The sequence below is a fragment of the Cornus florida genome, unplaced genomic scaffold (genome assembly GCF_030987335.1).
Source record: "Cornus florida cultivar Cherokee Brave unplaced genomic scaffold, ASM3098733v1 CherokeeBrave_3.0.0_Hap2_Chr03, whole genome shotgun sequence".
Taxonomy (NCBI): domain Eukaryota; kingdom Viridiplantae; phylum Streptophyta; class Magnoliopsida; order Cornales; family Cornaceae; genus Cornus; species Cornus florida.
In genome coordinates, this window is record NW_026775573.1 from 51,065,861 (window position 1) to 51,137,949 (window position 72,089).

A 72,089-nucleotide genomic window follows, 5' to 3' on the forward strand; every position below is an offset into this window, starting at 1 on the left:
AAATTCAATATTGAAATTCAACTTTTTATTGATAATACCACTTCAGAGAAGTAGCATTCCAAGGCTTGTTAACCAGCCTTCCAGCCATGGTCTCTAAGGCGTATGCCCCCTTTCCTATGGCTTCTGTAATTCTGTATGGACCTTCCCATGGTGGCATCATCTTTTTGACTATCCCCACCTTCTTTTTCAGAACCAGATCACCTGGTGTAAAGTCTCTGTGCTTTACTTTTTTGTTATGGCTATTCGCAAGCGTCTGCTGGTAGGATGCGAGCCTTACTGCCGCTGCATCTCTTTTTTCCTCCAACAAATCGAGGTTAAACCTCAGCATACTGTCATTATGCTCTCGGTTCCATGCCAAGCTTCGAACAGTCAGAACCAAGTACTCGACCTGTATAACTGCCTCGGTACCATACGCCATAGTGAATGGGCTTTCTCCGGTCGGTCGCCTTAGGGTCGTTCTGTAAGTCCATAGGATGTTCGGCAGTTCATCTAACCATTTTTCCTTTCTTTTCTTCAAGCTTCTTCTTAATACAAGCAAAGATTGTTCTATTTGTGATTTTTGCTTGTCCATTGGCCTGGGGGTGACTTACTGCCGCCAGCTTTTGATTAATTCCATATTCCTCCAACAACCCTCTTACTTGCTTGCTGTCAAGGTTGGTCCCATTATCCATGACGATTGACCAAACACCAAACCGGCAAATAATATTACTCCAAATGAACCGTCTCACATGAGTTTAAATAACGCTCGGGTACGGCTCTGCTTCCACCCACTTAGTAAAGTAATCTGTAGCCAGCAGCATATACTTGTTCTGAGCTCTTGCAGTTGGTAGAGGACCAACCACATCCATCCCCCACTGTGCGAAAGGCCATGGTGTGGCCATTACGTGCAAGTCCTCAAGTGGTTGGTGAATCAGTAGTCCGAACCTTTGGCACTTATCGCACCTTCTGGACAATTCTTCCGCATCTCGCGACATGTTCGGCCAAAAGTACCCTTACATCATTGCTTTGTGCACTAAAGACCTCCCCCCTGAGTGGTTTCCACATACACTTCATGAATAACTCGTAGTATCTGCCGAGCCTCTGTGGGGGTGACGCACTTTAAGTACGGTCCAGAAAAAGATCTTCTGTACAACTGGTTATGCACTATGGCGTACTTTGCAGCATTCAATTTGATTTTCCTAGCCTCATCTCTTTACTCAGGCAGAGTACCATCCCGGATGTAAGTTATGATCGGATCGATCCAGCTTGGCTCATATGGAATAACATTCACCTGCCACGGATCTGAGCCCGAAGGTTCTTCGAAAATGGATGGCTGGTTTAATATTCCTACTGGAATCAACCTTACCAATGTTTTTCCAGAACCCGAGGCACTACATGCTAGCCAATCGGCATCCTCGTTATGCTCCCTCGGAATTTGAATGAATTCAATTTTTTCAAAGTTTTTGGCCTCCCACATAACAGCAGAATGATATGCTTCCATCGTTTCATCCTTGGTTTCATACTCGCCATTCACCTACCGAACAATTAACTGCGAGTCACTAAAAACAGTCAAATTCCTGACCTTCAACTCCTTGGCAAGCTTAATTCCTGCCAGCAGTGCTTCATACTCCGCCTCATTGTTCGTGGCTCCGAATTCAAGCCTAAGCGCTTGACTTAAGGATGTAATTTCCGGCGTCTGCAGTTTGATCCCAATGCCTGCACCCATCTGATTTAAGGATCCATCAACGAAGAGTTTCCATAAGCAACCACAAAGGTCTTCCTCCATGTCCTCTGAATCACATTCTAGTAAAAAATCTGCCACCGCTTGCCCTTTGACTGTTGTTCTGGGTTCGTATGTGATATCAAATGAGCTTAACTCTATGGCCCACTTCGTCATTTTTCCTGAGCGATCTGGTTTGTGCAGGATTATTCTGATAGGGAAAGTGGTTAGAACGATGATAGGATGGGATTCAAAATAATGCCTGAGCTTTCTTTTCACATGCACTAGCAAGAGTATCACCCGCTCTGCCTTTGAATAACGCCTTTCGGCCTTAGTCATTGTCTTGCTAACGTAGAACACTGGATATTGCTTCCCTTCTGCATAGCGGATTAAAACACCACTTGTCGCGATGCTGGATATTCCGAGATATAAAAATAGCTTTTCGCCCGGTTCTGGAGCTGACAGGACCAGAAGGTTTTGTATATACTTTTTCAGAGCAGTTAACGCTAGGCACTGTTCATCCCCCTAAACTTGCTTGCCATGGCTTCGTATTGTGTCAAAAAATGGTTTGCAGCGATCTGACAATTTGGAAATGAACCGGCTCAGTGCAGCGATCCATCCCGTAAGTGTTTGCACTTCTTTGACTGTCGTCGGCTCGGCATTCTTAGTCAGAGCTTCTGCTTGGGTAAGGCTTGCCTTGATGCCTCTAAGATTAACCACGTGCCCCAGGAATTGGCCAGAACTTACACCGAATGAGCACTTGGTTGGATTGAGCTTCATTCCATATTGCCTCAACACATCAAATACGTCTCGTAGATGTTTCAAATAGTCAACTTTCTTCTTACTTTTTACCACCATGTCATCAATGTAAGCTTCCACGGTCTTCCCTATTTGTCCCTTAAAAATTTTGCTAATAAGTCTTTGGTAAGTTGCTCCGGCGTTCTTCAGTCCGAATGGCAAGACTTTGTAGCAATACGTCCCGCGTTCGGTAACGAAAGAAGTTTTTTCTTCATCAGCAGGGTCCATGGGGATCTGATTATAGCCTAAATAAGCATCTAAAAAGGTCAAACGTTCATATCCAGTAGTTGCATCCACCATTTGATCAATCTTTGGCAGCAGGAAGCTATCCTTCAGACAAGCTTTGTTTAAAGTGGTGAAATCAATGCACACTCGCCATTTCCCATTCTTCTTCTGCACAACGACAACATTTGATAACCAGTCAGGGTAGTACACTTCTCTTACAAACCCCGCATCAAGCAGCCTGTCAACCTCCTTGGCAATGATCCGGTTGCACTCAAGAGCAAACCGTCGCTGCTTCTGCTTTACAGGTTTTGCATTGGGATTAACGTTCAAGGAGTGACAAGAAACAGAAAGATCGATCCCTGGCATATCTAGGTGACTCCATGCAAATACATCTGCGTTTTGAGACAAGAAATTAACTAACTCCTGCTTTCCCTCCTCAGCGAGTCGTTCCCCCACTCTGGTTGTTCGTTCCGGTTGAAACTGATCGATCTGCACATCAACCAGGGGTTCTTCAGTCAAGTCCACTGGCTCCTCCTCCCCATTCTGCTTGGAGGGAGGTTCCTATAATTGCTATCTCGGACTTGCTGAACGAATGGGAGCTTTCCCTTTTTCCGGCATGCTTCAGCGTTACTGAATAACATTCTTTAGCTGCAACCTGGTCCCCATGAATGTCAATCACTTTGGTCCCATCTGGCCCCAGGCATCTCATTACCTGATGCAGAGTGGAAGGAACACCTTGAACTCTGTGGATCCACCCTCTGCCCATCAGAAGATTGTAAGAGGGATGAATTTCAACAACCACAAAGGTTTCCATCAGAACCCTCTCGGCAGCATGTACCGCTACCTCCACCGTACCGACGGGCTCCACTCGTTTTCCATCAAACCCAAGTAGAGGATTCCCGGTGGATTTTAGCCGATTCTACTTGATCTCGAGCCGATCAAATGTATCCCTTAGCATGATGTTCGCACTACTCCCAGGATCAATCAGAACTCTGCGCACCAAGCATTTGGCCACTGTCAAACTTACGACCAACGGGTCCTCATGAGGGATCTGAACATGCAATAGATCTGTTCCGTCAAACTTTATCTGCGTTGATGCGCTCTGTTGGTGTAGAGTGTTTACACTGCCTATCCTTCTCTTCATTTGTGCCTGGCGAAGGCGTGTTCGAAGCAGTTCATCTGACTCTTCAGTAGGCTCAGGCCGACCATGAATTGCATTGATTATTCGGACTAGTTGCGTGTTGTGAGAATTCGACTTCTGATTCCTCTTCACGTGCTCCATTGGTCGGTTCTGTTCCACTGCTGGGCCTTGAATATAACTTGCGAACTCCCCTCTGGCTATCAGCATCTCTACCTATCTCCTTAAGTTCCTGCATTCGTTAGTCTGATGGCCAAAGTCAGAATGAAATGCACAGTGCTTAGACTGATCCCTCTGTCCGAGGGGTTGTCTGATTGGTAAAGGAGGTCGGAACTTATCTTTATTTTCTTGGTACAGTCTTGCTAAGGTAACTTTCAATGGAGTAACCAGCTCTTCCTCTCTGGGCCGCTTCTCAGATTTCCACGAGGAGCGCTGCGGCTGAACCTGCTTTTGTCTGATCTTTGCTTTGGTCTTTTCCTCCGTGGCTATGATGGATGTTTTCCGAGCGTTTGCTGCCTCTTCTTCTTCCAAGCGCACAAATCCATCGGCTCTTTCATTAAGTTCATCCATAGTTTTCGGCGTGTTCACCACCAAGCTTGTGTGGAATGGGGTGCCACGAGTCATGGCCAGTATAAATGCTTAAACTGCCATTGAAGGGTGACATTCAATCACCATGCTCTTGTTAAAGTTAAACCTGGTTAGGAAAGCTTGGAGACGCTCACCATCATGCTGCTTCATTGTGAATAGGCTCGAAATGTCCTTTGTTGGATGCTTATTTCCATAATATTGGCTTATGAACCGATCACACAAGCTTCGGAAACTATCCACTGAGCCCCTCGGTAGGTTCTTGAACCAATTCAGAGCTGGTCCAGCTAGACTCGTAGGAAAGCACTTGCATATCAAAGAGTCATTCTCAGTGTTCAGAGCCATTTTCAACTGGATGTGATACACATGATTGATCGATCGGTCGTTCCGTCGAACAGAATGAAAACGGGCATGGAAAATTTCCTCGGACTCAGAGCATTCAGGATCTCATCGGTGAACGATGAATCAACCATTCGAGCTGCTGAAAGGAGTGCTTCATTTTCCCTCTGGAACACCGCAGTTGCTCTCTGGTCTACAGATCTCCTCTTTGAGCCGTGACAATCGAACGTCATCATAGAAGGCCGATAAGTCGGATCGAATGATCTGTCCTCAATAAAATCTCTGCGCCATGGAGGCATAGCGTTGTGACGATCCAACTCTATTGCTTCACCTTGGCTGAGCGTTACTTGATGTGGATCAAAAGTCATTGCTTCGTTTCGTCTGATCTGCTCACGTCGTGGATCCACGTGAGTCGATCTTTCACGATCATCAATATGACGAAGATTTGGCGGCAAACTGTTTGGCCGGATTTCCTCGCGGTGAGGATCTATCAGATTGTTTCTGACCTCCTCTCCATGATGTGCCACATCGGTACGTGCACCTTCTTCTCCTACCGGGAGCGGTCACGGAATTACTGGAGCTTTCTGACGCTGCATTTCAGTCATTAGATCCGCATTTTCTCTCCGGAGAGCTTCGATCATGCTCATCAACTCATCAAGTTTCACTTGCTGGACGTTCTCTACTGTATTGGAGTTCTCACCCCTTATCATGATTCTGGATTGAAGCAAAGGCATGAATTACAAACTCCGAAACAGATCTAAGCGTCACCGATGCAAATTCCGTTAGATCTGGGCTCAACTTAACCAAATCGTGGTCACCGTTTGCTAGATCTGAGCTTTTCTAGCTTTGATCTCACCGGATCTGACTGCAATTGAACAAATCACAGTTGTGTCATTCTGAAGCAAATGCCTCAGAATCGACAATAAGCAAGAATTCTCTCTAAATAAACTACAATCTCACTGATCTGGATTCAACTTCCAGAAATCAAACTGTGTGCTCACAAACTTGATTGAACTGACATGATATTGATCAGGCTCGAATCGATCTTCTTCGTTGTTCCCACAAACGTCGCCAATTGAAGATACAAGAAATTCATTCTACTTTCTCTCTCTAGAATTCTTACACTTCAATAGAAAATTCCCCTTCTTATCCACCCGTAATGGTCTTTTTATAGACCATTACAAATATTCTCACTAACTGATTACATAGGGCTCCTATTCAAGGGTTTTCTTCCGTTTGGGCCTGACTTTCCAATGGGCTTGATCTTCTTCAGTGGATCCTCCAAGCTCGGCCCATTCCGTGGTGCTTTTGCATGGGCTATACTTCAATTGTTTGACCTGATCCCATGCCAGTGAGCTATAACCGACCCATACCACTTATTGCATCCTCATTGATAAATTATGTGTCCCAATTAGTATTTATAAATAATATAATTAATTTTAAAAGAAATTAAAAACCCACATTAGTTCAGAGAAAAATTTAGTTTTCTCATTCTAAAACGAAGGGAAAAAACTTAAATAAATCAACCTAAACCTTGATGGTAATGTAAACTAAATTGGGAAAGTCATATTTTGAACAACTACTATAAATTTTTGAAGATACTAACCCACTGGGTTATCAAGTAATTTGCAAGGCCTACACCTAATGGCATGTATTTATTTGAACATTTCTCGTAAGCTATGATTAAATACTTCAACGGAAAGAGACCGTAAAATGCTTTTAATCTTCAGTGGCCAGATTTGTACAATCCCACCTCTGTTATGGTCTTTCACTCGATCTCTCCACTTTTGCTCACCTCTATTATGGTCAACCACTCTGTCCACCACTTGTTTGGTTTGATATGGCATTGTGAATTAGCTCACACTTCTTGGCCTTGTGTTGATGTTGAACTTTCAGCTCATACCGTAACAATATTATCAGCACAATGAATACATCATAATCACCATATCTAATGTAGAGTATGATATGTATAACTGATGCAAAAACAAAGTAACACAAGATATATGGTGTAGATTATGTATCAAGTGTGGTGCCCTCAACTCGCATAAGAAATATCTCTCATATAGACTCTCTTATGGATACACACAAGTAGAACTCTCACACACAACACTCGTGGATAAATAAATGAATGAATGAATGCTTTTGGTGATAATAAGCACTCTAGGGTTGTATAACACATGAGGTATAATGCAAAGTACTGTCTGGCATACGGTTTGTCTTTTCAAACCTTATATATGTAGAAAGAACAATACTTATTCCCCACCCAAGTGTCTTTCTCTCCAAGTAGACTTGTTTTCCAAGCTGTATGCTAGATACCAATTGAAAAATATTATATATTAAAATATTAAGTTTCATACTTATAATGTTTTCGTCGATCTACCTATTTGAGTCTTTGATCGATTGAGGTATGCATTAGTTCGATCGATGTCATTAACTTAGTCTGCTAATCGAAATTGTGAAGGTGTCGATCCATTGAAAAGTGATAGATTCGATCGAGACAGCTACAACTTACTCTTTTCGACTTCTTTGCATAGTAATTATTGCAAAAAAATTTCTAAAAATATTTTTTCGTGATGCATACTCATATATAATGTCTAAGATAACTTAAAACTTAACAAAATAGTGTATATGCAATCTTTCAGAAAATATTTCCTTGATGTTCAAAAATATACTAAAATATCAATATATAAAATATTAGCATTCTTAGCAAAACTAATCTTAAGCAATATTTACCTTCTATATAGTTTAGAAAAATATATATGTAAATATATATCACATATATATTTAGTAAAAAGCTCTAGAAACTTAATCTAAATATAAAATATATATTTTTATCATGAAAATCATTTTCTAAAATATATATATAAATATAAATAAATAGTAACATAGGATTTACTATGCACCTAATAGTATATGATTATGAACAATATGAATGCATGAACCTAAATGGTGATAAAAGAAATTCAAATGTGATTCATAACTTTAAAACTCATACTTGGAAAATTACATCATTACCCTTTGAAATTGATATTCGGACTATTATGCCCCTTGTAGTAGAACTTTTGACTATTTTTCCCTTTTAGTGGTTTTTGGACTATTTTGCCTTTTAAAGTAGAATTGTGACTATTCTGCCCTTGTAATAATTATGAGTTTATGCAGTAGAAGATTTAGAAAGTTTTGTATTTTTAGAAATAGATTTGTGTCTTTCTAATCTTTACTTATTTTAGCAATTAAATAATTAATCACATGCAAGATAAAATAAAGCAAAGTAAGAGTTAGAAATGACACCAGGATTTTTAGCGAAGAAACCTCAGTTGGTAAAATAGGCCAACTGTTTGAGTGGGAAAACCCTTGTCAACTGTGCAGTCCAAAGTAAACTGGTCCACTATGTATGAAACAAAGTACACTGAACTTTGACTCTGGCTCACACCCCATCTTCTACCAAATACCAATAGCTGACAATCATCTTACTTTACGACGTCCTGTCCAATAGCACGTGACCTCAGACTTATTCTTAATCTCTGTAGAAGGGTAGTAGGTAGATCAAAAACACTCCACGAATGCTTTGACCCTTTCAAAGTGTGATCGTTTTTACTTCTGTTCTTCAATATCTGAATTCGATGTAGAAGTAGATCTGTTTTTCTCTGATCGTTATAGATGCAAGACTTTAATCATGATCGGGATTTGAATAACACTCTAAACTCACTCTTATGTTTATGTGTATGTTCTAGAAAGACTGATAAAGAAATTAACTTCGATTTCTGCAAAAATAATCTTCCTAAGGCTTTTATAAGTAATGAATTTCTAATGCAAAAGTCATACTAAACCTAGATGAATATCAGGGTTTATATAGAATTTTTAAAGACCTAATCCTTAAAAAAAATAGAGGAAATTTCGTCCATAGGACTTTTGGTATAATTCTAAACCAACTAGGAAAGAAATCAGAATAGGATTCAAAAGTATTACCTAAACTGTAGAAGACCCTTGAATCGGTTCAAGAAAGGCTAAACCGATTCAAGAATGGCAGTAAAAAATTCGAAGCCAAGGTTGAAGGCTTGAACCAGTTCCAAGAAGCTTAAACTGGTTCAAGTTTACTAGACTTAAATCCTAAAGCTCTGAAGGTTTGAAAACACTATTTTGGTAAAATCAAAAAATATACCAAGTATGGAACGTGTCCTAACCTTCTTGAATTTCTTCCTAAAGTGCTGTTCTTTTCTTTCTTGATGATCTCAGTATAGTATCTTTGAATAACCTTCCAATTCCGCAGTCGATTTCAATCTTGATATGGTAACTTGTAATTACAACTCGATTGGACTTGTTTTGACACCAAAATTTGCCAATTACAGAATTTATATCTCACAATCTCCCCCTTTGGCAATTTCGTGACAAAACCCTAAAAACTATTAAGTAATCTACCCAGACAGAAAAGTAAATTACAATTTTGTTAAAAGGACAACACGGAATTTCTTCTCTGTTCTCTTCTCTTCTTGGATAAACAATTTGAGTTGATTTCCTACACAGTATCAAGCAAAACTCCCAGTGAAGTTCAATAAATAAAAAAAAATTATAAAACTCCCCTTTAAGTAAATATCCAATTTTTTTTCTCCCCCTTAAGATAACATTGTTCTCCCCCTTTTTGGAACAAATTGACAAAGATTATAATGTTAGAGTAGAGAAAAATAAAGAGAAACAGATTAAATTACTTAAACATGTCATTCAGTCAAAATATAATATCCAAAAATAGTGACAATATTAAACAAAAGTATGATGTCATGATGCATGATTAATAGACAAAAAATATTAGCATCAATATCTCCAACAATAATGTCAGAAAGTCATCAATCATCTCATCACTCTTCTCATCATCATCCTCATCTGTATGCTCATCATCATCATCCTCAGCCCTCAAAGATGGATCTGGAGGTGCAAGCAGGTAAACATCCTCTGAAGAACACCCTGGCTGTTGTCCACTAAGTTGTCTCATCTGTACCTTGAGATTTCGTATCTCATCCATCATCCTATCAAACATAATAGTCTGATGCTGAAGAAGAAGAGAGTACATCATGTTGCCAAAAATTTCCTTTAGGAAGAAATAGTTCTGTAACTCCCGGAGCCTATGAAGGAGTCTCATCAGCACTTCTCTGAGCCTTTCTAGCATTCTCCCGAGCTGATTTGGACTTGTTTAGAGCTCGAGCGTCCAACTCAGTCATAATAAGCGATGATATGTCCTGGGAGGGATCAAAATATTATTTTGCTTATAGAAATTCATGATGATCATCGGAAAAGGTGATGAATAGCGACACGAGTTCCTTTTATAATAAGCCATCATCAACTGTACAATAGATGGTGCAAGCTAGATGTGTTCATCTATAGCAAGAAAATAAACTTGTGCTAGCTCAAGAGTGATCTCATCCTTTTTCCCAAAATATCCTAGATTGGCCATGGCGAACAAGTTAAAGAACGCCGCCTCATCTGTCTGAAAACGAGCTGGAATGCTATCATCATTCCTTGGAGAATTAGGAACATAAATTTTTATTGCAATTCTGGACCCGAGAATTCCAAAGGTAACACCTGTCCAGTCATCTTATCTCTATCTGAAATATCCAATATGGCTTGGATGGCTTCTTCATCAACCATATAATTTGTCCTAAAAAGTGACACAATAAAGTACGTATCAAAAATCTCTCGAATATTGGCATAAAAGTAATGTACCATATTCGGAAAAAAAAATAAGTCTTACCAAGCTTGGTAAAGAATAGCCATTTGTTCTTCTAAATGTAAGTCATAAGCTTCTATCCCGTAGTGCCACGAAGCTTTTGCAAATTCACATTCCTCTCGGTTTTAATTGGACCATCCTTGTAGACTTCAACGTATGCCTTCCATGCAAGGTCATTGTAGAAGTGAGCTTCTTCAAACTCAATTTTCCCCGTGGCTGAAACAGAGGGATACCTAGATGGTACCTCTCGTGAAGGAGAGTTAGTCGCCATAGGAGTGGAAGAAGTGTCTCTCGGAGCATTAGAACCACCTTGGGGTTCTCGGATGACAATGCCCGTTCTTGGTCTTTTGGGAGGCTTTGGGAGTGCAACCCCTTTGCCTTTAGCTTCTTTAAAGATCTTTGGTGCCATTTGATTCACAACAATTTTTGTTTTGAAGTTTGCAACCTCTTTCGGGAATTCTATCAAACACTTAGTGTGCAATCCCAAAAGTGTTATAGAATTAGCTTGATTTCAATCTTCAATCCCCCAATAAAATCACCAACTATGTATATTGCAATCTCAATTACAATTTTGAAGCTTCAACAACCCAAGAATTAAAAACTTAACCAATCCTCGAAGTGTTTCACACCCAAACTCCAATTTAAACCCAAATTTCAAGTTTCAATCTTCATAACTTCAAGTAATTGTTCTTCAATCCTCAATGATTTGCATGTAATGAACAATTATATGTAATGGAATGATGAACAAATTATGATGTGAATATATATATAGATGATGTCATACTTATAATATTTTCATCGATCTAACTATTTGAGTCTTCGATCGATTGAGGTATGGATTAGTTCGATCGATGTCATCGACTTAGTCTGTCGATCGAAGTTGTGAAGGTGTTGATCGATTGAAAAGTGATGGATTTGATCGAGACAACTACAACTTACTGTTTTCGACTTCTTTGCATAGTAATCGACTTAAAATAATTATGCACGTGTTTTAATCATTGTAAAATGTGCAAAAAAGTTCTGAAAATATATTTTCGTGATGCATACTCATATATAGTGTCTAAGATAACTTACAACTTACAAAATAGTGTATATGCAATCTTTCAGAAAATATTTTCATGATGGTCAAAAATATGCTAAAATATTAATATAGAAAGTATTAGCATTTTTAGCAAAACTAATCTTAAGCAATATTTACTAATAGGGAAAAATAAACCTATCTTGATCTAACGATAGAGGCAACCAAGTGTTAACCAACCAGCAGATCTTTTCGGTGATCAACGATAATATTTTATTATTAGAGGTAACGATTTCCATGAATAAGAATGATGACAAATCTTATGCAGGATAAGATTTCTATGGGGATGATGACAAATCTTATCAAGGATAAGATTTCTATGGGGATGATGACAAATCTTATCAAGGATAAGATTTCCATGGGATAAGTCCCATGGGATGAGGATGATGAAACTCCCTTATCGAGAATAAGGGAAGCGACGATAAATAGGACGACGACTCGGGAATAAGGTACGACGAAAAAACTATTATTAAATTTCTGCCTTCTTTTTAGACCTCTGGTGACTAACTTGACCGTCGGAGAGCTGTTGGCAGGCACCACACCGGTGCCGTTAAGGTTCATCTATCTTCTCCTCTCTTACTTGCAGGAAAATTGTGTTGTATCGGACCGCGTGAATTTCACCCTCAACAGTTGGCACTGTCTGTGGGAACGACGATTCACTTGAATCAATTAATTTCTCTGTTGGGTATATACGTTTGCAGTCCAGTATGGTTACCGAAGCAACACCATCGCAGGGATCTGGTCAAAGGGTAGAGTCAGGTGAAAACCTGGACGTCCCAAACGACCAGACACGGCTTGCAGCGTTGGAACTGCAGGTCCAAACTCTAAGTCAGGGTATGGACCAGTTGATCCAACAAAATGCAGCACTCCTGCAACATCTTGTTCCACCGGTTCAACAAAACTTGCCACAACAAGTTCTCTCAAATCCAAACGAAAGGAATGGGAATCTTGAAGAGCAAGATAATCATCCCCCCCAAAATGAGACTGAAGTGGAACAAAGCTAGGTGGGAACCCGACATAGAGAGGTGATCAACCTATCTCTCCCACGGAGTTCCCGACCTCCTAAAAGCATAACCTTCTGTCTTAAGGAAAAGACAAAGAAAGTTACCTATCTCGACCTGCAGATCGATGATCTCAAGGGAAATATAGAAGATGTAATGCAGGCTCTGAAAGGGAAAGGTCCTGCCGCCGTAGATAACCTTATACAAAGGACCAACTTGTCGTTCAGCCCTGCCGTTATGAAATGTCCACTACCTAGCAAGTTCAGGATGCCCTCGTTCGAAAGCTTCGATGGGACCAAAAATCCCCTCGATCAGCTGGAAACTTTTCAAGCTCTTATGCATTTACACGCTGTGCGAGACGAAATCATGTGCGGAGCTTTTCCCACTACACTTAAGGGATCAGCAAAAGTTTGGTTCAACAAGTTGAAGCCAGGAACCATCAACACCTTCGAAGAACTGAGTAAGCAATTTGTGAGCCACTTCATTATAGGTCAGAGGCATAGGAGGCCGGCTACCTACCTGTTTACCGTGAAGCAACAAAAGGAAGAGTCGATTCGGGAATACATCACCCGATTCAAAGCAAAGATGTTACAGGTAGAAGAGGTGGATGACAAGGTAGCTTTGACCGCTTTCATAGGAGGACTCCAAACCTCCAGATTCTTGTTCTCCTTATCAAAAGAACCTCCCACCAGCATGATAGAGTTGTTGATCAGAGCGCAAAAACACATCAACGCTGAAGACACCATGAGTGCACGGAAGGAAGGAGAGGACAAGAAAAGGCCAGCCCCTCTCGCCAGGGATGAAAATAATACCAAATATAAGAGATCATTCTTCAGCCAGAGCGATAGCACATATCATGAAAACGACTCAGATGAGTATACCGACTAGAAATTGTCTCACGGCTGGAATTAGCCTTATCAAGTCATTCACAATAAAGACTAGGGGCATCTTAGTTAATCATTTTAAATGGAGGATAGCTCCCTCACGTCTTATCTTGTTTTTAATAAGCCTTAAGGCAATGATGGTCTTTAATAAAATTCTTTTCAGTTGCCTTGACTCTTGGTCAATTATCTTTATACGTGCAGTATCCCCGTACTATAAGGGATAGTAAATGAGTGTCTTGTATTATAAGGACCTGGGCTGAGTGAATCCCGTAATCCGTATCCCCATACTATAAGGGATAGTAAATGAGTGTCATGTATTATAAGGACCCGGGCTGAGTGAATCCTGTAATCCGTATTCCCGTACTATAAGGGATAATAAATGAGTGTCCTGTATTATAAGGACCCAGGCTGAGTGAATCCCGTAATCCGTATCCCCCGTACTATAAGGGATAGTAAATGAGTGTCATGTATTACAAGGACCAGGGCTGAATGAATCCCGTAATCCATCTCTCCGTAATATAAGGGATAATAAATGAGTGTCCTGTACTACAAGGATCCAGGCTGAATGAATCCCGTAATTAATATCCCCTTACAATGAGGGATAGTAAATAAAAATCCCTTACAAAAGGGGTGAGCTGAGTAAAGCCCGTAAAGTTCAATTCCCTTATTAAAGGAGTGACGATCTGAGTAAAACTAGTACTCAGGGGCAGAGTACCCAAGGGTACTAAAAATAGTACCTAGGGGCAGAGCACCCCAAGGGAAGATTACCCAATGGTACTAAAAATACCCAGGGGCAGAGTACCCAAGGGTACTAAGAATAATACTCAGGGCAGAGTACCCAAGGGTACCAAAAATAGAACCCAAGGGAACAGTACCCAAGGGAAGCGTATCAAAAAAAAAAAAAAAAGTTGATGTTCATATGACTAGTACCTGCGGGTACTGTCCCAGGGCAGGAAAAAAAAAATTTATTATTCTACTGTTCATATGAACAGTACCCGCGGGTACTGTTCTCAAGGCAGGAAAACAAAAACAAAAAATAAAAATAAAAAATTATTCTACTGTTCATATGAACAGTACCCGTGGGTACTGTTCCCAGGGCAAAAAAAAAAAAAAAAAAAAAAAAAAAAAAAAAAAATCCTTACATTCCCAAAGCTAGACGAGCAATCTTGGGAATGGGGGGCAACTGATAGGGAAAAATAAACCTATCTTGACCTAACGATAGAGGCAACCAAGTGTTGACCAGCCGTCAAATCTTTTCGGTGATCAACGATAATATTTTATTATTAGAGGTAACAATTTCCATGGATAAGAATGATGACAAATCTTATGCAGGATACGATTTCCATGGGGATGATGACAAATCTTATCAAGGATAAGATTTCCATGGGATAAGTCCCAAGGGATGAGGATGATGAAACTCCCTTATCGAGAATAAGGGAAGCGACGATAAATAGGACGACGACTCGAGAATAAGGTACGACGAAAAAATTATTATTAAATTCCTGCCTTCTTTTTAGACCTCTGGTGACTAACTTGACCGTCGAAGAGCTCTTGGCAGGCACCACACCGGTGCCGTCAAGGTTCATCGATCTTCTCCTCTCTTCCTTGCAGGAAAACGGTGTCGTATCGAACCGCGTGAATTTCACCCTCAACATTTACCTCTAAAATATATCACGTATATATTTAGTAAAAAAACTCTAAAAACTTAATCTAAATATAATATATATCTATATATATATTTATCATGAAAATCATTTTCCAAAATATATATATATATATATATAGGATTTACCATGCACCTAATAGTATATGTTCATGAATAATATGAATGCATGAACCTAAATGGTGACAGATGAAATTTAAGTGTGATTCATAACTTTGAAACTCATATTTGGAAAATTACATCATTACCCTTTGAAGTATATATTCGGACTATTATGCCCCTCGTAGTAAAACTCTTGACTATTTTGCCCTTTGAAGTATATATTCGGACTATTTAGCCCTTTTGAGGTAGAACTATGACTATTCTGCCCTTGTAGTAATTATTCGGACCATTTTTTCCTTGAAAAAGAACTTTGACTAAATTGTCCTTTTTAGTAGTTCTTTTACTGATTTGCCCTTTGTAAAAGATCTTAGACCTTATTGTCATTTTGATATAGCTTTCTTCAAGCAACTTTGTCTTCACACTAACCGCAAGAGATTGGCCTAGTTGGAATAGACTTAGGCACTGGTGCCTCATAAAGTATCAGGTCTTAAAATCGATAACTGCTAGGTGCAAATAATTCCTTAGGGGGGTGTGTGAGTACCAACTTGGAAATAAAAAATGATTTTCACACTTAAATCATCTACCTATTCTACTTCTATCTCACTCACTAATCATATAAGCATTAAATTACAAAAGAATTTTGTATTACAAAATTTGCCAATTACAATATTAGAAAGGTTAAATTCCTAACATGATCATATAGTAGATATCTTCACCAAATTGCTTCCGCCACGCGCTTTTGGGATCTTATCTCCAAACTCAAGATGGCCTCATATAACCCATCTTGACTTTGGATTATATTGTATGTAATCCTTAGGTTTAGAATTTACTGTAGCCGCCTTCACCTATTCGTTTTTCTTACACCGATAACCTGTCCATCATTCACCTACTCTAACTTGTACAACATTCATCTACCTCCATTCCTCACCTATATATATATATGTGTGTGTGTGCGCAGCTCGCTCTCTCTCTCTTCTCTCTCTCTCTGTACATTGTAATTCATCTAACAATATCTCTCTCTCTGTGTACATTGTAATTCATCTAACAATAATTATCTTTACATTTTAAAAATAAAATAAAAGAACCTTCTAAATTTTCAAACCAAGAGAAAAAGTGACGTGACAATATGAGAGACATGACTTTCATATTCACATTTACCATAAAACTATATGGTACTTGATTTACCTTCAGATTGTATGCAATAAAGATTCGATCTTGCATGAAACATGCCTTGTGATGTTACATTACATATGGGCATATAGTGGCTTTTGTGTTCCCAAAACCTTTAACACAAGAAGGAATTGCTTTTATATTTGCTTGGTCATGATACCACCATAATAAGGGCATTTCACAATATCCCCACAAACTTTGAGTGATGTCAAGACAAAAAAATCTACGCGGGTATGCAGATTTTAGGTTTTTGTCGTTAATCTTCTCAAAATACATGCAATTGCAACACTAAAAAACCTCCAAATCCACAAAATGTTTGTCTTCATGTGGTTTATACTTATTATATTACACTTACCTTATGTAGGAGTTCCAAAATTAGTGCTATTGCTAATTCAAAGGGTATTGAAGATTTAAAGTTTAAAGATTTGTATCTTCAGAAATTTGTCCTATATATAGTACTTTCTCAGAACACATGCAAGCAACAAACACACCTTCTAAACTGCAAAATCTTTGTCATCTTCATTGGTTTTATACTTTTTAAGTGCCTCTCCTATGTAACATTTCTAAAACTAATATTATATTGATCAAAGGTGTTCTAAAACTAATCTTGTTTAACCGCAAGTTTTTTAATTGAATTCTAATTCTACGGGAGAAAAAGGCAATTTGCACCCCTCTCTCACTAACCCACGGACCGATTACATAACTAAACCTATCAACGGATCGGATTTGGATCGAACCTATTAAATTCATATCTGATTTGTTAAACTAATCGATTATAGGATTCGGATCGCTAACTAATTATCAGATTGAATGTATCAATCCATATCCTATTTAGTTCAGATTCGGATTAAAATCATATTCACTAACATATATAATTTACAAGATTAGATGAAATGGAGAATTGTTAATATGTAGAATGATGCACAATCAAATAAATATAGTAGTAAATAATTAGTATATATAAATGTAATTATAGATAACTAATATGTATGTAACATATAACTAAAACATAATAGTAGATAACTAATATATATTGTAATATATATATATATATATATATATAGTCATCGAATCGGATTACCTATAATTCATATTTGATTTGTTAAGAAAATGGATTATCGGATTCGAATCATTATCGGATTATCGAATTTTTTCTCCAATTCATATTCGAATAATCGGACCAGATTCGGATCATAATCTGATCCATTGCATGATTAGTCATGGTATCATATATATATATATATATATATATATATATATATGGTATTTTATGATATATTGGACCACATTAAAAATATTTATATATATAGTTAATCGACTAGTCTCAGTATCACATATCAATTTTAATTTACGGAAAATTCATTGGCCTCGAAGAACGGAAATCAAATTCAAGACCTCCCTTGCTATTCAAGAATTATTAACTAAAATTTTCTATACAATAAAGGCTTATTAAAAAATTTAAAGAAAAAGTATGATTTCACCAATTTAAGTGGGTAAAGGAATTTCATTCAATCTCTTTCTAGGGGCACAAACTTAGTGGCACCAAAGACACTATTAATTAGTCCTCTGGATTGATGCTATAGCTAGGCTTATTCCTCGAAGTTTCAACACACCCACCCACACCCTCACGCACAATATAATCCTTGAACAAGAGGGCCATGATATGGTGGCATTTTTAAATCTTTTATTTCAGTGACATTTTAAAATTGATTTTCACTGCAATGAAAGATATATAGTATAGTCATTCAAACTTCCAAAAATATATAGAGAATTATTATTGGAGATAGACTATTTTTACAGTTTAAAAATCCATCTACAATCCAATAGTCTATCTCCAATAATTTAAATGCGGTAGAGGTCATGGAGGTAGAGGAGGAAGGGGCTTCAAAGGAGGAAGAAGTCCCGGAGGCCACAGAGGTGGCGACGGCTTTAAAAGTTGTGGTGGCCGTAAAGGTGATGGAGGGAGAGGAAGGGGCAGAGGCGGCCGTGGTGGACGTGGTGGTGGAATGAAGGGCAAGAGTAAAATAGTGGTTGAGCCTCATAGTCATTGCAGAGGCCCTCATCGCCATCGGACGGTACGTACTTAGCCAACCCTACTAACCTCTTCCTCAGAGGCGACAGAACCACTCCCATCTGAAACCACTCATGAGATTCACCGTCCACCATCTCATCGTCGTAAAATGAGACCTTAACCTTTCACTGTCAACCAAACTCTGCCGACAAGCTCTCATCCTTACTGAACGGCAAACACCAATAAATCCAGACCCTTCTCGTCAATTGCCATCACCGGTGTCACATTAACGGCGTCTCGAGCTCGCCGTCCTTCACCGTTGCCAACAACCACCAACAACTGGGTTTTTGACGTGGCTTTGTTTGATGACACACTGAGTTAACTCAACAGATCGGCGTTGTACTTTGGCTATAGGGTTGAATTGAATGGCCAGAATAAACATAGTGATGGTGGTGGTGAGGATGGTGGTGGTAGAGCGTAGGAGAGAAAGGTAGAATGGGAAAAGAAACGGGTAAAGTAGGGTTTTTGAATTTATTTTATGTCAATTTTGACCAAAAAGTGGTCAGAGGGGCTTATTTGCACATTTTTTGAATTTTATGGACTGAAATGCACATTTTCAAAAAGTAAAGACTATTTATGCACTAACCCTATATATCAGGGGGGTTTTTTTGCACTTAATCCAGAAATTTATATTAGAGAAGGTATTAATGTCTTTTCATGCGAACAGATGGGTAATTGCGTCAAATTGATAATATAGAGGGGTTTTCTACCACACAGGAACTGTTTTGCATTATATCAATAATAGAGTGGGGTTTTTTGCACTTAACCCATAACTAAATTCCGTGATATCTATTTCTTATGTATATGACATGAGGTGGACTGTGGATAGTCCTTTTAAATTGTAAAATAGTAAATTGTAATAATAATAATATTTTGTAATAATTATTATTATTTACCAATTATATGAATCATGATATCTAAAGAGGGAGAATTTACTAAAACAGGAGGGACAGGGAAATAAATTGCAAAATAGTAAATTGTAATAATAATAATTTTTTTTAATAATTATTATAATTTACCAATTCTAAGAATCATGATATCTACAAGAGGGAGAATTGACTAAAACAGGAGGGACAGGGAAATAAAAGAAATGGCTTTATATATATATATATGAATGAGTGGCGTTATTCACATTGATTGAGATGTCGGCCAAAATTTCATAACCTTCTTTTCTTTTTTCTTTTTTCTTCTTTTGAGAGAAATTATATCATTAACGCCAATGTCATTGAGACTCCGGCTCTTAATGTGTCATCATGGTGTGAAGAATAATAAGCTGAGTCTGACGTACCACGTTATTGACATGCTGGACTTATATGAAAATATAACAAAACCAGTTTCATTGAATGGTAAATTTTTATTGCTACGACATAGCATGCTCAATATATAGCGTGATGATACAACAAATAATATATATATATATACACACACACACACAAACAGATATATGTATGTATAAACGAATAAACCCTATTATCATAGGTCAGCTGCTATGCAGGTTGTTAACAAATATATAAATATATATATAGTACATGAAACATGTTCCTTTTGACATTATGGATTGACCTTGCATATGTGGGGTATGGCGAGACTGGTAAATGGTGGAAATCCAAGTCATGCTCAAATGGGCTTTGTCCACACACTGTCTTTTTGAGCATCATTGTCACTCATTGCTTTCCCTAGCTTGCTATCATTCTATGTCCACTCAATTCCTACCTCAAAGCAAAGCATATGTTCACCAATATCCTGAATTATTACTTCACTACTCCAAGTTGCAAGGCATCATATATATTCTCTCTATATATGTGTGTGTGTGTGTGTGTGTGTGTATTGAAAGCTTAAGGTTGTACTCAAATGTCTTCTTTGAAAATTAGTTAGGCATCTCCACTAAAGTACTCTTTGTATTTTGTATATATAAGGGGAGCAGACCTTAATATAGCTAGTCAATGGCATTTGTATTAGTGAACATGCTTTAATTCTTAGATTCTCTCTCTCTCTCTCTCTCTCGCTTCATGGTCTATTGTGAATTTTATTGTTTAATGCCAAATTTGCAACCTTCTCAATTTATCTTTTCACATTTTGAACTCACCTTTTGTACATGAGATGGGATTTATATGAGTAGGAGGAATCTACAAGTCGATCTTGCCTATTTCAAATTGCAATTAAGAGCATAGATTGGTTACTAAAAATTATATATATATACCTGTAAGACATGCAAATTTAATTAATACCCAAGTTAATTATTCATTTTTGAGATAATGGATTTAAATAATAGAAAAAACTTTTGAATTGACGAGAGAATTCAAATTTAGCACAAGGCTACATTAAGTTTGAGGCCATTAATCTAGATACCATAACTCTCCTCAACATTGAATTAAACACTAATTTCATACAACTGAACATAATGTTTTCTTTTTTCTACGTTATATGTATAGGATTTGTTGACCAAAGAATTTGTTATTCAGCCGGTTAAGATCATAATCTTACCCCCTTTTTTGTTATCACCCCTATTTTATTTATGTGAAAACGTGTACTCTCAATCTTCTATTTTAAAATGTGAAGAAATATCATTAGATTACGGCATTTGATAATAATACTTAAATTAAGACAATTGTTTCATAAGAATTTTAAGGAAATCAGAGAGAATCTTAATTTAATTAGAATAAATTATGTCTTGTTGAGTCAACAACTACTACTATCACCCAATTAGTTTTAGCATGTGAGCAACATTGGTCTTGCCACTCGTGCGCGCGCGCGCGCACACACACACATACACGATAAATTATTAAGTGGTTCGAGACCATTTAATCTCAATCAATTATAAAAAATTATGCAATTAAATGTGTCAACTTTATTCAATTTTTTTAGCTACGTGACATCTCATCGTGATTGACAGGGATACACATTCTAATTCTAAATAACCGAATTGGTGTGGATCAATTGGAAATAAGCTCAAGCCCAGTACATTTACTGCCCTCAAAACCAATGGATTGCCATCCTTTTTGAGTTTTGGCTACTTAGATCATGTATTTGCTATCCCAGCTAAAAGACTAATAGAAATCATATGCTGGGATTGTCTATGCAAAGTTTAAGTCAATTTTTATTTTTATTTTTATTGGTAAATTACACAAGCATTTTGAAGGGAAATGAAAAAACTACATCATCTGTGGATTAATGTCTCCCCCACATATTAGTTATTTAGATATGGACCGGATTCTCACGGACAATAAAATAAAGTTACTTTTATATTAGTATTCGATACGAGGTATCTCGTTCTCGTAGAAATATCAGTGTTTCACACCCCCCCCCCCCCCCTCTCTACTTCCCTCAATCCATGCATACGAGTAATGATAGATGGATTCGGTTTTATCATTTTGGCTGCTTGTTTTGATCAAACAATTATTTTGTTATGCATTTGTATATATGTAGTGGCATAATTTAATGAGCATTTTATTTTGAACAATTTTTATTTTATTTTTCTGAGAGCCTATTTCATTTTAATCTTTGCTATGCTATGCATGGTTTATGCACTCTCTCACTTATTTTTTTTTTTCTCCTTTATTTTTTTTTGTAAGACCTATCATTGGTGATTCATTGGTCTTTTTTTGTTTTTTTTTTCCAGTAAATATTCTTTGGTATATATTTGATTATTTATGTCTCAAATTCTTATTTTGATTAGATTTCTCTTCGATAGTCTTACTTCATTTAGAGAAATTCATGTGTTTCCACGTGGTTGTTTATTACTTCGCGGAGATACAAATTGCTATTTTTTATTTTATTTAATTTTTTAGTGAGAGAGAATGAAGTTTCAATTAATTTCTCTGAACATCTTGGGAAGTAATTACAGATTTACAATCCACCCTCCTCCTTTTTTTCTCTTCTATAGTGCACTCCTTGTTTTTATTCATCTAAGACTCGCATAATCTTGTAAAAAAAGTTTCAAAGTACAGCTTACAAACATGACATTCAGACATATTAGTTGTTTAACAGTACACCTATAAACAATACATTCAAACACTTTCTTAATTACTCAATGGTATGTTTGGCTGGAATGAAAGATGGGGAGGGATGGATGAGGGGGGATAAAATTAACTTCTTGCTGTTTGGCTGGAGGGAAGGAAAGAGAGGAAGGAAACACAGGGGGATAAAAGCATTTTTGAATTTTCCTATCCGTCCAAAATTAGGAAAAAGAAGAGAGAAAGAAGGATAATAACTAACACATATGTAATTTTAATTTTTAACCTTCCCAACAGTTTGCTTGTAATTCTATTGCGTTAATAATGGTATATTTAACTTCCTTCCAACTAAACAAAAAAAATGTCACCCCATCAATTCTCTCTGCTAGTGAAGACGCATTCCCTTTCCTTCCCTAGGGATGCCTCATCCATCTCTCCCCGTCTCCCTTCCATCTATTTTTCCATCCTCCAACCAAACGGAGCATATATTTCTAGCATCTTATATAAGTCATCCACCAGTACAGCTTACAAAACATACCATTCACAGTGGGGGAAAAATTCACTCAACCAGTTGGTTCTTTCAGGCATGAATAATATATGGCAACTCGACTTTCCTTGCTCCGTGTGTGTGTGAGTCGTGTGTTCCAAAAAGGGTCAGTCAACTCTAACTTCTGTTGCTGTGTTGTACACCCCTATGAATCATGATTCAAAGTAGTCTGCAGACACTTCTGACAGATACACAAAAGAAATACACTTCTGTCGCGTTTGACCAAATCGATGTTTGTCTGAACTAAATTTACTCCGATTCTAAGACGCCAATTCGATACTCCCAAATATAGCAACTAGAAGTGTCGACACGGGGAACAATAATAGTATAAGAACACCACAGGCAAAAATTGGAGAAAGAAAATTGAATTAGTTATACAACTACCATCTCAGCATTTTCAGGATCAATCATCCCTCTGTTTAAACAACCTACAAGAGAAAATGAACAAAACGCTCTTGTTAGGGGTTCTCTGTCACTTCATCTTCATCTTCATCAGGTAACATTACAGTCAATAAAGAATATTTGACCCTGAGAGAAATCTTGCCCTTTTCGACAATAAGTCTCGCCCCAGAAACGACCCAATATCCCGGATTTTCTTGGGGCCCTCTCATCATCTCAGTCATATCAACGAACTTCAAAAGTTTGGGTGCTTGGACAGGAACTGGAGGTCCCCCGGGGTAAACAGCGGAGTTTATATTCACATCAGCTGGCTGTGGAGGTGGCTTCATGACTGTAGTGAAATGATGGCTTATAAGAGTTGATATAAGTCCGGATTTACGGGCCAAACCTGGGGAACCATCCCATTCTGGACGTTTTACTACTGCAGCGTTTAATAGATTTGAGAAGCGGAGTCGTAAGAACAGAATTTTTTTGAAGCCATAATCTCCAACTTGCAGTTGAGCTCCTGTTACTATGGAAAGATCCTCATCAGACTCAACTGGAGCTGTACAGACATGGGAGAAGTTCTTCCATTGAACTTTTTCATAGTATTTTCGATCATAAGACTCTTGGCAGAAGTTGCCATTTGGATCGTTTTCAAGTAGGAATATCTTCGGAAGAGAGGACAGGTGCTGCATGTGGATGGCCAATCGGTTACTTCTTTTACCTTCTAGATATAGTCGGAGACCAGTCACAGGCCTTTTGCCCACATCAACCTGCCAAAGTCAAACTAGTTTATCGTTAGTCCTTGAAAATTATTATATAAATATTTCAAGCTTTTATTATGAACGTTTTGAAAGATTTTAGGGAATCAAATAAGGTCAAGTCATGTAGAATGAAGAAACCCTAATCATGAATGCATGAACCTGGATTGGCGAGTGCATTAATGTGTCAATTTACCTTTTTACCATTGTAGAACAAGATTACTCATATACCATTGAATGTAGCTCCATATTCCTTCATCATCCAAGTGTAGAAAGTAACACACTAATTTTTTAACAATTAACTTAAAGCTAATTTTTTTTTTAAAAAGTTACATACTCGGGCTTTGTTCTGCGAAATTTGTCAACCTATGTCTCATTGACCTAATAATTTGGCTAATTCAGCACGTAGGTTTACACGAATGTGGTCCATTCAGTGCTTTATAGTGCTCACGTTTTGTCTAATATTTAGAAAGTCATGTACCAGTTAGACTGGGGCTTACAAATGCTCATGTTTAATTTTTATCAAAAGATCCAATGTAGTTTCCAAGTGAAAACAATGCCTCCAGACTACTCGAAAAACTCCAAGAAGGTTCGCAATTGAAGAATCCCTAATTTTGTAAAGATAACATTCTAAAATTTTCATTTTTCATTTTTCTTTTCTTTAGCTGGATTAATTTGGCTAGTTTGGTCTGCTGGCTGTTCGCATAGATTGGGTCAAAACTGGATCTGGGTATTGGAATCTGAGCTGATTCAATTATGAGCTGGATCTTATGTGGTTTGAGTTGGGTAATTACTTGAAATAAGGCTGACCTTAGCAGATCGACGTGCTTCAATGGAGACAGAGATTGTCAATCTGGGTTTCTGCAATTTGTGTTGATAACTGAAAAGAAAAAGAAATAGTAGGATTAAGTTTTGCTCAGGCTCGACTGAAGGTTTGGCAGATGGGTCCTGTTATGCGATGTGATGAGCTATGGTTTTGACGGGGAAGACGACAATCTGAGAGATGAGATAGGGCTTGTTAGCTGTAAACTGGCGTGACGGTGTCGACGAAGATGGCGCTGGTTCAATTCAGTGGAAAGACAATGATACGATTACGGCAATGCAATGGATAGGAAGACGACAAGACAATAAACATAGAGATATATAAAGAGAGAGAGAGAGTTGAAAGAACGAGACGAGAGATCAAATAAAAGGTGCAAGAGAGAGAGAGAGAGAGATGGGAGAGAACAAAAAATAGATAGAATGAAGAAGAAGAAGAAGAAGAAGAAGAAGAAGAAGAAGATAGATCAAAGCTTAGAAAAATATAAGAAAACCCAAAACCTATTTTTCCTTGTCCCCACACCTATAGCATAGGTATGGATCATGTGCGGTGGGTGCATTTGTGGGAGTCCCATCCTAATACCTATTAGGGAGACTAGATACAGACCTAACTTTTGATATTATTTTACACAAAATTAATTGCTCATAGACTCAAACCGCTACTTCCTCACGCTTGTCAAACGAGCTTTCACCACAGCACCAAGGAATGACCCCTAAACTGTATAAATATAATACAACTAAAATTTTATTAGGTTTGTAGGAACAAGAGTGTTACTACTATTTAATAAAAATCATAAATATTATTATTATTATTATTTTATTATAAATTCTGTATTGATGGCACAAAAGAGTTACAAGCCTTAAAGTTATAAAAATGCTCTATACCATACTTTGGGGTACACAATTGAGAAACACTAGAGTAGTGCAAGGCTGTGAGTTTGTTCTTATAAAGCTATCTCTTTTTCTCCTTTTCCTATTGAAACTTGAGATTATTTTATACTCCCTGTGTCCCAAAATAAGTGTCCTGTTTTGGGAACCGTGACCGTATTGTGTTTGGGGCAACTTTGAAGACAAGACTAGTACACTTTGTCTCTCTTCGGACGTGCCTGGAGAAGACTACTGGCGAATATGGGTTGTATCTTGGACCGCTATCACCAGCACATAGGGAGGCCATGCGACTTTAGGATAGTGCTTGCATGCTCTCATTATCCAGGCCAATTCTTTCCTATTTATTTTATTATCATTGTTTTCTTATCTTAATTTCTATTGTTGATATTATTGTATAGATTAATATTCTATGATTCATTGTTGTATTCATGATGTTCAATTTGATGTATTATTCATGTTAATCCATGATATTCTATTATCAATTCGTGTTGATGTATTTTTTTTTTTTTTATGTGAATAATAATTTTATTTGTTATGATTATAATGTGTTATAATTTATGAGCAATTTCCCCAACAGAGAGTTCAATATGACATATGAGATCATCTTAAGCAAGCATACGAGAATGCAACATTAGCCCGCTAAGTTTGCTGATTCTTTCACACATACAGACACTAAGTGCCTGTCTAATTTCTTCAAGGTAGAACACTGAGGATAGCAAAATAAATATGAGAACACCAATACTGAAGTTTGCTCCATAGAAACACCAGATATGTTGATGCACATATCCACAGAAGAAAACATGGTTGACCATAATTCATAGTTGAATGTAGCAATCAAATGGTATGATTTGATACTTCGGTGCACATAAAAAGGTTCTTAGATTTTATGTATCTATTCATTTCTTGTTAATAAGGGTTGTAAACATGGGCAAACCCAGTGCACGAGGCTCCTGCCATTGCGGGGTCTGGGGTCAGATGTACATGCAGAAACGTTTTTAGAACCTGTGATTATTATATATTTTTATATACTAATCATTCAGTCAACATATATTAGAGTTTAAAATTAGTGGTGGTTCAGACTATAAATGCCCAAGAGATTTCATAAACATGGTATGGATCCTTCTAAAACATAAAATACAACATGAGAAGTGCATGCAACCTTGTCCATTAAGAAGGTTCAACAAGTGAACACACGAGAATAATCTTACAAGAGAAGAAGCTTTACCGGAGTGGTGTTTACATAAAGCTTGGGACCCATGAAGCTGAATTGCAAAGATGCTGTACTTCGTTGCCTCCGTTGTGGACCAAGGGGAAGGTCACTGAACACTGGTGCCCACTGCCTTGGCAGTTGAAATTCCAAAAATGGATGGAGTTCTTCAATTGGCGGTTTATCTGCCAGCAGAAATTGAAGCCCCTTCCATAGTTAGGATTTTATTAAATAATGATGCGATTAATTTTGTACTAGTAAGAAACCATCCCCGTGGAGAGAAAAGGGAACAGAAAAACTTAATTGAAACCTATGGTGTTGCAGTTATGCGAGAAAGTATACAGAAAAATGGGTCTTGCTCACAGCGTAAATAGAGATTTATGGCGTGGCTCAAGTAGCCGCTCCCTGAGATACCATTCAGCAGAGAGGTAATCGGGATGAAGGACATTGAGATCACATCAGGTTCAAACTGTACAGTATTTAACCAATCACTATGCTTTAGGTTTCTATCGTCGTTTCCACCTCTCCTCTTGCAAATGCTTGCGACATCCTGTAATTGACAAAGCACAAACTTATAAAGTAACAAAAGATCTAGGTTCCTTACGATAAATTCAAATAGGCTTATGAAGAAATGATATGTGTAAGCGTGAACCTCATTGTGCAAATATGAACTTGATGGACTGCTATCTGCAAACCTCAACCGCTGCTCCCTGATTTCAAACTGAAACAAAATGATTAGATAAGACACCTTGAAAATAAGAACACAGAATATACCCATGTAACTTGTTAAACACTAATAAGGGTCAAGTGCACTAAACCCCCCGAGCTTTCTTCTCTCTCCCAAGAAACCCCCCTGAACTTTAAGAAAGACACTTAACCCCTTAATTATTCCGTTTGTTACAAAAAAATCAAATTCCATTACTTTGCTGTCTCATATTTAACACCAATTGAAGGCACGTGAGCCATGTGCCTTGGGAAAAATTTATAATCCAAAATATACCTTACGACTGCGAACCACTCTTCCTCCAATTTCCTCCCACTCTTCTCTCTCCTCCAACAACCTCCCAGCTTCTTCTTCATCTTGCTAAGCCTTCTTCTACCCATCATTCGCCTTCAAAGCCTGGAACTTAGAATGATTATAATACCCAACTCCCAAAAATGCCAACCCATATCCGAACAAATTCACTGGCATCATGGCATCCTTGATCACCGACCACAAAAACGCAATCAACAGCCAATACTTCACCACACCAGCCACATTCATAGTCAAAGCAGAGGTCTTCCCAACAAGCAAAAACACAACCAAATTCAATGCAAATGCACAGAAAGAATTTGTCCCAAAAATCACAAAATCGAAATAAAAATCCGACCTAGTCTCCACAACAACCAATTAAGGAGATTCAATGCAATACCCTTTGATGTGAGCAAGATCTGAATCATCACCAACCGAGTCACAACAACACCCAATTGGAGAAACAAACCTCACAAATCGAATTTGGCTTCTCCGTAGGCAGCAATCACAATCCCAATCATTATTGACACCATGTTCGCCATTATTTCCGATTTGAATCTCTCTTTCTTGAAGAGAATTCCAATGGTGTACACAGCAACAAGCATGAGGACTTTGAGCATTTTGAATGAAAGACACAAAGAGGTAGATGTAGGCAGAGTTTGAGAGCCAGAGGCTGAGGGAATAGAGAGCTCCGACGGGGACGACGGAGGAGAGGTAGAGGCCACGTGACATGGGTTCGACGAGAGAGAAGACGCGAACGCAGAGGAGGGCTAAGGGGGAGCAAAAATCCATGTGGATCATGGTGAGAGAGATCGGGTACGGCCAGTTGTAAAGCTTGCGATCGAGGATGTACTTGTTGTAGATGATGATGGTGAAGCTGAGGAAGATCCGCGGCCCGCGCTTTTTAATGGGGGGGGGGGGGGGGGGGGGTGTGTGGTGGTGCGCGCAGGATAAGCAGGGAGGTGTGTAGGATTAAAGGTATATACATATACCCGGGTAAATATGTTATACATATAAATCTTCTCTTTTGGGGGGTAGGTGTCGCTTATTTATTGGTTCTGAAAATTACATTGCCTCATCAGCAACTAACAATATAAAACTACTTAACGGCGTTGTTCAACTAGGGGCTAAATGATTTTTTTTTCCATTAACGGCTGGGTGACGGTCCATCATTGAGTGCAACAAACTGAAAATTTAGGGGGGTTTTCTTAGTTCAAGGAGGATTTTTACAATCAGGTCATACTTCAGGGGGGGTTTAATGCACTGAACCCTAATAATAATAATAACAACAATAATAATAACCACAATAGTAATAATAATAATTACTAACCTTTTCAGTAATAAGATAAATCAATGCATGAGATGGCATTGTCAATTATGAAGGTTTTTCTGACCACATTACACAATTATGCTTAATTATTGTATCCATGTCATAAATTAGAAAGTGTTAGGTCAATAGGACTTACGTTGGCAAATATTGTAGAACAAAAGTAGAGTCTGTAGCGTTTGTTTTAATTTCTAGTTTAGACTAGAAATTTCAAAAGAAAGTTAGTACTAGTTGTTACCTCCTACACTTGGTTGAAGAAGGAAATTGAAGCTACACTAAAGGGTATTTGCATAATCTTCTTCTACAAGGGAAAAGGGGGAAAGTGACACATTGATGCACTCACCAAATTAGGTGTCATGCATGCATGATTAGGGTTTTTATTTTCTACTTGATTTGATCTTATTTGTATCCCTAAATCTTTCAAAATACGAGTAAGTGTTTCTGGAAATTTCCTGATCTAAATTTTTCCGAGTCTTAAAATGCAGTAGACTTTGATTGATAGAGCAATCGATCGAGGGCCACTAGATTGTGTCAGTCGATCGACCAACCCTTCGATCGATCGAACCATATGGGAACTAAGTTTCCATTCTAGTTTAAAACACTACCAAACTATCCACTGATACCTCTACTTTTCCTACAAATATACCATGATATGGTAGAATAAAAAAAAACAAATCTATATACCTAGAATACATATTGAGAGAGCGTAATTTTGAGATCTAAAGCTGCATTATTTTTTTCTTTGTATTCATCATACTTATTAGAAGTGAGTGTTCTTCATTGCATATTAATATCAATCGCTGTAGAGCTATGACAAACAAGTTCAACACCACTCTCAGTCCATCATCAGTGATTGAACTGGACGATTAGAGGCTGAAACTAAATTAATGGTGGAGAAGTAGATCTGTGAGGAGCAAAGTCTGTCACCGAGTAAATTGTGTACCTAGAGACTTGAGGAGAATTTGGTGGATCTGTCAAGTGATTGAACTAGGAGTTTTAAGGGTAAGAAACTGTAAATATGTAATCTGGGTTTTAAACCTTCTTTCTCATAGGATTCGGGTTTGCCTGGACTACTTGTGGCTTTTCCAGTTTGGGTTTTCAATGTAAAAAATCTCTATGTCAATTATTCTTATTGCTTTATCTTGTTTTATCTATTGATTGCATGCAAAAATTATGGATTGAGTAGTTTTAAAATTATGTTATGACTTAAAATTAGTTAAGTTAGTTTAAATTAAAAAGCAGTCAAAATTTGGTAATCCAATCTGCAAAACCTATTCACTTTCCCTATAGGTCTAGACTTATCCAAAAAAAAAAAAAAAAATTCCCTATTAGATCACCGGCCTTGCACGACTCTCTATCAGAGTCTCGGATTACAGTCCGAACTATCAGAAATTTTTTTTTTTTTTTTACTATTTTGGTAAGTTGATTAAAGAGGTTATTCAACACTGAACACAAGGATATATATTACCATTCAAGCTAATTAGTTTGGATCATTAATCGCAACAAGAAGATGAAAAGTCATGCCACAATAAAATTTCATGTTCTTGTTGATGCAATGATAATGCTTGACCAGCATTTAATTATCCCACACAAGTAGCATCACACAATATGCAGAAAATTCATATTATTTTGTTTTAAGGTGATTTCTTTATATATCATTAATGGTTTAAAATTTTAATAGTAATAAGAGGCAAAAAGAACCATGTAATGAGAGAGATGAAAAGTTCAAACTCTGTTGAATACTTGTGTTTAGCCACCCCAAAGCTGAGGAGTTTAGGAGACAAGTCTACCCCCGCAACCAGTTCAATAGGTTGGGTAACAAAATTGATCAGTTTAGCTTAGGATTAATACTGATTACCAAAGAAAAACAAAACAGGGTTGGCTTATGTTTTAGACATGTCATATACATAGTCGGAATGCCTTCTCACCTAAAGCAATTATTGCTGTAATTTGCATTCGAAAAAGGGATTTATATAAGACCCTTCCTCAACCTCCACCCCAAAAACAAAAAAATAAAATAAAATAAAACAAAAAAAAAGAGAAAAAAAAATAATAAAAAGGAAATTTCAAGATGAACACACAGGCAACCACTGCATACTAAATTGTTAAACCATAACTATAAACACATTTCCCAAGAACCAGGAAAAAAAGGATATGGAAAGAATATGCGGTGACAGAACAAAGAAGTAAACACCAAAATATTAGTATAAAACATTAAAGAAGAATCTACATTAGTAGTTATATGGCATGAAACCCCGAAAACGAAAAGGTTAACTGGTGGCTGACTGTTATCGGGTTGATAATGGGCAGTTGACAGTTTTGTTTTGTAGAGAGGTTAATGATTGGGAAATTGCTGAGGTTTTTTATCTCTTTGCACTGCTTTACAGCCAGGTGGTGGAAGGTGGAGGTATGGATGAGAAGGTGTGGGTGGGCACACCTAGAGGGGGGTATTTGAGGATAGGTCCTTCTACCGGAGTCTTGATGGTGATCCCAGGCCAACCCTTCCTTGGAAGGCTATTTGGAGGACGAAAGCCACCTTGAAGGTGGCGTTTTTCACTTGGACAGCTGCCCTTGGTAGCATTCTCACTCTTGACAACCTAAGGAGACGCCAGATAGTCGTGAACGGGTGTTGTATCTGCAAAAAGACACAGGAATCAGTGAACCACCTTCTCCTTCATAGTCAAGTGGCAAGGGATGTGTGGTCTTTGTTCTTGAATGCTTTTGGCATGGCTTGGGTGTTTCCCAAGTCCACGGTTGATATGTTGGAGGCTTGGAGAGGGTGTATAGTGGATAGCCGAGTCAAGGATGCATGGAGAGCCACACCATTTTGTTTACGGTGTCTGTGGCGTGAGAGAAATAGGAGATCCTTTGATGGAGAGGAGACCCCTATTTGGTCTCTCAAATACAATATTCTTTCTGCTCTATGTTTTTTGGGTCAATGGGGCATATCGTAAATCTTTGGAGCATCTTTTGGATTTTGTGGATAGCTTGAAATTATTATTTTTTTGATAAATATGGATAGCTTGAAATTATAGTGCCGTTTTAGGCTTCTTTGTATTCCTTTGGGAGCGCTCCCCTCTTGCGCCTTTAATGAAATCTTATCCAAAAAAAAAAAAAAAATTAAATAAGTAACTTTTCCTTTTATAAGAATTGATTCGGCAACCCCTAAAGAAAGGCTAATCACCCCTCAAGGCATGCCACAAATATGACATTAGGATAAGACCTGACACAAACACACAGACGCAGGAGGAGGACATGAAAAATCTTTACAAATTTTCTGTTGTGTACAAAAATCATATAATATTTGACAAATATTAACTTTAGTTTTTATGAAATCATATTTGTCAAATTTTATATGGTTTTTGCAACTTGTGAATTACATTAACCAACATATTTGTATGCATCCATGTGTATGAATCTAAATACATCAGGACCAGTAGGAGCCTTAGGCGACTTAGGCCGACTGCCTAAGGCTCCCAAAAAAATTTATTACCTTATATTATTACCTCACTAAAATTTGTATTTGCTTACATTATTAGATCCCAGTCAATAGAGAGATTTTAATAGTGTGGCTCAAAAGAATTTAATTCATTATAAAACTTTTAATTCCATTTTCAATTAAAACTCGTAATTTCTATCCTTACACCCCCCCCCCCCCCCCCCCCAAAAAAACTTTTTCTACTCTCCTCATTCGACTCTTTTTTTAATTTTCTACCATTATACCAACCGTATTAATTATTGAATATATATTTAACCATAATTGCGGGAATTGGTAAAACTTCCCATTTTCTCCTATTAACATTTTTTTTTTTTTCCCCTATTCCTCACTTTTTTCCTCCTCTCACTACAACTTTTTTTTTTTTTTTTTTTCCCTATCCTTCACTCATTACAGACTCAAAGACTCTCTATCTCCCTCGTCTCTCATTCCAACATTTTTTCTCTTCTCCACTCATTAGAATCTCACTCCTCCATCTGAACTTGCTTTTATTCTCGCATATTTCAATAATTTAGGAATCTTCAAAGATTCGAAGGTAGCGGATTTTTACAAAATAGAAATAAAAGGATTTAAGAATTCATTGGAAGATTTGGACCAGATTTTTCTAACATCAAGTTCTATTATTCTTACTTCATTTATTTTGTAATCTTATTATTTCTTGTTATCATAAATTGTAAATTTTGTTTGTGAGTTGTGACCATTTTTATTTATATTATTGAATATGCCTACTAGAAAAATATGAATTTAGATATAAAAACTTAAAAAGAAGAGGAGAAAAACATTTTTTTTTTTCCCCGCAACCAAAACAAAAGAAAAACTAATTCAAGAATCTAATAAATAACTTTGCATCTCAAAAAGTAAGAAGCGTGATTTTTAAACAAACATTATTAGCTATTATTTGATATTCATATATTACATATTAAAAGGCCATTTTTATATTTTTCGCCTAACGCCTAAAATTATATTGAGTCGCCCCTAAAATACATGATTATAATGACTCTTCTCCTACTCCCATATTTACTCCTTATAGAATATTTCTTTATCTTTTGCTTATTTATAAATATAGTTAAGAATTTTTATCAATTTATAAAAACCTTACTTTTAAGTTTTCATAATATTTTTTCTTCTTTTTCCATGATAAAAGAAAACCATATGCATCTTCAAAGTTCTAAGGTTCATCAATTAGTTGTTGGTTTCTAAGATTTTATTCCATGAGTCTGTAATTAAGAACTTCAATGTCAAGCATGTATCTGACAAGGACATGTTTTTTTTACAAGTAAAAAATCTGACAAGGACATTGATCCCTCCTTACAAGTGTCCATGCTACTTGGGGTGAAACCTAACCACCAATAGCAAAAACAAATATCCCATTTCTATAAGCTGACATCTTTAACTTAATACCTCAACCAACATCCACAACTTAGGGGTTTATTTACAGACAAATATTATCAATGCATTACTTATCAAATATATATATATGATCAATGCATAATGAAATGTGAGTATCAAGAGGAGTATTTTCAAATGCCAATAACAGCAAATAAACAACAATAAATAACAAGATTCTTGAATATATGTACGATCCACCTAAAGCCACTTTCACTCAATAATAAAAGTTATCTATCCATCTTTGACATTCTTCAAAATAGGTATTAGAATGGCAAGCAAATTTTAAAATGACTATCCACCTAGCAATGATCAGCTATTACTTAAGAGTGCATTGTGAATCTTCTAAATTCACCAACAACAAAAAGTCATAAGTGAAGTTTCCATAATGTAAGCCGTCATCCGTATAAAGCCCTCCTAAAAAAGACTGCAATGAGGATTATGCCCACAAATTTGTAATAAAAAAGATTCAAATGAAATACTACACTGACTACAAAAATGAAAATATTGATGTGAAAACAATCTGAAACCAGGAATTTATCCATTATAATCATCTTACAAACTTCAGCAGCCAATAGGGAAAACAATCACTACATTTACAGTGTAGGACCTTGCGAATAAAGCAATTATAATGCAATCAAGAGTAAGATGCAGATCCAACTCCAAATCTAAGACATTCCTTATGAACAATTAGACAGCAAAACCATTTTCCACATATTCTGTTAAGGAAAGAATAAAATTATCCACTTTACCAATGACCAAATCGTAATGATATTTAGGAATAGGGTGAGCATTACGGATATTAACATCAGACAAATTCTCCCCCAGTTATAAATTTGAAGGCAGTTATCTTCCAGAGAGTGTTCAAGAACCTTTATAATCCCTGCTGCACACACATTCCAGCAGTACGATCTGGCTATCACAATCTCTGTCAATAAGTTATGCCCAGTCACACATGTCCATATAATATCTACCGTCTCTGTAACATCTGTTCTGTACAAGGAAACCAATTGAACAACCAAACAAGATAGAACTACCAACATGTTGCTCAAACCACAACAGTAAGGATTCAATACTCCATGGACGTTTGTTCTTTTTGTTTGAAATTTGGTAGAAAGCACCAAAAAGTGGCCACACTTTTTTTTTAGGATGAATAGACAAAAAATATAGAACCATGAATTATATTTAGCTACGCAAAAACCTGATCTATCCTGTAATAGTCATCTACTAACAAGATGAAACTTGAAGAGAGCCTTTATGACACGATAGATTGATTTCTATAGTCCAGGAGCGGCAACCATCAAAATAAATCAGTTTAATTACTTTACTATAGATATGCATCTTTAGGTAGGCTAGCATAGACAAAATAATTACAAACCTTTTCATTTTGATGAAGTTGTTCAAAATCCATGCCATATTGTCCACTTGCATCTAAAAATCTCTTGTCTGCCATTGCCTTTATCCTTTTCTGCACATCAGCAGGTTGAAGCGATGAAGAATGCGGCTGCTTTACATAAATTACATCCTTCCCTCCCATCTTTATGCCAACAATAATATGAGTGCCAAATTTTTCAATAAACCTGGTACAGTGAAAATGTACATTAGTATTATTGCAATCAACTAGCACTTCTCTCCCGCCAAAATGTAAATTCATATTATTCCACCTGAATTAACTTTTTCGAACAATAAAACTTGATAAAATGTTGACAACTCCTTTTATATCAGATCTCAGCAGATCCCACAACTCACGGGGCAAAGCACGCTTGCAAACTCACCTCAAATGGAAGCTTATGCTATAAGATGCTGACATACATCCTTGCAATTTCTCCCACTACAACTAAAATAGGGTTTCCCACCCTAAACCTGAAAAAATCCTACACATAAATACTTTTTAAGATTTATTTTTTAATCATGCTATCATCCCCATCCACTAGACAGCACAACTCCACCTGTTTACCTTCCCAGACGCATTTGTTCACCATTATGATGTTAAACTTTGAAATGTCACAAAATGGTTATACAAGAAATGGCATAGCTGCATAGGTGTACAATAAGGACGAATACGAAAAATAAAGATAAAAAGGTATGTCCTGAGAGATAAGGTTGTATTCATGATAGCCATGGTCAAAATTTTAACAGAATGGAAAGCACAAGAGACTCAGCTTGAAATACAGAACTATAAAGCTATCATTGCAAAGAAAAAAATATATATATAAATTTTTCAAATTTCACCTTGCCAAGGCAGCAGGTTCCCATGACGATGGAACAGCTTTCTTCACGTGATCACACAGTACCATCTGAGACTTTTCTAGTGCAACTGTATAAAGCGTGATGAACACGCCATCAAAAGCAAGGGTCTTGGTGTTGGCTGCATCTTTCTGCCAACAACCTGAAAACTCGAACATAGTATTAAAGAGGCCCGAAGGAATTTTCCCAGTCAAAGATATCTCCTGATTTAATTGCTCTGACATCTGGAGAAGGGAATGGAAATGACAACATTCAAATTAAGATATGAACATAAACCATACAGGACATAGTGGAGCAATAAGATGTTCGACAACTATCATATAATGTGTGATTCAATTATAACATTCAATGAGCCGGTAAGTCACAAGGCAGATAATGTATGATTCAATTATAACATTCAGTGAGCCGGTGAGTCACAGAGTCATCTATTCTAATTCTAGTATTTTCAAACAACAGAAGTCTTAACTTCGTTAAGCAATAAATTACATAAACAAGGCATGTATTCATCTCTCTTATTACAACTATATCAGACCACAGTGCATTCAATGCGACTAAAAGTGGCACATAAGAAATAATAATCATAAATATGTTTCCTTTAACAAGGAGTGAAAATGCACATGTGATAATAATCCTCTTAAGATTCATGGCCGAAAACATGTTCTTAATACGAAATATGGCATATATTCATATCACTCATTAACAGTATATCAGATTCAGACCACAGTGCATTCTAAAAGCGGCTGGTAATCCTTTAACAAGTGAAAATGCACATAATTATCCTAGATTCATGGCCAGGAACATGTTCTTAATACAAGATAACAAGGCAACAAAGTTCATATACCCCCTAATCACCAAAGCAAACACATGCAAGTCCAAAAACAAATAAATAGAAGTAACAAAGTAAGCAACGAATCTCCATAAGCAGAACAATGAAAAGATCATCAATTTTGTCAAGAAAAAAATATATATACTGATACCTGCTGAAAAGAGAGAACATCTGATCGAAAACGAGTCCGTTCCCCTTTATCACATTTTATAGATTTGGGTACATTTGGAATCGAAATTCCACCAGGAAGAACAACCTCTCTACCATGATCCTCATCCACCTCAATCAAACGGGCATTGATCGAATCCCCTTTACAATACTTGAGCCTCAAATCCAATGATATATCATACCCACGTCCGATAGACTGAATTGCAACATTGGCAGCTTCAGGAGCTGAAACCTTGAGCGCCATTACTTAGAAACTTCGATAACACCAGATCCAAAGTATATACTCAGATTCGTAAAAACACATAGTTCTACCAAGTTCAATCTGGGATTCAAAATATTAGAACACTATAATCATTTTAAACTATTCAAATACATGATTCATGAAGCTCAAAATTGCAGCGAAATTCATACAAACTCAAGCCAAAAAGGTAGCTCTAAGGCTCGAACACCGAGCTCAGCATGAGATTTAACGCTGCTGAAAACCCTAGCTCCATAAATGATTAATCTGGTTAGTAAAGATCGGTTGGGAGCTCGGAAATGGAAAAAGTCAGGAATTAAAGCGTTTAGAGATAGAGAGAGAAACCCTAAAAAGGGCTTGTGGAGTTATGATGATTTGTCTGCTTCAGTGAAGTTCTTGGTTTGACTTAAGTGAGAAGATTGCAGACGGAATGAGAAATGCGTTGAATATTTACTCCAAATCAAATCTATTCGCAATAAATTGCAACCGTAAATTTTGAATGAAAACATTTGTCTTTACAGCTCTACCACATTTATTTTCAATTTTCAAATTTCAAAAAATAATAATAATAATTAAATAAATACTTAAAATTTAACCATCATAAAATTGAAAGTACTAACATTATTTTTGAAATGAAGTTTGAAAAATATGTAAAATTAGCAAATAAAGACTTCTGACATAAAAAATGGCATGTGCAGATGTGACGAAAAAACCTTCTTTCATACCAATTTTACCTTTTTGAGTTTCCAAACCACCCCTCCCTCATTTATTCCTCAGTTCTACATATAGTATCCTTATTTCTAATTTTTATCACTATAAAGGCTCTCTCTCTCTCTCTCTCTCTCTCTGCTCTTTAATCCTCTCTCTATATTATTTCTCTTTCTATATTTACTCCTTCTTTCTTTCTATATATATATAGATACAGAGATACATGTGTTTATATATATCTCTTCATGAAAATATCTAAATCTATACCATTATTAAAAATACAAGGAGTGTTAAGAATTTCAAAGGATCATTATTCATAAATAAATTATTAAAAATATATAAGTAATAAAATAAATAAACAGTAAAAATACGAACATAATTTACCAATTAAAATATAAACATAAGTTAGCAATTAAGAATTACAAATAATAAAATAAGTTACCAATTAAAATACAAACATAAAATAAAAAGAATATATATATATATATATATATATATATATACTTGGTCATCATTATTTATAAATAAATCTATCTATATATCTATATTATTATCTATATCTCTATACTATATTATGTATTTATATCTATATCTATATATAAAGTATTATTAAAGTGTAAAGAGTTTCAGTATTTTACTATTTCAATATTTATTTATTAATATAAAAATATATATTTATTAATTGATATAAAATGAATTAAAATAAAAAAAGTTTACCAAATAATAAAATAAGTTAACAATTAAAATAAATCCTATTACACCTGAAATTCTTGAATGCTAAAACAACTTTACTTTTTCTATTTTATTCTATTTCTAGCTCTTTCCTAAATATAAATATAGATCAAAATCTATCCAAATAATTAAAAAATTACCAATTAAAATTAGGTAATTGTTTAATTGAAATATTTATTTAATGATTTAAAATATCTTGATAAAATAAATGACGATTAATAAATTACCAATTGACATGCTTTAAATCATTTACAGATAAAATAATAAAATAATTTACAAAATAATAAAATAAGTTACCAATTAAAATATTAAAATAAAATAGATAATTATTTAATAAAATAATTTACCAATATCCTATAAGTTACCAATTAAAATAAATCATATTATGCTAAATTACCGATTAAAATTAAATAGGTAATTGTTTAATTGAAATTCAATCAAGAATTTTCAAATCATTATTAAAACAACTAAAACAAATTACCAATTAAAATTAAAGAGGTAAATGTTTAATTGAAATTCAATCAAGAAGTTTCAAATTATTATTAAAACAACTAAAACAAGTAACGTATTAAAATAAAATAGGTAATTATTTAATAAAATAATTTACGAAATAATAAAATAAATTACCAATTAAAATAAATCATGTAATTGTTTAATTGAAATTCAATTAAAATGTTTCAAATCATTAAATAAATTACCAATTAAAATTAATTAGGTAATGCTTTATTTGAAATTCAATCAATAAATGAATTACCAATTAAAATTAAATAAGTAATTGTTTAATTGAAATTCAATCAAGATGTCATGGTTCAAAATTCTTTATTAATTATGTTGATTTATTTTTATTTTTTATTTTTATGTGTTTGTTTAATTATGTCATGTCAGCATTTATTAACTAAACAAATAAGTTTTGTAATATTATATAATTCCTTGGCTATAAGTTTTTAAATATTATGTATTTCATTATCTAATTATATGCATATCTATACAAATAATTGCAACCCCTTAAACTTGAAATTTTACACTTAAATTTTAATTTTGACAACACATTCGGCTTCATAAATATTTAAAATTTTAACTACTCAAAAAAATTACTAATCAATTATTTGAAAAAGTAAATTTATTTTGATAATTTTTTAATTAAAATTATTAAAAAACTTTTCATCACGTGTATTGCAAATGTGTTTTACTAGTCTTATTAAAAGTACAAGGAGTTGTCAAGAATTTCCAATCATTGAATTATAAAATAGATAATAAAATAATAAAATAAGTTACCAATTAAAATAATAATCATATTTTACTCAGGGTTTTATTTATACTAATTACTAATTTGGTTTTCAATTTAGATTTCTACCACAAAATAATTAAAATACAAACATAAGTAACCAATTAAAAATTAAAATTTAAACATAAGTTACCAATTAAAATACAAACATAAAAGAAATATATCTATCTATACTATGAGTAGTGATCTCTTGCTCCCCATGGAGCAAGAAAAATCTTCGGCACTTTTTATAGTGACCATTAGATTTAATCTAATGGTCACATTCCAAACCCACTTATATGCTTTCCTTTTATTATAAAACCACTATCATTATTTCTATTTTTCAAATTTAATATTTACCAATACAATTAATTATAACAATAAAAGGCAAGTACTAAAAAAATAAAAATAATGATAGTATAATAATAGCAGTATTAAAGAAAATACTAAGAAAAACACTTAATTTACAAAGAAAATATGAAATTTCATAAAATAATAGCATGTTTTGTCGTGAATCTCATCCTTACATCAATAAATTTTTGTTATTATAGTAGAACTAGAAAAATTATATTGTGCGACTTATTATAACGAGTAATTGGAATGTGTTTACAAGTAGTTATAATTTGAGACGGGTCAGAGAAAAATAGATTGAATTTCTAGTTTTTAAATATCATGTATTTAGGGAGGTATACAATAATTTAAATTATAATCTATTAAATTTTTTATGGGTGAAGTTTATTCAAATCACAGATTACATTAACTTGATCAAGTGGATAAAAAAATAGAGATTTTATTTTTAATTTTTTATTATTTTTTAGTCAATGTTTCATTGTTTTGTATGTCAATAGTGTAATTTTTAATTTTTTTTTCACACTCAAAGAAACAATGTCAACTTTATTTTTAGTGAGACGTGTGATTTGGAGAGTTGAAGAGATTTCTATTTTTATTTTTTAGTACTTATCTTTTATTGTTATAATTAATTGTATTGGTAAATATTAAATTTTGAAACTAGAAATAGTGATAGTGATTTTTTATTATAAGGAAAGTCTACAGGTGGGTTTAGAATGTGACCATTAGATACTCTAAAAAGTGCGAAAGAATTTTCTTGCTCCATGGGGAGCAAGAGATCACCACTATCTATACTATTATCTATATCTATTATTATCTATATTATATATTATTAAAATACAAGGGGTACTGTCAAGAATTTCAAATCATTGATTTCTAAATTAGATAATAAAATAAGTTACCAATTAAATTAATAATCCTATTTTACTCAGGATTTTATTTATACTAATTACTAATTTGATTTTCAATTTAGATTTTTACCACAAAATAAGTAAAATACAAACCATAAGTTACCAATTAAAAGTTAACAATTAAAATATAAACATAAGTTACCAATTAAAAAACAAACATAAGTTACCAATTAAAATACAAACATAAAATAAATAGAATAAAATATAATATAATATAATTGGTCATCATTATCTATAAATATAAGTATCTATCTATACTATTATCTATATCTATATCTATATACTATATTATATATCATTAAAAGTATCTATATGTATATACTATATTATCTATAAATATTATTTTTCCGATTCTTTCTTCATCAAAATCTGTTTCCTCGAGGTCTTCTACTGGTTCTGCTCTTTGAGTGGGTTCCTTCTCAATTAACCCTTCTGGTCTCTCAATGGCCAATGCTTCCTATAACTTTTTTGTTCTTAAAACGGCAGCGTAGCACTCCCTTGTTGTTGTTTAGTCACATCTTAACTCACGAATGCCTTGCTTTGTAGGAAAGCGCATCAATAAGTGGAACGTGGAAGTGACAGTCCTCATAATATTTAGGGCAGTTCTCCCTAAGATTATATTGTACGTAAATGTAGCATTTCTGATTTTTCCTATTTTTTTGTTTTCTGGGATTTTTTTTATTTTCTGGATTATTTCAATCTTCGCCTCGTTTTGCGTGTCGGACACCATGGGGTGTGCCGGATGAGTTGCGAGAGTTTGTTAGGGCATTTTTTCAAGTCTAGGACTCTTAGAAATGCATCGTTTGTCATTTCGGTATTTTTTTATTTTTCGAGTCGAGAGATTCCAAGTGGGACTCGCAGCCGAAGTTGTCGTGCACGGGAATTATTTTTTAAGATTGTTGCATTTCACACGTATTTATTTGATGCATTTTATGTGGCTATATGTTTAGATGTGCGGTTGTGGTGTGTTTAGTACTTATACAACCCCCCCCCCCACCCCCACACACACACACACACATATATAATGACAAATTAATATATTTGGCCGTAGGACTCGCTAATAGCTTTGGTCATTGCAAATGACCATTTGATGACCATTTTTTTTCATTCCTTTTCCTATGCCATTTCCAGCTTTTCCTTTTCTTTTTCTTTTTCTTTCACCACTTCAAGCTTAGATCTCTCTCTACCCACTTGGAATTTGTCGAAGTAGTAGAAGGTAAAGTCAGAGAGCGCGTCGAGAACTTCAATTTGATCAAAGCAAAGTTGGATTTGGGTGATCTTAAAGATTTCAAAAATTGAGGCTTTTTACTTCAAATTGAGGTAAAGTTGTTGTGACAACCCTGAATTTTACAAACCCAGTGCGTCCTATGATCCGTGAATTGACCCAATATGGATCCGGAATATGGAATTAATAAAAAATAAGTCTATAGATATATACGTCATTCTTAAGACACAAGAGTGGCCTTCCGAGGAGTCCTGTGACTCAGCGAAAGCAAGACCGAAGCTAGGATTTCAAAACCCTTCGAGGAATGGACCAAGGGCAAAATGGGCATTCCAAACTGAAATGGGTGCCACCGTGCACACCATTGGATAGATGACGAAAAATAAACAAGAATTGACTCAAGAATCATTTGATTCCGAATCCGGATGAGGAAACTAAGACCAAAACAAGATCGAAAGGCAAGGCTACCCAAAGGGGCACCTACTACGTGCCTTGCATTCGGACGCAAAGATCCACGTCCAGACTCAAGCCAACAAATGCATTGCTTTCGGACGTAAGAAGCTGCGTCCAGTTGCCAAATGCTGAAGCTACTGCCCAAGGTTTGAAAATAGGTGTTCGGGAGGTCCAAAAATTGCCCAAATAGCAAATGTAACCCTAAAATACATCTACAAGACCCCCGGAATGGTCGGCACGACTTTCGAGCAAAAGTCAATGAACAGTGTTAAAGTTTCAAAGTTTTGAAAATAAAACAAAAACCAGAAAATCAGTTTTGAAATGGGATTTCCGAAACCGAGACGACATTATCTTTAAAAAGTCCATGAAGAACCCCTCCCCCAAAAATCACATTTTCTAAGTGACCATGTCAAGGCCAGAATTTATTTTTCAAAGTAAAATCCCCAAAATTCTCCTAAACCAGATTTGTAAAAAAAATGGCAAAAAGTGTCCAAATGGTGCTCATTTCATGAAATAAGGTGCTTGGTGCCCAAGTGAATATGCACGCAAACGTATTATGCTTATTTAGACGCGCTACAATGGCCCATGGCCTCAAAATACGCCTAACGCAAAATACAACCTATCAAACCCCAAATGCAAGAAAAATGCCATTTAAAAGCAAAACTTGCAACCAATGGACATAAATGCATTCAAAAGACCGTTCGGCCCTTGGCCACACATTATACATATTAAATGAGCCCTAATGAGCGTACTCGTGCACACTTTGCACCATCCGAATTGAAAATAACATGTTAAAACCTCTCATTTCTTAATATTTCCTTTTAAAGGTAACTTTCAATACCAAAATACATAGACATGAGCAAATGGTGTTTAGCCCTTGGCCACACCTCATACATGTTAAATGAACATTGAAAAGTAATTTTGCATACTCAAAACATGCCCCAATGCAAAAATGGGATACTAAAACCCTTAGTTTAATAATATTGCCTTAAAAAGTAAATTTCAATATTTAATGTATACATGTTATTCCAAATATAGTTTGGTCATTGGCCATATGTCATACATTCAAAATAAGCGTCAAAAAATGTACTTAGGTACACATTACATGTTTCGAAGCAAAAGTAGCATACTAAACCAAAATCAAGCTACATGCTAACACTTGCATGTTTTCCAAAAATATATCAAAATACTCCAAGGTATCAAGGTAATTCAAGGACATGATACATCCAAAAACAAAGTCTCTTTACCTGCAAATATCCCAAACAACTAAGGTGAGTAAACAAGTTACTCGTAGGAAATGAATATGCATATAACCTAAAATTTTACAAGTTTTGCAAGTTGATATAAATTAATCCATATAGTTCATGCCACCTAATGTCTATGTTCCAAGGTGAACTAAGGGATCATCTCAAGTTGCATATCCGGTTGAAATGAAGTACGCAACATACAAGCATACAAGGTACAAGTATGCTATGTAAAATTTAAATACATATGAGGTACGTATACAAGTTACAAGTATACTAAATGAAATTTCAAAACATACTAAGCAAGTAAACATGGCACAAATATACTAAATGTAATTGAAAACGCATGAAACCAGTATATAAAGCTCAAGTATACAAATGGAATTTAAATACTCGGAATAAGCATACAAGCACAAGTAAACTAATGAGATTTGAAAAGACAAGCACCATATCACAAGCTACAAGTAATCCATGATTAACAACTTGGAATTGAATGCGAAATCGAGTTATACAAGGTATTAGCATACAAGTCACAAGTATACTAAACGAAATTGAAACGCTACATACAAACTCACAAGTTACAAGTAATCAATGATTAATAACTTAGAATTGAAAGGGAAATCAAGTAGTGGAACGACTAGGACATATGGTCTTTAGACCAAGCAAGTATTTTCGAGTAATTACGACCCACAAGGTATCACCTAGTACGCACTTATGACAAAGGGAAACTCGTCTCCCGTACTAGAGCCAAACCCTAGCCATCACATATTTTATGTCCCCACAAGCTTTCCAAAATCAACAATTTCATAACACATACTCTATAACAATGCATGAACTATCTACCAAGCACAAGTAGGGTGAACTACACAAACTATGTTCTAAGAATTCTAGTCTATAATGCCATACACCATGTCGAATCTTCAATGTGCGATATACAATGTGGAATCTTCAATGTGCCATTCGTTTACACATTATTGTGACATCATAATTCAATTAAAGCAAATTACCATCATGTAGGCTACAAGTACTAAATATTTTACAACTTAGTAACAAACTTCCAAGGTAAATATAGTAGTACACAACAAGATACATTCCTAGGAATTTACAAGTTAGTAAATCAAATAACTTTTACACAATATTCATAAGCTATGCATGCTTTAAATTTCTAAATATTAATTAAGCTAAGTTACTATCATGCAAGCCACAATTACTAAGAGATGAAACAATCTAGGAATAAGCTTTAAAAGTAACTTTATCATTTTTATACAAGATTTCACGAATACAACAATAAAATCTCTAAATTTTAGAAAGCTAGTAAATGAAACAATTTACTACCACATGTCGTTCAATATATTTACATATACTAAATATGCCTTGAAATCATGATCACAAAATTATACAACAAACCCAAATCCATGATTTAAGCTTAGAAACAATGTCAATACTTGATTAAATCAATAGGACAATTTAAATAGAATTTAATTAAATAGAATAATTAAATTTCATAGATTTCAAAACTACTCCAAATTTCCTCAAATTAAGATATGTCAAAGATCATGCCATGATCATTACTAATATCAAGTCAAATACTTAATTAAATCAATGAAGCAATTAAATAGAAATTAATTAAACTAAATAATTAATTTCTCTAGATTTCAAAACTCATCCAAATGACTTCAAATTAATATATATCAAAGATCATATCATGATCATCACATATATCAAGTCAAAAACTTAATTAAATTATTGGAACTATTAAATGAAATTAAATTAAATTAAACAATTAATTTTTCTAGATTTCAAAACAAGTTCAAATGAGTCCAAGTTTATATATATTTAAGATCAAGTCTAGGCCTTTAATAATATCATGTCAAAACTTATTTCCATGCAAGGTATAACTATATACAATTCAAAAATTCATATATAGACATGCAAACAAGTTATATAAACCCCAAAAGCACATAAAACACTAAGCTTACAAATATAAAACACCCCCTACCTCACAAGAGGATTGTTCCTCTTGAATCCAAGGCAAACCTAGGAATTTCAAGAATTCTTTCAAGGGTTTTGAAAAGAAAGGTGAGGGGAAGCTTTTGTTTCCCGAGGGTTAAGTTCAAATGTCAAGGGAAATGGTCCAAAATGATAGTGGTAGGTCTAGGGTTTCAAGGTTCATCAATGGTGGGAGAGAGAGAAAGTGAGAAAGAAGGAAAAAAGTGTTGGAGAGGAAATGAAAAAGGTGTATTTCTCCACTCACTATGTGCACTAGCATTACCTCTCACACACACACAACTCATCTCACCCCTCCACTTGTCACTACCTTACTCACCCTGATAAGATCACATCATGTGCTTACACTTGTCATCATCTAAAGTCACATTCCAAGGCTTAATCCAAGCCTTACACTTGTCAACAATCCAAGCCAACAAGTGTACCAATCCTAGGCCAACAAGTGGGTGAATCATTACCCTCCACATGTCATCATCCATGGCTTCCAAGGTTTACCAATGAAATGATAACAAATGGATCAATGGGAGTGTGACACTTGTCACACTTTTTAAAAATTTCAAAAAGGTCCCTCCCCTAAATATTTTACAAATTAAATTACAAAATGATCCCTAAGACGAAAAATAATTACATTATTTAATTACACAAAAACCCCCAAAATAAAAAAATGTTTCCAAAGAAACTATGCATCCATGCCCTTTACGCAAAAGTAAACAAGTAGCATACTTTTCTACAAAAATAAAACTGCGTATTTCATGGAAATTAAATACCATGGATGCATGCATGCAAAGCCGAGATCAAAAGTGAGCACAAAAAGTGAGGTCACGCAAAAAGAAACGATAATCGGGAAAATGACGAAAAAGGAAATGGCAAGAAAAATAAAATGTGAAGATGTCACGATCTATACAAGGATGTTACAACATTAAGCAAAGTAGTGTCAGAAACTATTTCCAACACTCAACACGACCCGAAGGAACAAAACCCGAACTCGGAAAGAAAAAAAAAAATTCAACAAAAAAAGGAAAATCAATAAAAATGGAAAATAAGGGAAGGAAATGACCGGGTCATTACAGTTGTCTAATTGTTGAATTCCTTGAATTTGGTAGTTAATTGTATGTATTTGCCCCCTTTTTGTATGTCAATTTGATGTTTAAATTGGATAAATTGATTCTTGGGCTTTGGCTTATGCATGAGTTTTGTCAGATTGATAAATTGATATGATTATATGTTGGTTTTGGGTATGAATTGCAAAGACATACAGTTAAATGGGCTAAGTGATGGATTATATATTTTTCTTATATGGTGGTGTTGATGTTTTTGATTAAATACATGCTAGATAATATTTTAATGTTTGAAGCATGCTTTAAATTTGAATTAAATCTCTACGTGGCTATAGGATTGCTTATTGTGTTATGGAGCATAATGATTAGTGATTGATTATTATTGACGCATTTCTATATACACGGCGTAAGGGTATTCATGGGCATTGAGTAGTGTGGATAAATGATTTGGTGTATGGATATACAAGGGTGTGGTTATGATGTGTGGATACACGAGGGTGTGGTTATGAAGTGTGGATACACGAGGGTGTGGTTATGGTGTGTGGATAAGAGGGTGTGGATGTGATGTGTGAATATGTGAAAGCGTAGGTGTGACGTAGGGTTGCATTGGGCATTTTATGCATTGTCTTGCATTGGATGGTATAACAGTTATTTGGAAAATGGAACTGTTGTTTGTGAATACCTCGCATGATCACTTACTCTTTTTCCTATTCATTGTTTGAAAGTCATGTGATTACTTATTTTGTTTGAGAAGATGCCACTTGGGCAATCTCTACTGAGCCGTTGTGCTCACTCCTTTACATTTTTTAGGTAATGGGAAAGAGTTGGTGGATGTTGATCTTCCACATGCATGGATGGGATTGATAGGATTTCCATTTGCCATTTGTATTAGATGATGTATTTTATAAAGTTTTGGCACATTTTATGTAATGGACATATAATTGTAACTTTGAAAATGTAACCATATTCTTTTGGGACATGTATATATATATTGGACTGAACTTTTGCAGTTAAATGTATTTAATTATATTTCCATATTGTGAATAATAGTAATGCCTTAATTATGAAGAAAAAAAAAAAATAATAGTAATACCTCAGATGATCCCGGGTTCGGATAAGGACCCGGTTCGCGATTCGGACCTCCAGGTTTGGGTCGTTACAGTAAATGGACAATCCACTACCATAAAATTACCATTACATATGCTTGTTTTGGACTCATCCCGGTTGTCAATGGAAGTGTAACCACTCCAAAGGGAAAAAAAATTTCTCCAGAAAAACCAACGAGGGGGGATTTTGTTAGCCTTATCCTTCCCCTACCAATACACATCTTGTCAAAAGCATCAATAAATAACAAGTCAGCAGAACTATCATTGTCGATTATTACATGATGGATTGTGTAGTTGGCCATAACTACTGTCACTACTAAAGGATCGTTGTGGGGCTGTTGAATTCTTGGTTTTTTCTTCTAAAAAGGTGATGACTTGACCTTCCCGTCTTAGGGGTTTTGTTAGGGGTTCGTGAATCCCAACTTCGTTGACTCCTATGGAGCTCCAGGCTCTCCTGATGTGGGTTTTTCGTGCTGAGCTTGACTATCCCCCACATGCGAGTCCTCCCGAGATCACCCTTATTTCCCCCAATGGGTAGCCAGGAGGGTTATTTTCTCTGTTCTCGTGAGTAGGTTGAATCGTACCCTTCTCATGATATACTGTGTACCTATGTAATTTCCCCCGATGAATTAGGCTCTCTATCTGGCTTTTCAAGTCGAAGCAGTCATTGGTATTATGCCCATAGTCTCTATGAACCGACAATACTTGCCTTAGACCTTTTTTAGGATCTGGCTTCAACTTAGGGGGCCACTTCAAGGTTTGGTCGTCTTGGATATGCATTAGGATTTGACTAATAAAGGTGTTCAAGGGAGTGAAGTTGGTGTAGCTATCTCACCCCCAAGGACTCTCGGGGATCTATCATTAGAAGACTTTCTGAACTTGGGGTCTCTCTCATCTTTGGAGCTAACAGCTGACCTCTTCTTGTCTCTTTTTCTTGTCGTCGACTCCCTTGGCCTTCCTGGAATTCATAGTATCTTCAACATTCATATGTTTCTGGGCTTTAATAAATAATTCTACCATACTGTTTGGTGGGTCCTTGGATAAAAAGAAAAGGATTTTAGAGGAATGTAATCCTCCCATTAAGGCTGTAAGGGCAACCTTATCTTCTACCTCATCGACTTGTAACATCTCCATATTAAATTGGCCAATATAATCACGCAACGCCTCCCCTTTGTCTTACTTAACATTCAACAAATAGGTAGCTGGTTTTCGGTGTCATCCCTGTAATAAAATACCCTATGAACAGGTTATTAAGTTCATCAAAGTTACTTATAGACCATAACTTCAATTTATTAAACCAGACACGTGTTGATCCTTTGAGGGGGGTAGGGAACGCCCTACACATAATCTCATCTAGGATAATTTGCAAGTTCATCAGTGATTTGAAAGTCTCTAAGTGGTCGAGGGGGTCGTGAGTTTTGTCGAAATTCTCAAGATGGGGTATCTTGAACTTCCTGGGCAATGGGAGAGCCATAACTTGAGAATTAAAAGGTAGATCCGTCTTTTGAACAAGGCCATCGACCGTGGCAGGACCTTTTCCTTTCAGGGCTTGGGTCAACCCTTCTACTTTCAATTTGAGATCCTGGATATGCTAATCAATATGGGTAGCGCCGGTGCATTCTTCGGCATCAGATACATCCCATCACCGAAAATGAGGCGTGCATTCTCCTACATCGGACATATCTCATCGTCAAGAACGAGACGTGGAAGTGCATAGGTTTCTTCATCGACCTCTCGATTGGCTATGCTCTACTCTGTCATTGTTATCGTTACCTTCCACAGGTGCTGCAGGGATAGCTAAGTGCTGCATGATTACCGCATTTTGTTGGACCAACTGGATCATACCTTGGCTAAGGTTCTGAACATGTTGTTCCAACGCTGCGACATGTTCCCCTTCTTTTAGAGCACATCTTGTCACACTCGCATTATAGGATGCATGCTCGGACTGGTCTTTCCTCACGTGAGACTGAGTTGCACGAGGTAGGTCATCCCTGAGATATGGTTGGTTGCCTTCATGGTGTAATTGATGACCACTGTCATGATGCGATTGGTTTCCACTATCATGCTGATGATGGTTGCTGTCATCACCATGCTATAACTGATCTCCACCTCCAGGTTGATGGTGGTTACCATCACGATGCTGCGATTTATTTATGCCTTTAAGTTGAAGGTGCCCTCCACTATCAAAACGCGAGGGGTGTTGACTTCCTTCTCTGAGATGGACTATAGATCGCAATTGAACCATTGTTCTTCTAGAAAACTAGTATCGTTTCCCACAGACGGCGCCAACTGTTGATGTAGGATTCTGTGGCGACTCGAAGCAACGTCGTACCTGGAAAAGAAAGGAGAAAAAGGATAATTGGGAGGGCACCGGTGTGGTACCGGCCTAAGAGCCTCCGACGATCAATTTAGTACTAGATTGGGAAAGAGAGAGGTATTGGTTAAGGACTTGTGTCGTACATTTTTTGTTGACCCAAATGCCCTCTTTATAGAGGTTTCATGTTGCATTAAAATAAGAGTGTTATACCTCTTACTTATCCAACACGGAAGGGGAACTTATTTTCATCTTTATCCGAGACATTAGAGTTTATCCTGATTTAAAGACTTGTATGACGGTCAAACTTCCTAGGTGAAAACTCCTAATCAAATACTTTCTCTATAGCCTAGGGTTTTCTATCCTCTTGAGGGTGTCCACTTATCCTAACTTGTGGATACCATAAAGGTTATAGAAGTGAAGATTTGGTGGTCTCTTGTGCTCTCAAACTCCACTAAAGAAATCTTCAAAAGCGATTCCCACATGTTCTTGCAATGTTTCACATAGCAGGACATGCAGTCACTAAAACAATGATATCTCTCTCATCCGAAGTCGGATTAATAAGAGGTAGAAGGCATTGGAAATTTACTTATGTAGCTATGTTTTGTGCGAAAATTAGAATTTTCAAAGTTACAAATTGTTGCCAGATTTCTTTAAAGGTTTCGGTTTGAAATGCATAAAGTTTACTTGTGGTTACGGATCTTCAAATTTTGAAAAATGTATGAAATTTTTATTCCTTATACATAATTGATGCGACTTTAATGTGCGTACACAAAAATGTGTAATATTTTAAAATGTCAAATGGGCATTAACTTTTACATTTATAAAAGCCGCTTAACACGTATACATTAAGTATAGTGAGAAGGGATTGTCCTCAGGGATTAACCACGTGATTGGAAAATACAATTACTAAACACAATTACAAAGAGCATTTAATGTAGAGATTAATTCTCAATTATTTACAAATAGCATTTAATGTAGAGATTAATTCTCAATTAATTACACATAAGATAACATGCAACCAACATAGAGAATCAATAGGAAAAATTAACCATAGAAACCCTTGGTATGACCAAGTTTCATTATATAAGATTATAGTACAAATTACAACATTTAAATCCCAAAAAATTGAAAGACAAGGGTTTAGATTACACAAACTTAGGGCTCATCCAAGCCCTAAGTAGAACTCTAGCCACTTATGGAGGAGGTAAATGTCATTAAGGTTGCTTCAAGATCCATCCTCTAGTATGGCTCCATCTTCTTCTCTTTATTCTTGGTTGAAACCCTCGAAAGAGTGTGTATCTAGAGATATTTCTTGCCTCTTCTAATCTTTAACTTGTATATCCTTCTAACCCTAACTTTGCTAACCCTTGTAAATATGATTCAATTCCTCTTTTATATTTATCCCTTTGAGTCCAAAATGGGTCAGAAATTTACCCTCAAACAATGCAATCCCGCAGCCCCTTGGTTCTTTAATTTCGAGCCAAAATCGAGTCTTAAAATCTGCTCCCAGCATAAGTTGTGATTGATCGCAACTCAGGTAAGATCGATCACAATTAGTTGTTGGTTTTGATCTTATCTGCTGACTGGACTTAGGATCGATCGTGATTTGCAGGATCGTAATTAACTGTTGCTGCCGACTGGGAATATCCTCTTAGGATCGATCGCAGAAAGTAGGATCGATCATGGCTCCAGGTGCGATCGATCGTGGCACTATTCTTGGGCATTTTTTTGAATTTTTTCTCGCTGCATTTGCTTGACTCCAAAAAGGCTTTAATAAACTGAATTTAGCCCGTTTGAACCTTATTGACCTGAAATCGACAAAAACACAAATTAAGACTAAAATGGGAAAGTATAGATAGATAAATGGTCTAAAATACCCAAGATTAGGACTGAAATGTGCATATTTCAGCACTTATCACACCCCCATACTTAGATATTGCTAATCCCTTAACAATGAACTATAAAGTAAAAAGGGAAGAAACAATTATACAACTATGAACTATAAAGCAATAAAGGGATAACATCATTTTCGTAGGGATCATGGTTGCATTTAGTATATGCAACAAGCCTTTTGAACCTCTAGGTTACCCCTAGAGGACAAATGAAGTCTCGTGAGGGTTTCCAGAAATGATAGCCATAAATATCAAAGGCTCTTTCTTAGTTAAGAAGCAATGACACATATCAAACAAGTGTCGAGATAAGACTACCTCAAGTATGCAAATTTTAGTCATTTCTAAGCTATTCTCGATATTTCAACATCATACAAGCAATATAGTCCCCACACATCAAGCAAGCCAATCATGCAAATCGAAATCAATTCTAACATCCTTTTTGAGTGAATCGGCATCAAAATATGTTGCTATCGTAGCAAAATCAATGTAAAGATCACAAACCGGCCTTAAACTTGCACACATCTCAAATATCAATCATTAAGACATTGAATGAACCTTTTATTCAAATTTTTTTTTTTGTCCCAATGGGATCAAAGATAAGAGTATGGTGCAATGTAAAGATCTCTTAAGCTCTCTAGAAGATTCATGTAACGAGCATTAGGTCAATGACTCCCAAATCGGACGACTTTAAGGCATTAGATGTTAAGACACCCCTAAGGACTTAATAGCTCAAATCAATTAGGTTACAAATCAAAACAACTCTCACTTTTCATTTCCCAACTCTTCACTTCTTTTGGTGAGAGCATTCTTCTTTCTTTTCTTTTCTTTTTCTTTTTATTTTTATTTTTTATTTTTAAGATTGGGTCCATTTGCCTTTTTACGCGAGAATCAATGCTTAATGAGGCACGAATCCTAGTTACTCGGTGAAAAGAGTTTGTTATTAGCATGTAAGGTTATTTTGTCAAGAATGATGATTTTTCAAAGCCTACTAGCTTAAATGGGTTATAACCAAAGCAATAATCAATTAAGCATGTACCCCACAAATTGAATGTTAGTGTGCGCCTATGTAAATGTAGTACTCTAGAATCAATTCTCAAAGTATTTTCAACAAGCAAGATGATGTGAACCACAAAAGCAAGCATGATATCGAACATTAAAATTTACCCCTAAATGGCATCCTAAAGCATACAAGAAGTATTAGACTCTCAACTCTTACCATTCCAAGGCAACTATGCTTCAAAAGATCAAAATCATAGCCAAAATAGATCTCAATTCTCAATCATGTAATGAAAGCTCAAAACTTAAGTAGAATGCAACAAAGCTATCTTACCCCCAAACTTAAACCACACATTGTCCTCAATGTGCAATGAGAACAATGAAAAAGATTGAGAGAATATACCAAAGTGGCAAAAGCTTATGAAGCCCGGCAACGGAATGATCCAATTTGAAAGAAGACACCCTCAAACTTGGATTCAATAACCTGCTTGACAAAACCACACTCGAACAACTCTCATCAATAGTAACATGAAATAAGGGAGAAGCAATTGGTACTCTCTAAGGCAATATAGAACAAGATGAAAGAGAGATATGAGATATGAGAACAAGTTTTCATTTTTTCATAAGCCAAAAATCTTTGAGTGCAAGTAGGAATGATCCTAAGCAATCAGGATCGATCATTAGAAGCTGAAAAAGGCACTAAATGCCTAATTTTTTTGAAATGAAGCTCCTTGGATCATCAATGGAACTATCTAGGCAACGCAAGAAAGAAAAATAAGAGGAAAGAGGAGGGAATAAAGTTAGAAAACTCTACGAAACTAGGTTTAACGTCTCTAGGAAACTCAGGCAAGATCAATCGCAATTAGCTGTTGGTTTTGATCTTATCTGCTGACTGGACTTGGGATCGATCGTGATTTGCAGGATCAATCGCAATTCTTGCAGGATTGATCGTAATTAGTTGTAGCTGTTGACTGGGCTTATCCACTTAGGATAGATCACAGAAAGTAGGATCGATCGTGGCACTATTCCTGGGCATTTTTTTGAACTTTTTCTCCCTACATTTACTTGACTCCAAAAAGGCTTTAATGAACTAAATTTAGCCCGTTTGAACCTTATTGACTAGAAATCGACAAAAACATAAATTAGGACTAAAACGGGAAAGTAAAGATAGATGAAGGGTCTAAAATACTCGAGATTACGGCTGAAATGTGCATATTTCAGCACTTATCAATGATCATCAATCTACTATAGTTAATGGGAAATGATTTTGAAAAGCTTCCGCATAGGCCCATTTTCTAACAGAAATAGTGTGGGTGATGGTGATAAAAGAGAGGAACAGAAAGAAGTAGAGAGATGATAAAATGGTTGTGACGGTGGCGATGGTGGGTGGACTTAGCGGTGGTCACGATAAGAGAACTGTCTGTGACTTCTTGTATATGTATTTGTGTGTGTGTGTGTGTATATAGGAGAGGGAAGAAAGATAGAGGACACAACTATTCATTTATGTTGCAAAGGTGCTAGGTAAATGGGTGGTGATCTTATGGATTTAGATATTTGGGTAAAGTACAGCAACACCCCCTAAGGTTTGCCAAAAGGACACACAGATATAAGTTACCCTATTTTGGACAATGACACCCCTCACACTTGAGAAAATGGACAAAGACACCCCTTACAATGATGAATTGACTATATTACCCTTTAGTACAAAATTGACATATATAACCCTTTTTTATTGACTAAAATACCCCTTTGGTCTCTTTTCACTTTCTTCTCCTTCCCCTCTTAAACCCTTTACCTATACACAGCGCCACAACCACAGTCACACACCGCCATAGCCACAACCATACTCACACACACCATAACCACCGCCAAACCCACACAACCACCAAGAACTCTGTAATGGCGAACCGGACTCTGACCTCACACACCACCACAACCACTGCCACACACACCACCAAGAAAACCATACCACCAACGCCACTACCACTGCCTCAATTTCAGTGCCTCAGTGTGTGTACGATTCTAGTTAGGTCCTTCAACGGTTACGGCTTATGGTGAACGCTGTTATGTGAAGCTCATGGGTGTGTGTTACAGTGCTTAAGGGTTACGAATTGGTGGTTCAGGGTTGTTATTTGGTTGCTTGATTTGGTTGTTGGAGATCGAATTTGGGTGTTAATTGTTATGGGTGGCTGAATTTTATATTTGCATACCAACTTTGTGATTAGGTGGTACTTGTGGGTTTGTTTGCTTGCTTAAGGGCAGTGGCCCGAATTTGTGGGTTGTGGGTGCGGATTAATTGCAGGAGTTTTGGTGTTTGTTGCTGTGGATTGATTGCAAGAGTTTTGGTGTTTATTGATGTGGTGGTTTGGTTTGATAAATTTGTGGATTGTGGTTGTGATTATGATATTGTGTATTATTGGGGTATTGTGAGAGGGCTTGAATATTAGCAAAAAATAATAATAAAAAATAATGGCGGCGATTGGGAGGTGCGGAGGTGGACTCGGGTGGAGCCCGACTGTAATGTTACTGATTTTTCCTATTTTCTATTTTCTGAAATTTATTTAATTTTTCTGGATTATTTTAATCCTCGCCTCGTTTTGCATGCCATGCGGATCCCGAGGGCCATTTTAGTTAATTCCTTGAACCAAGGGTTTTGAAAATTTATTTTTAATCATTTTAAGTCAATTAGAAGTGACGGTATCATTTTTAGAATTTTTCGGAAGTCGGGACGATTTCCAGACTTGGAGACTTTATTTAATTTGGTCATTTCTACTAAGGGGCATTGTAGACATTATATATATATATATATATATATATATATATATATTTGTGTATCTATATATATAGGAAGATATTTATGGGACAAATGAGACAATATATGGTTTAAGAAGGGCAAGATTGTAACTTTGCACAAAATTAGAAATCAACCAAAAGTTGACACATGGTAAGCCAATGACCACAAAGTCAAATTTTTATCATACCATCACCATTCCTCCTTCTCCATTTTTAGGAAAAATTGCTCTCTCTAACCATTATCTTTCTCTCTCTATATCTATCTATATACACTAAATGTCTTCCACCCTTTGATCTTGATTTTGGAAAGGTTTGAGTTAGATTTTGAGGGAGAGGAAGAAGGGAAGTTGGAGAGCTTGGCATGAGCTTCAAATTGAGGCCAATATTGCTAGGGCTTAGAAGGATTTCGAATCTTGGAAAGCTTAAGGCTTATTTGGCTGATCATCTTGAGGTAGGCGAAGTTTAAATTACAAGTCCTATAATTTTAGTGAGTTTTTATGTGCTTTCTTATATAAAATTTTTGATATTGTGAAACATGCTTAGTTTATAAATTTTGTTGTGATGTTAAGCATGAGATAGTGTTGATTTAATTGTTGTGGGTCGAGAATATGTGGTTTCTTGTTTTTGTGTCAAGCATGCTATTTTTTATGAGAAAATGTGAAAGTATGATTTATGTAATCAATTTTTATGTTTGGGTGTTTTGATATGATAATTATGATGTAATTAATGATTTGTATATTGAGAATGGTAGTATGTGTAATACCCCGATATTTTAAAGGATTTATTAATTAAAATTAATTACTTTTATTTTATTTTTAAATAATTTATTTGATTCAATTTGAATTAATTGCGTTTATTTTAATTTTTAATTGATTTGTTTTATTGAGTGCTTAGATTAATTATTTTATTTTATTTATATTTCGTGAATTATTGATATGATGATTGTTGTGTGTGTGTTTAATTATTGATTGAATTGTTGGCGTGTTGATTTTATTAGTATGGTGTGACTTGGTTGTATTTATTGTTTTGTTTATGTGCTTAGTGTAATTAGTTTTTAGTTTTGTTTTATTTAATTATTTGGTTTATTTAAATTAATTGGATTTGGGCTTAAGGGAAGTTGGACCAAAAGATGTGGTCTTGGGCTTGTATGAAGTCTTATTAGGTTAATTAATAAAGGTCCATGGTTATTTAATTATTTAAATAATCATTTTTGTATTAATTATAAATATATATATAATTATATATAAATATAATTAATTAATAATTGTTATGGAAAGATATATGTATAAATATATATGATTTAATTAACCAATGGGTTAATGATGGAAGGTATATATATATATATATATATATATATATGTAAATTATTTAAAAATTATTATTTTAATTCATAGTCTTAGTTGGAATAGGATTTGGATTTTAATGTATATTAATATACACATAAGGCTTTAGGATTAAAAGTTTACACGTTAGAAAAATAAGGGAGGTAGAGAGAGAGGAAGAAGAAAGGTTGACAAGGAGGAGACCGGATCTGAGAATGAGGACGTTTGGATTGGAAGAGACAATCAAAGCTTGAAGCGTCAGTTTCGTTTCGAAACCTTTAGGCGAATTCTTCTCTAACTTTCCTCTTAGAACTCATAAGGATTTTACCTTGAGTATCAACACTTTAATTAAATTATTAATTTAAATCTTGGTTAGAACGGATTAATCAAAAATATTAATTAATTTTATTTGATTAAATTAGAACAAAATCAAAGTATTAAAAGATGTTTTATTATTATTTTATTTTTGGAATTGTTGAATTTTAATTATATATATAGGTTGTATATATTTAATATCAATTGTATGCTTGATCTGTGACCCAATAGGGTTATTTAAGGTTTATATAATTTTTGAGAATTTTCTGTAATTTTCTAGAATTTTCTAGTAATTTTCTTTATTTTTAGGAATTTGTTATATATTTATTTTCCTATAATTATTAGAAAATTATATATAAATATATATTGTTTATATATATACGCAAGTTTGTGAATCAGCCCATCAGACAAGGGGGGTGAAAAATCCAGTGTGGTGCCAGTATAGTATATAGGTGTGCATGTAGATCTGGGCCACTGGTGCATTAAGATGATGACTGAAAACGATTCAGTGTGATGCGGCACATGCTATTATGGTACGCATGGAATCTGGGCCTCTGATAGGTCTTGATTAATGGGCAGTTGATCTGGTGTGGATGAGTGCATATGAGCTTATGTGAGATAATCTGGTATGGGTGTATACATGTGAGCTTAGGTGAGATAATTAGGTGTGGGTGCATACATGTGAGCTTAGGTGAGCTAATCTGGTGTGGGTGCATTTGTGTGAGCTCAAGTGAGCTAATCCAGTGTGGGCGCGCTCACAGTAGCGTTTGAGCTCAACCAATTATTTTGCCTGTTTGTGACATAAAATTAAAACGGTCATAACTTAGTCATCTTAAATCGAAATTGGGTCAATCTTGAGCTCAAATTCAAGGATTTTTCGTCCTTTTTCCAATAGTACCAATTTCATTATCAGATTCCTATCATACTAAGAGATATTTACATTTTAGTGAAATGATGTTAGAAAATTATTTAAACTGATATAAAGTATTTATGGGAAACAATTTGTGACGATATTTAGTGACGTTTAATTTGCGTAAATGTTGTTAATTAATAGTTTGGTGATGGAAAGAGTTATATATATACTTAATTATATATGTGTATATATGATTTAATTAATTATTGTGTAGGATGAAATGAACTATATATATATATATATATATATATTCATTAATGTATATGTATATATGATTTTAAATAATCAAGGATTATTATTGAAGGTATTATACATACATATATTATATAATATATGTGTACATCATTTAAGATAATTAAATTATTATTCTTATTTGATATATTATATTAGGCTGGTTATTAAATTAATCTTATGCATATAATATGCACAAAATGGTTATGTGTGAATTAATTTATTTTTAAGTTTAAATTGGGTACATGGTTGAATTGTAGGCATGGATAAGTTGTCAAAGGCATAAATATATTGCCTAAGTATTGGTGTGAATAAAATACATATATAGAAAGTTTGGATGAGTTACTAGTTTTAAAAGATAAATATATATATCTTTGTGGAGGCATGGTTGAAGTGTCAATGCATAAATATGCATACGTGGAGGCATGGTTGAATTGCCAATGTATAAATAAATATACTTGTTTGGGGGCATGGTTGAATTACCAATATATAAAATAAATATATTTATAATGGCATGGTTGATTTGCCAAAGCATAAGTTAATGGCTATGCGTTTTAGATGTTTAAAGTGCATCTATGATTATTGTATGCATGGGTTGAATTAAGATTAGATGTTCCTAAATTAGAATAATCTAATACTTACAAGTTAGTGTATTATTATATATATATATTAATAAAATAATACTGGTGGAGACATGGATGATTTGTCAAAATTTGGATATTGAATATGTGATTTAAATATTTACAGTTATTATTAAATGTACTATTCCATTAATTATGGTTTATTATTTAAATGGTTTAATAATCATTTAGAATGGGATTAAGGTTTAAGGGTCTTTTCTTTAAAAGAAATAGTGGATTGGTGTAGGTATGGTTAATATTTAATCATTATTTATGGGTTTTAAAAATTAAGGAACTTAATATTAGATGTGGTGAGTGTATTATATATAATTATTTATATATCAGTGTGTTATTGTTTATTAAAGTAAAAACTTTATTAGGTTTGGTTTTGATCAGAGATGATCTACTTATTGGTTTTCAGAGGTCTGGTAGAGAGAACTTGTTTGTAGGGTTTAACTCACGATTTATTTTTCAGGTTATTAGAAGTTCAAGTCTCAAGGTTGAGGATCCGCAGCTGGAGGACTTATCTATTCTTTCGGTTTATTTAAAAGTAGGATATTATTATCATTTCATTTGATGTTAGTATTTAATAATGAACTTCTGGATAATGGATTTTGGTTAAGGGGTCCTTGAATTACAGAATTCCTGAGTTGTAAATTTTGGAGAATTATTATTGAAACTTTTATTTAATAGATTCCCTTCAGCGAGTTATTTATTCTTTTTATTTCTTTTTTGTCCTCTGTGCTTGTTTAAATACTTTAATTGTTTTGATATATCTTAATTTTGTGAACGGATTTGATCAACCCGTGTTTTGAAATTAGGGGGTATCACAGTATGATATGCATATTCTTGGCATGGGGTGAGTTGAGAGGAAGAATGTTTGATGTGGAAGAGAAGGTTAGGAAGTGAGATGATTTTCTTCCTACTCTGAGCCATTACCAACCACTACCGAATCAACTTGATCTTCTCTATAGTTTTAAAGACTATGCTGGGACCTAAAACAATTGTCTTTTCCACCTCAGTCCAACAAACTGGAGATCTATAAGGTCAGCCATACAACGCCTCGAAAGGTGCCATCATAATACTGGCCAAATAGCTGTTGTTGTCGGCAAACTCAACCAAAGGAAAATAATCCTCGCAACTGTCCCCAAAATCTAAAATGTAAGCCCGTAACATATCCTCCAATATCTGAATGGCACGCTCTGACTGACCATAAGTCTGAGGATGAAATGTCGTGCTGAAATTAAGCCCCGTATTAAGAGCCTTCTGAAAACCCTGCTAAAAGTGAAATATGAACCGAGGATCCCTATCCGAAACAATGGATACAGAAACCCTGTGAAGCTTGACAATATGCTTCACATACAGTCCACTGAGAGCCTCTGCGTCATCGGTTACCTTCATAGGTAAGTAGTGTGTTGTCTTAGTCAATCTGTCGACTATGACCCAAACGACATCATTATGTCCTTGGGATCTAGGAAGTCTCGTAACAAAATCCATGGTAATGTACTCCCATTTCCACTTTGCTACTGGTAATGGCTGCGATAAACCAGCTGGCCTACAATACTCGGCCTTTATTTGTTGATAAGTAAGGTATTTAGTCACAAACTGAGCAACATTCTATGTGGAGGGAAATTTTTGCCCCACTCACAAGATGCCACATGTCAGCAAATTAAATAAAGAAGTCAAACCATATATGTCGGGCCAAAAAAAAAAAAAAAGCCCACTACACGAAGGTCCAGCGGTAAAAATTCAGTACCAAAACCGGCCTAAGGAGTAAGGTCCACTTCTGTAAGCTATAATACCCCTAATTTTAAAAGGATAGTCTCAGTATTTTTAATTATTATTTTCTTGCATTTTGTGTGACTGTTTGCTTATTTGTTTAAGTGTTTAATTAGTTTCAGTATTTATTTGCTTTAATTATGATTTAATTGTTTAACTATGAAATTGAAATTGCATTACTTGATTTCTTATGGTATTTAATTGAATTGTGTATTTAGTTGTTATGTTGATTTTCTGTACTTGGATTAATATAGTAATTTAGTATTATTAATGTTAATATGTAAATTAGTTTAATTAAATGTTTTATTAGATTAATTTATGCAATTAAATTTCTTAACGGTTAATGTATTGACTTATTAACAGGGTTACTATTAGACAGTAGGGTTCTCTAAGACGGTTCGTATATGTAGCCGCCGCCGTATATTATAACTAAGGTTGCTCTATGGGCCGACTCAGATTGAAATTAGGGCTTTGTCTCTTATTAAACAAGGATTAGGGTTTAGTGCAAGTCTATAAATATAGTTATCACGTTGGTTTAGGGTTTTGGGAAACACAGAGAGTTAGTGCAAAACAGAGGGTTGAGAACGGGAGCATTGTAAGGGTTGTCAAGGAGGAAACCAGAGAGGACCAAGGAAGGGTTGTGGTGGATTATCCCAGAGCACTAGGAGGTTTTACGGTAGTTCAGTGTTGCCGGAACAGTGGACAAGACGCCGGGATTTCATAACTGAAATCACAGGCAAGTTCTTTTTTTCCTCCTTCCCGTTGGCTTGTGTTCTGTGCACCTAGATAGTCTCTAGGAGGTTAATTGGCCATTAACTGAATCATGCATGATTTGTATATGTTTACTTGATCATCTTTTATCTGTGAAAACTTATCTGTAAAACAATTCTAGCATGTATGTTTTTATCGTCTCTATTTTAGCATAAAACGTCGCCTCTGTGTTAATCTTGTATTAAATCTTGCTGCAATAAATCAAGACCTGAATTAATACTAGTTGTGATTAAAACCTTTAAGTTCAAATTAGAGGAAGAACAGTAAGGTTCGAATGGCCGGAGACGGAGAGGATGAGTTGAAACGGAGCAAAGTGGAGCAGAAGGCTCTCAGAGGAGGTGAGAGCCGGCTCCCACACTTGTAGAGCCGGCTCCAAGGTCCTTGGAGTTGGCTTCAAGCAACCAAGAGCCTGCTCTCAAAGTTGTAGAGCAGGCTCTCTCAGTTTTGGCTTTTCTGAAATATTTTAGATGCACTATTTTGAACTGTTTCAAGACTGGTTGCAAGTGGAACTGTTCTGAGTAATTCTGGGGTTTTCAAAGAAGGATTAGAAGGTTGGTTTTGGGTGTTATTAAGTCCTTAAATTGATTAAGGTTAACCTCTAAGTGAATGGGATAAACAATATAAAATTAAGGCACTTTCTATGCTGTTAACGGATGTAAGATAAACTAATTGTTTAACTAAATTTCAGTAATTTAATGGGATTTAATATGTTATAAAACTTGTTTTAAATGCATGATAGGGTCATGTGTTTATTAGTTTTGATCTATGTATGTTCGGGTTGCTAATTGTTGAAATATTAAATCTTTTTCTGCAATTATATGGATTATTGTTTGGATTTCAATTGCTAGAATATGAAATATCTTTCTGCAATTATTTGGATAATGGTTTGGACTGTAGATTGCTAAACTTTTATTTATGAGTTGTAATTTACATTGATATGGAGGATTGTATGCACCGATATAGGACGGTGGCATACTAGGGATGGTTTAGCTCAAAACGCTAAGACCTAACCTATCGGATTAAAGGAATGGATTGTAAAATATTGAATCCTATTTGTGTTTAAGTCAGATCAACTGACTAAGTTGAATGACTTACGGGATTAGTTGGTTGTAGTTAAGTCATATCAACTGAATAAGTCGAGTGACTAACCGGACTGTGTTTTGTATATCACCTCAGTGAATAATTGAATGATATACTCTGGTTTTGGGAGGACTTTAGATATATAGTTATTGTAATACCCCTAATTTTAAAAGGATAGTTTCGGCATTTATTTATTATTTTTATTGTATTTTTGCGTGATTATTTGGTTTAATTATTTTTATTTATTAATTTTATTTAATTGTTTACCTATGTGACATGTATTTAATTGGCATTTATTATTTAAGTGTTTTAATTGTTTAATTGGCATTTATTGTTTAAGTGTTTTAATTGTTTAATTGGCATTTATTGTTTAATTATGAATTTTATTTTCGTTAATTGTTTCTTGTTTTCTTTAATTGGGTTGTGTATTTAGTTATATGTGTATTTTCTGTAATTGGATTAGTTTGGTCATTCTAATATGTAATTGGTTTATTTAAATGTTTTAATTAGATTAAATTATAGATTAAATTAGTATCAGTTATTATATTAAAATAAATTAATAACTGGTCTAATTTTAAACAGTAGGGTTCCCTAAGAGGTTACGCGTATGTAGCCGAGTATATTAACCTAGATTGCTATATGGGCCAACTGACTAGAGTTTTACATTAGGGCTCTGGCTTTAATTAAATAAGGATTAGGGTTTAGGATTTTTTACTCCTATATATATAGTTATAATCTGTATTAAGGGTTGGAAAAAAAACCTACTCACGTAACATAGATACAGAGAGTTACAGAGTGAGGCTTTGAGAGAGCAGATCAAGTTTGTGAGGTTTTGTGATACCCCTCGGATCCGAGACACGGGTTGATCAGGCCCAGGCCCAAACCCGAGGGAATATCAAACAATTAAAGTATTTTAAAGCGAACACAGATGACAAAATGAAACAAAAGTGATGGAATAAAACTGAAAGTAACATTAATTATAAAATCCTCCATGTATAACTGAAAATTGAAAATCCAATCCTCTAAAACTTCAAGGTTACAACTTGGGAATCCACTGATGGACCCCTAACCAAAAGTTCAACTGAAACTGAAAACTGAAAATAGATAATGTTAGAAATATCGAGAGAAGTCCTACGTATCAGATGAAGGTGAGACTGTCCTCGACAAGCACGATCAAGCTCTAAGGCTGGAACCGTCCTGTACCTGAAAAGAATAATAAAGGAGTGGGTCAGACCTACGAGCAAGTTCTAATCTAACTGCAATCCATACAGTGACCCGATACGCAGATACACCGTAGACACCTCACAATATCTATCTAGTCCATACGTATAAATATATCCACACTAAGGGACATTCACCAGTCTATAATAGGGGTCTCAACCTGAATAGAAGGCAACATGCGAATACGCACCCAAAGGTGGGCATGAGTACCTAGACCTAACAGGGTACACCTCAACCTATTATAACTAGCTACGCATCCACTGCATATACGCGCCCTAACCAACGAGTCTGAGACTCAAGCTCAACTCGTGGTACCATAACCATATATATAAAGTCCGTCCAAATCCAGGGTATGCAGTTCAACTATTTATTAAACTATCATACAAAAAAACCAACTAGTTAGTCATTCAACTTATTCAGTTGATATGACTTAACTACCATCCGTTAATCCAGGAAGTCATCCAACTTGTTTACAGCTGATCTGACTTAGTCACAATTAGGATTCGATATCTTTCAATCCATTCCATTAATCCATTAGGTTAGGTTTATGCGTTTTGAGCTAAACCGTCCCTAGTATGTCACCGTCCCATACCGTTACATACCATCCTCCATATCCATGTAAATTACAACATATATAACAGTTCAATAATTTACAGACCAAAAACTACCATCCAAACAATTGCAGAAAAATATTTAAAGCTTCAGCAATTTAAATCCAAGCATTTAACCATATAGTTGCAGGAGACAATTTAACAAATCAACAACTAACATCCAGAGCATGCATAGACCAAATTTAATATGTCAGGGACTCCATCATGCATGTGAATAGGTTAAATAATCCTATTATTAACCAATAACTTGCTAAAACAATTCAGAAGATTGTTTAAATATTTCAGCAGTTTAAATCCAAGCATTAACCATATAGTTGCAGTAAACAATTTAATAGTTCAGCAACTAGCCCCCTAAGCATGCATAGATCAAAATTAATAATTAAATGACCTTATCATGCACTTGAATGCATTCTAAAACAAGTTTTATAAACACATTATGTTCCATCAAATTGCTGAATTTTAATTTAACAATTAATTCAACTTCCATTTGTTAAGTGCCTTAATTTTTACACTGTTTGTCCCGACAACTTAGAATTAAACTTTACTCAATTTAGGGTCTTAATAACACTCAAAATTCATTCCTTGATCCCTCTGTAAAGTTCCAAATTCATTCAAACAATCTCCATGCTCCAACAGTGAACATAGTATGTAGAAAATTAAAAAAAAAACCGTAAAATAAATCAAAACAACAAGGGAGCCTGCTCCAGAATTTGGAGCAGGCTCTTTTCCAGCCTAGAGCCGGCTCTAGGACTTCTTAGAGCCGGCTCTACTTTGTTGTGGGAGCCGGCTCCCACTTCTATGGAGCCGGCTCTCATCTCCTCTGAGAGCCTTGTCCCCGTTGCTTCGTTTCAGTCCGTCCGCTCCTTCTCTGATCAAATCCAACCACTCTGTTGGTCTCTAAAACTAATCTTAGGACTCGTAATTTAGTCTAGAAGCATTCTCCAAGATTGTTTACAATAGTTTTGCAAACAATTACAGAGTTTAATCAAGCCATTTAAACTAGCATAGTTGAAGAACAATACTGAAACTAAATTGCGACATCAGTTTTATCCCAACCCCTCTGTTCTTCCTCCAATTTTAAATTTGAAGTCTTAAATTACATCTAGTATCCAATCAGACCTCGGTTGATTTCAATAAGATTCCAAATAAAAATTAAACCAGTAAGACGTTACGCCAAAACAGAGTCAAGAAAACATACGTGCTATAATTGTTTTGTAAATAAATTTCACAGATAAAACGATCAAGTAAAACATATATAAAACATGCATGGTTCAGTTTAAGGCCAATTAATCTCCTAGAGATGTCCAGGTGCACAGAACACAAATCAAAGGGAAGGAGGAAGATAAGAACTTGCCTGTACAGTTTTATAAACAGAACCTTGACGCCGTTGTTCTAAGCTTTCCGGCAACCACTGACTACCTTCTAGCCTCCTCTGGTTCTGATCTAATCCACCAAACACCTCCCTTGGTCATCTCTGTTATTCTCCTTGACAGACCGTTACGACGCTCTGTTCTCTCAACTTCTCTCTTTACTGTATACGGGAATATGGTGAATAGGGTTTTAGAAACCCTCGGCAGACGTATACCCATATATTTATAGAGTTATACCAAAACCCTAAATTAATTAAAGCCCTAACTAAATCCTAACCGGCTCATAGAACTTAATTAAATCCTGTGTCGGCTAAAGAAACTAAACCCTCAATTATGAAAAATAGTTAATTAAAATACTTCCTAAATTACTTCCTAAATTAAAACCTTTAATAATCAATTAAATAAAATAAAATACAATTTAAACAAATAAATAGATACCAATTAAATACACGTCACACAGGTAAACAATTAAATAAAAAAAATAAACCAAATAATCATGCAAAAATACAACAAAAATAATAAATAAATGCCGAGACTATCCTTTTAAATTAGGGGTATTACATTCTTCCCCCCTAACAAAAGGAATTCCGTCCTCGGAATTCGCCCTTACCTTCTTCCAATATTTCAGGAAACTGCGAGCGAATGACATCCTCCCGTTCCCAAGTGGACTTGGCCTCATTGTGATGGCTCCACTGCACATGAACCAAAGGGATAACCTTATTGCGAAGGATTGCGACGATCAACATAGCTCTTCTGCCTACTTTGGGCAGTACGCATGCGATCTCGAATAAGAGCAATCTTTTCAGAGGTATCCTTGATGAACTCAGGACCTAAGAATCGATTCTCTCCAACCTCCATCCAACAAACAGGTGATCGACACGGTCGACCGTATAATGCCTCAAAAGGTGCCATCCCAATAGTCTTCTGGAAACTATTGTTATAAGCAAACTCCACAAGTGGCAAATATTCCTCCCAGTGGCCCTTAAAATCCAGAACACACGACCGAAGCATATCTTCCATAATCTGATTCACCCTCTCAGTCTGTCCGTCAGTCTGAGGATGATAAGCAGTACTAAGGTGTAACTCCGTACCTAAAGCCTGCTGAAAACTCTTCCAAAATCCAGATACAAAGCTCGAATCCCTATCCGATATAATAGATAATGGAATGCCATGTAGCTTCACAATCTCTGAAATGTAAAGCCTCGCCAACTGCTCCGAAGTGTAGTCAGTGCAAATAGGCAAGAAATGAGCTGACTTGGTTAACCTATCCACAATGACCCATATGGAATTATGCCCCTTGAAAGAATTTGGCAACCCTTCCACAAAATCCATAGATATGCTCTCCCATTTCCACTCCGGAATTGGTAGTGACTGTAGAGCTCCTGGCGGCCTCTGATGATCAATCTTAACCATCTGACAAGTACTGCACTGAGAAACAAAAAGAGCAATGTCCCTCTTCATACTTGCCCACCAAAACTGCCGTTTCATATCCTGATACATCTTATCGCCTCCTGGATGAATAGAGAACTCAGAGTGGTGAGTCTCAGTCATCACATCCTTCCTCAAATTATCAGCAGAAGGTACAACTAACCGTCCCTTGTACCTTAAACCTCCATCAGCCCCAACATAGTAGAATGGAACCTCTCCGGAAGCTATCTCTGTGACCTTGTCGACACACTGCTGATCAGTGAGTTATGCTTGTAAAACCTTGCGAATGATGGAAGGTGTAACCACCATGCAAGCCATAAAAGCGTCTGACAACTCATCTACATTCTTCAAAGCATTCCACTCAATAGCGAATAGAGCAGAAAGACTACTAACAGGTCGGTGACTGAGTGCATCCGCCACCACATTCGCTTTCCCTGGATGGTACTGTATAGAAAAATGATAGTCTTTTACAAACTCCAACCATCTGTGCTGTCTCATATTCAGCTCCCGCTGAGTGAACAAGCACTGCAGACTCTTGTGATCGCTGAATAATCTGAAGGACTCACCCAACAGATAATGCCTCCAAATACGCAAGGCAAAAACCACTGCTGCCAACTCCAAATCATGTGTTGGATAATTAAGCTCATGAGGCTTAAGTTTCCGAGATCCATAAGAAATCGGTCGCTCCTCCTGCATCAATACACATCTAAGACCCTGCAATGAAGCATCCGTGTAAACAAGATATTCTATCCCGCTCTGCGGAGTAGCCAGAACCGGTGCAGAAGTCAGCTTCCTTTTCAGCTCATCAAAAGCTCGCTGACAGTGTTCATCCCACACGAACTGTACACCCTTCTTGGTTAGATGAGTGAGTGGTCCTGCTATCTTGGAGAACCCCTGGATGAATCTCCTGTAATATCCTGCCAGACCGAGAAAACTCCGAATCTCTGTAGGTGACGTAGGCTGTCCCCACTCAACCACCGCTGCAACCTTGGCCGGATCCACTGCTATCCCCTTTTCTGACACCACGTGACCCAGAAATTTCACCTCCCGCTGCCAAAATTCACACTTCTCGAACTTGGCATATAACTGGTGTTCACGAAGCGTCTGCAAGACTATGCACAGATGTCTAGCATGATCGTCCTCCGACCGAGAATAGATCAAGATGTCATCAATAAAGACAATAACAAACTGATCCAAATAAGCCCGGAAGACTCTATTCATTAAGTCCATGAACACTGCAGGTGCATTAGTTGCAGATTTGTTCCTAACGCGTGTTAGTTTGGTAGCCAATTTAACCTCTGTAATTGATTCTAATGGTTGTTATAAACCTTTGGGATACTTATGGGTGTTAATAAGATGCTTAAAATCTATTTTAGAAACCAAAAGAGTGGTAGGAATTGATCAGAGAGGGAGTAGACGGACTAAAACGAAGCAACGGGGACAGAGGCTCTCAAAGGAGGTGAGAGCCGACTCCATGGATGTGGGAGCCGGCTCCCACAACAAGTAGAGCCGGCTCTAAGGACTCCTAGAGCTGGCTCTAGGCTGAAAGAGCCTGCTCCCAAAATTTGGAGCAGGCTCCCTTTGCAATATAAGATTTATTTTATTTTATTTTAGTTTTTAAGGCACTGTTTGGTATTTTGGACACTGTTTGAGCCTTGGGATGTTTCTAATGGATTGTGGGGACTTTTCAAAGGATCTAATTACTTGATTCTAAGTGTGATTAAACTAGTTGATGCATGGTTTAAGTCTTTAAGATAAAAGATAAAACAGTATAAAAGCGTATAACTTAGTACACTGTTATCGGATGGGACGAAATAAATTGTTTAGGTTAATTTAGCAATTTATTGGACTATAATAGGATTATAGAATTTGTTCTAAATGCATGATAGAGTCATTGATATATTGGATTGGGTCTATGCATGCTTTGGATGCTAGTTGTGTAAACTATTAAACTGTTTCCTGCAATTACTTGGTTTAATTTTGGGATTTAAATTGCTGAAATCTTAAATACTTTTCTGCAATTATTTGGATGGTGGTTTTGAACTGTAAATTACTTGTTCATTATGTATACATTGTAATTTACCTGGATATGGAGGATTGTATGCACCGGTATGGGACGGTGACATACTGGTGACGGTTTAGCTCTAAACACCTAAACCTAACCTAACGGATTTAAGGAATGGATTTATAAATATTGAATCCTAATTTTGGTTAAGACATGTCAGCTGCAACTAAGTTGAGTGGCTTCCTGGATTAATGGACGGAGGTTAAGTCACATCAACTGAATAAGTTGAGTGACTAACCAGTTGGTTTGTTGTATGTCAGTTTATTAAATATCTGAACTACATACCCTGGATTTGGATGAATTATATATATATGTTTATGGTACCAAGAGCTGAGCTTGAGTCTCAGACTCATTGGTTAGGTTGCGTATATGCGGTGGATGCGTAGCTGGTTATAATAGGTTAAGGTGTACCCTGTTAGGTCTAGGTACTCATGCCCACCTTTGGGTGCGTATTCGCATGTTGCCTTCTATTCAGGTTGAGATCCCTATTATAGACTAGTGAATGTCCCTTAGTGTGGATATATTTATACGTATGGACTAGATAGATATTGTGAGGTGTCTACGGTGTATCTGCGTATCGGGTTATTGTATGGATTGCAGTTAGATTAGAACTTGCTCGTGGGTCTGACCCACTCCTTTATTATTCTTTTCAGGTACAGGACGGTTCCAGCCTTAGAGCTTGATCGTGCTTGTCAAGGACAGTCTCACATTCATCTGATTACGTAGGATTTTCTCGATGTTTTTAGCATTTTCTATTTTAAATTTTCAGTTTCAGTTAAACTTTTGGTTAGGGGTCGGCCAGTGGATTCCTAAGTTGTAACCTTGAAGTTTTGGGTTGATTAGAGTTTTATTATTTCAGTTATGGATGGAGGGTTTTATAATTAATGTTTCTTTCAGTTTTATTCCATCTTTATTATTTCATTTTGTCATATGTGTTCGCTTTAAAATACTTTAATTGTTTGATATTCCCTCGGGTTTGGGCCTGGGCCTGATTAACCCTTGTCTCGGATCCGAGGGGTATCACAGTTATGGTACCACGAGATGAGCTTGAGTCTCAGGTTCGTTGGTTAGGGTGCGTATATGCAGTGGATGCGTAGCTGGCTATGGTACCCTGTTAGGTCTAGGTACTCATGCCCACCTTTGGGTGCGTTTTTGTATGTTACCTTCTATTCAGGTTGAGACTCCTATTATAGTTCGGCTATGGTACCCTGTTAGGTCTAGGTACTCATGCCCACCTTTGGGTGCATTTTTGTATGTTACCTTCTATTCAGGTTGAGACCCCTATTATAGTTCAGTGAATGTCCCTTAGTGTGGATATATATGTGTATGGACTAAATAGATATTGTGAGGTATCTAGGGTGTTGCGTATCGGGTCACTGTATGGATTGCAGTTAGATTAGAACTTGTTCGTGAGCCTGACCCACTCTTTTATTCTTTTCAGGTACAGGTTGGTTCCAGCCTTAGAGCTTGATCGTGCTTGTCAAGGATAGTTTCTTTCATCTGCTTACGTAGGACTTTTCTCGATGTTTTAGTTTCATTTATTTCAGTTATTTTAGTTCAGTTTGGATTTTGTTTAGGGGTCCATTG

The 72,089-nt window shown here is 35.8% G+C and overlaps 1 protein-coding gene and 1 pseudogene across 1 annotated transcript; both read right to left on the bottom strand.

The window, feature by feature from the left end:
* Window positions 1-23,318: 23,318 nt before the first annotated feature.
* On the bottom strand, window positions 23,319-38,170 carry LOC132300499 (MACPF domain-containing protein At4g24290-like). Its single transcript, XM_059797605.1, has 7 exons — window positions 37,471-38,170; window positions 36,479-36,717; window positions 35,625-35,826; window positions 27,678-27,746; window positions 27,389-27,575; window positions 27,044-27,210; window positions 23,319-24,123 (listed from the first exon to the last, which is right to left on the bottom strand). The coding sequence occupies exons 1-7, from the start codon at window positions 37,729-37,731 to the stop codon at window positions 23,428-23,430; spliced, it is 1,821 nt and encodes a 606-aa protein (XP_059653588.1). The 5' UTR covers window positions 37,732-38,170; the 3' UTR covers window positions 23,319-23,427.
* Window positions 27,755-28,960, bottom strand: LOC132300501 (probable sugar phosphate/phosphate translocator At5g25400; annotated as a pseudogene).
* Window positions 38,171-72,089: the final 33,919 nt, after the last annotated feature.

Bases quoted from the DNA above. Each gene is read 5' to 3' on its own strand.
- LOC132300499 (XM_059797605.1), bottom strand. From the start codon at position 37,731: ATGGCGCTCAAGGTTTCAGCTCCTGAAGCTGCCAATGTTGCAATTCAG. The intron at 27,576-27,677 runs GTTCACGCTTAC...TGTCAATTACAG, and splicing joins GTTCATATTTGCACAATGAG to GATGTCGCAAGCATTTGCAA. The intron at 27,211-27,388 runs GTGAGCAAGACC...TTCTGCTGGCAG, and splicing joins CATAAATCTCTATTTACGCT to ATAAACCGCCAATTGAAGAA.